Genomic DNA, 69,544 nt, shown 5'->3' on the forward strand with positions numbered 1-69,544 from the left:
ATTTTAAATATATAAAAACCCTCAATGACTGTTCTAATCCTGTAGGATAAAAAGCCTAGATTCCTTATATTGTCCTGGAAGTCATCTCTTGGATTTTCTTAAATTTTGTACCACAACTTCCAAAAACATACTCTGGATCTTGACACAGATCTTCTGTCCTCCATATTTGATTCTGCTTTATTTCAATCTGTGCTGTCCTACTTACCATGCCCTTTTCCCCTTTGTAATTTTAATCTTTCTAAAACAAATTCCACCTGTACTTAATTTTAAGTGCCACTTTCTCCCTGAATCTTTCATCCACAGTGAATAGCCATTCCTTTGAAATCCTTAGAACTTCATAACCACTTAACCTCCTAACCACTTGTTTATATAGTATTTTGTATTTTTAGATCAACAGTTAAAAATTCACTAACTGGTTCATTCTTTTTTTGTCTGGTATGTGCAAGGCACTGTAATCATATGTCTTTGTTAGCCAAAGGAAAAACTACATTTAGAGTGTAAGGACCTTAATGTCTTAAACATCTCAGTTCCTACACAATTCTTGCTGTAAAGTACAGCATACCCAGACAGACACAAGCCATGTTAAAGCAACACTCTGTTAGATGTTCTAACTAGATTTTGCTCACCTTAGATACTAGAACCTTTACAGTTTAAATATAGTAACTGTAGAAATTGTGTATTAGTTACCTATTGCTGTGTAATTACTCAAAAACTTAGTGACTTAAAGCAACATATCTCAGTTTCTGGGATTACAGAATTCAGAAGTGGCTAACAAGGTGGTTCTAGCTTAGGGTCATGAGGTTGGAGAGTAATTAGGCTCCACTTTTTGAAGGGAGTGTCTAAGAATCTGTGGATATATTTTAAACCACCATGGTATGTTTAAGTAGTTTAAGGATGTTCATTTTAGACAAATTGGAAAATATGACCAAACAAACAAAAAAAAGGAAATCACTACCCAGTGGATAACATCACTACTTGAGTGTACATAATTCCAGCCTTTAAAAATACATGAACTTTCTCAATATAAACCTACTATGTATACTACTTTGTAATTGTTCTTTCCCTTGATAACACTATGAAGATACTTTTCATGTCAGATATTCTTTCATAATACTTTATTTTATTTTTTTTTTTTTTTAAATTTTTTTTTTTTTCAACGTCTATTTATTTTTGGGACAGAGAGAGACAGAGCATGAACGGGGGAGGGGCAGAGAGAGAGGGAGACACAGAATCGGAAACAGGCTCCAGGCTCCGAGCCATCAGCCCAGAGCCTGACGCGGGGCTCGAACTCACGGACCGCGAGATCGTGACCTGGCTGAAGTCGGACGCTTAACCGACTGCGCCACCCAGGCGCCCCTCTTTCATAATACTTTAAATAGCTGCATAGCATTTCATGTGTATATATCATAACTTTATTTCTGTATTGTAGGATACTTATTAGTTTTCCCTACTTTATGGAATTTGTTAAACATCTTTATAGCTAATTTCTTTCCACATTCATGAGTGTTTCTTGAATTCCTGGATTTCTGTGGAATTTCTGGAACAGATCTGCATAATTTTAAAACTTCTGGTATCTACAGCCTAATTTGGGTAAAATTTTATTGTAGTCATCAGGAGTCCATTCATCCAAATGTCAGTATCAAATATCTGTAACAATGCCTGCAAGAGTTCTTTGTTCAAATTTTGATCACTGTGAATTTGTTGAGAATGACTGAAATCACTATGGAATGAGAAGTTGTTACATACATTTTACTAAAGAGGGAACTTCAGCATATTTATCCTGGCCAACTACAAATGATATGTAGCAGAATTCTGAAATTTTTTTTAAATTCCTGTTTTTATTTTAATTTTTACATGTTCTTAATCTGTTTTTGAGTAGAGGTAATATATTGTTTCAGAATCCAAAACATAGAAAATGTTTTCAGTAAAAGTCCCACCTTGTGCTACAGCCACCCAGTCCTACTTCCTGAAGGCAACTAACAGTGTTTAGTGTTAGCAGTGTTAACAGCTGCAGATAGTTTGTGCATATTAATAGTCTTTTCTCTCCATGTTACACAGCACAGTACATTCAATTCTGCCTCTTGCTTTTTTTCTCTTGACAGTTTCTCTTGGTATCTTTCGTACTAATAATAACAGAGAGGCTTTTTTATTCCTTTTTATAGCTGCATATTGTGTGATGTGCCTTTTTTAAAAATCAGTATTACACTGACAAGAATTTAGGTTGTTTCCAATCCTTTACTATTACAAAATAACCTTGTACAAATACCTAATATTCTCTCCTCAATGTAAGAATTAACAACTTAGCCAGGTATGATTAAAATTGTCTCTATTCTGGATACCTGTCTTAATTGTCCAAAGTTATGCTCATTCAAGCTCTTCTGCTAGGATGTCCTTTATAGGGCTCCTTTACTCCGTCTCTGCTTATGAATTATCCAAAGGCAAGTACAATGTCATATCATTTGTAAAGCTTTCATTATAGTTCTATGAAAATAAAACTTTTTCATGAAAGGTTACTGCATTATTTACCCTTCGGTTCCACAAACATTCTGCTGTTACTGGAAACAATGTGCTTTTACTGGAAAAACTACTAACCTCTGGTGGAAGGGAAAATTTTCTGTTTGACATCCTGGCAGAAATGGAGGGTCCACCTTTCCTTTTCTCCTCCATAAATCCCATCCCATCCCAAGGACCTTCCCATGAAGCCGTCCTTGAAATACCACTAACCAACTTTTCCACTACTGCAGAGGCCCTAAAACGTTACTGTTACGTCACATCGACAATCACTAAAACATACAACCGTGGGGCCTTCGCAATTGCTTTTCCCTCTACCTGGAATGCCATTACCCTTGATAAACATTTTGTTTGTTTCCCTGCTTCCTCAAGCAGTCTATTCAAATACTAACTCTTCCAAGAGTTCCTGCCCTCCTCCAACCTCTAGTTCCCCATCTCACTCACCATACTTTGGCTTCATATCACCACTACCTGATTTACGTAGACGTTTCTGTCTCTCCTCAAACTTTAAATTCCACGAAGGTAGAGTCTTGTTTTATTTGGTGCTGTATCTTATCTGTAGGACCTAGCTAGCACTTGGAAATCATTCAGAACATTTTTATTAATAGTGAATGAATACTATCCCAATTACGGGCACAAGTTCTATGACGTAATGAAAAGGGTCTGAAACTATATAGTAATACATAAATGTAAGGCATTATTACGATCTGATCTTAACTTGTTGCCTGAGTCCACAAAGAAGAGAAATACAAATAGAATAAACTCAGCTTTGTCGGTGTTGCCTAAAGTTTTCAGTTTCCTTCGTTCAGTTCACATTGTGTGCCCGCACTGTGCCTCAAAAAAATACCCAAATAAATAACCTTAATGCTGAGAAAAGTTAATTTGCCTACGGTCCAGTTGCACAACGCCAGATAATCTGCCTCGCTACCATATATTTGAAAGAAGTGCGACGGTCCAAAGCAAACAGCGGCTCAGACTAGCACCAAGCTGGAAGTACACTTGCAGAGTAACCTCAGGCACTTCCGGTCTCCTAAACGAACCTGGGGCGGAGCTCGTGACGTTAACCGCGTACGACGACGCGCCGTCATGACGTCCTGCTCTTCCAGTGACCTTCAGGGCACGCGGAGACGTCGGCGAGCGAGAGGCCTCTGCCTGGGCACTGATTGGTCGCGCGCGGAGGCCAAGCCCGCCCCCCGTTTTCCGCTCACCAGCTCGCAGAAGCCGCCGGGGTCTCCGCAGAGTCTTGCGTTTCTAGACGCCGAGCCGCCCTGCAGTTGCCATGCCGCGTGGAAGCCGGAGCCGTACCTCCCGCATGGCCCCTCCGGCCAGGTGAGACCACCTGGGGGGTGGTCTGGGGCCTTGCCGGCGCCGTGACGCACACGGAGGCCGCAGTAGGCCTCGCCGCCGCCTGGTGGAGGCTGGCGGAGGCTCGTGGAGGCCGCTGTAAATGTGGCGGCCTTGGTGCGTCTCCACCCGCCGCAAGCTGGTTGTAAATGGGCTTTGGCTAGGTATCCCGTTAGTGGCAAACTTTCTAATTTCGAGCGTCCGTGAGTTATTACTTAAAATACTGTAGAGCTCATTTGAAAAGTATTTTGAGTTTGTTTAAATAATCTCTACACCCAACATGGGACTCGAACTCAGGATCCCGGATATCAAGAATCACCCGCTCTTCCGACTGAGCCAGCCAAGTGCGCCTAAAGCTCATTTTAAGTTAAAATGGGCAAGTCCTCCAAAGAAGTGGATATTTCTAAGTGTAAACCGGCTGAAACTTTAAAAGTAGCAGAAAAAAACAAAAAACAAAAACCAGTGTTGGAGAAAGGTAGTAAAATCAGGAAAATGATCTCATTTCAATAAACTGGATAATCTTTGAGCACCAGCAATGAGCGTTCCAGGGACTCAGCCCAGTCAGGGACGTAGTTCCTAAAGCCTCACTCGTACATGATGTTTTTTAGTTCATAAAATACTTTAAATTTTTTTTTAAGTTTATTTATTTTGAGAGAGAGCAAGCAGGGCAGGCGCAGTGAGAGGGAGAGAGAGAATCCCAAGTAGGCTCCGTGCTGCTAGCGCAGAGCCTGATGGGGCTTAATCCCACCACTGAAATCATGACCTGAGCAGAAGTTAGTGTCGGCCGCTTAATTGACCGAGCCACCAAGGCTCAGTTCATAAAATACTTTTAAGATGTACTGCCAGTTATACTTTAACCTTAACACCAATAACCTTAGGGATAGATGTTATTCCTGTTTTACAGAAATCAGGAAACTGGAGACTCAGAATAAGTGACTTGTCCAAGGTTATGCTACCAGTAAGTAGGAAAGCCAGGTCTGACCAGAGTTTTCCAGTGGCCAGTTTAGGACGTTTAGCCCAGTACCACATTGCTTTCCAGCAGTAAGGTGGATTTGTGTTCACACAGGATGCTAGGAGTGTAGGGAAGCAGTTCACTTAATGGAAAGAAGCTTCTCACCAAAGGACAGAAAACCACATTTTTGTAAAGTGATGCCAGATGCCACCTGATTGGAAGCAAAGTCATTAGCTTTTCTGACCTAGCCTTATTTGGTTGAAGAGCTCCCAAGGAAACTATCTAAAAATGTGCAGAGAGAATACAACATGTGAAGATTTTTAAAGCAGTGCAGGACATGTTAGTGAAAATGCTGAAAGCATCTCAATGTCCTACGGGATGGGATACAATTGAAATTTTGGTGTAACAGTTCAGGCAAGTCACTCCTATTTACTGGTCTTCGATTTCCTAATCTGAAATGAAGGAATTAGATTGTATTATTTCCCCCATATGACTATTTGCATATGTTTACTAAGATGATACCAACTCAGTTACACTTAACCTCACTTGACTGTCCTAAAATTGCCAAGTCCCACATGTTCTCCCTCTCTTAATATTTTTTACCTAATACTACATGACATATTTTCCTTAATTGAGCCCTCAATAGTGTCATGAAGGCAGAGGTTTTTGTCTTTTAACAGGTCGATTCCCGGCACCTACAATGATACTTAACCCTAGTATCTGAGTGGGTGAATTCTCTAAGGACCTTTTAAACTGAATATTTTATGATTTTTATGGGGTATTGGAATAACTGTGTTCTGTAAAGCTACTCTAGGGTATACGAATACATAGAAATGCAAAAAGCAGGCAAAGATAGTTTATACTTGGTGATTATAACCTTAAAAGGTTAAAGAGACAAAATGATGTAAATAGTTCTGGGAATTGTGTTCCGTAAAGTTTTCTGGTTTGCATAGAGTATTTGTATTTAAGAATTAAAAATGAAGATCCTGAAGTTTATTTTCATTTACATTTGACTTTTGAACAATGTATGGTTTAGGGGCACTTACCTCCAGTACAGTTAAATCTGTGAATAAATTTGGACTCCCCAATAACCTAACTTCTGTTAGCCTACTTTTGACTGGAAGCCTCACCAAAAATATAAACAGTTGATTAACATGTATTTTGTGTGCTATATATATTATAATACTGTAATCTTACAATAAAGTAAGCTAGAGAAAAAATGTTACTAAGAAATCATGCAGTACTACACTGTAGTTATCAGAAAAAATCCACATATAAGTGGACCCGCAAGTTCAAACGTGGGTTGTTCAAGGGTCAAGGTACAGTTTCTTTAAGCTGACGATTTGAAACCTGGTAGGAAGTGTGAACTTCATACTTTGTGTTCTTTTCTTTCACAGCCGGGCACCTCAGATGAGAGCTGCACCCAGACCTGCGCCAGCCGCTCAGCCGCCGGCAGCAGCTCCACCATCTGCTGTTGGCTCACCTGCTGCTGCACCCCGGCAGCCAGGTCTGATGGCCCAGATGGCAACCACTGCAGCTGGCGTGGCTGTGGGCTCTGCCGTCGGGCACACGCTAGGTCATGCCATCACTGGGGGCTTCGGTGGAGGAAGTAATGCTGAGCCTTCAAGGCCTGACATCACTTACCAGGTAGGATTTTATGCATTTTGTTTTCCAGTGGTATATTATGAGAAAAACCAGTTATTTCCAGTGGTATATTATGAGAAAAACCAGTGCTGTTAACAGAAAACGGGTTATCAAAAGCCACATTTGGCAGCTGAGTTAGTGCATTAGGCCAGCAGCATCAAGTACTGTACAAATTGTATTTGTTCCCAGGGAGTAGAATAGCAGTTCAACCTGATCCACTGAAAAACAGCCATTTTCCCCTTATTTTAAGGAATTTGTCTTGGTGACTCTTACTTAATTCAGTCTCCATCTTAGTTAAGTATTTAAAAATCTCTTTAATAGCTCTGTGCTGTTTTCTGATCTTTTATCTGTTATTTGCCCACTGCCCCTCTTTTTTGAAGTATGTGAATTTTCTCCTCTGATGGGCTTGAATGTATACTCTGTTGTGTTTCTGGTATATTTGACACTCATCCATCTATTTTTCTGTAATAGTTCCACTTTGTCATTCATGAAACTTTTCACTGAACCACCCCCCCCACACTGGTATTTAGGTAGGCACATAACCATTTCACTTTATTTGCATGTTTGTTCTTGAATCTTTCTGATTATAACTGGAATTTTGTTAAAACCCATTTGCTTTTCGCCTTAAAGTTTTTCACTTTCATTGTTATTAGATGGACACTTGAATTTGCATTCTGGTTCTAGTTATGGTTCCCCAGCTGACCTCAAAGACATTAGATACTGTTCTTTGTTCAGGTCTAGATCTAATTTCCTTTCTCAATGGTCCTGAATGTTATGCCTTTGCAGGAGCCTCAGGGAACCCAGCCAGCATACCAGCAGCAGTTTGGCCCCTGCCACTATGAGATGAAACAGTTCCTGGAGTGTGCCCAGAATCAGGGTGACCTTAAGCTTTGTGAAGGTTTCAGCGAGGTGCTGAAACAGTGCAGATTTGCAAATGGTAGGTGATGCATCAATCTGTGATTAAAACTGCATCTGCTTGGGGAGGGGAGGGTGGGTGATGGTATTGAGGAGGGCACCTTTTGGGATGAGCACTGGGTGTTGTATGGAAACCAATTTGACAATAAATTTCATATATTGAAAAAAAAAAAACTGCATCTGCTCAGTTCACAGCATGGTACTCCTGGACCCTAGAGAACTTTGGGAGTCTGTGTTTAATAAATTAATCTGACAAGTTAGAGGAGATTTGGTTTACATTATTCTAAAAATAATCTAACTCTTCCAACAAAGGACTAGTCCAGAGGTTTCTAGTCATAAGCTTTTACCAGTTATGTTCTGAATCTCATTCTTCCATAAGTGGGTATAGATTAGTGTGTCAGATCTTGTTCTGGTTATAGGATGTGAGTGATCTAGCCATAAAGCCGTGAATAGAAAATTACATTCCATTTTCACCAAAGTCCAAGAATGGACATAAAGACTCATGTGTTGTTGGCATTCCCCACACCTGATTTGAGAGAGAAGCGTTTCTTTAATCCCTCAGTGCAACTCTGATATTTGGGCTGTCTAGAATGTTGACAGTGAAGTTGTTTTTACATAATTTCCTCCTATCAACCTAAGAATTCACCATCTATTAAAATGCTTATTTTCATTTTCAGGCATGAACTGATAACCTTGGGCTTTTGTCCCTCTTTTTATCATTTGGAGGGCTTCTGCTTTGCTAAGAAGGTACAGCTATTGTTCTAACTTACCTTTTCTGTTTGCAGGATTAGCCTAATCAAGAAGTTCAAGTTGAAGATATGGAAAATCATCTCCCATGACCAAGTTAATTTAGCATAAAAATATAACTGATAGTGAAGAAATAAAGTGTAAAACCACCAGTTAAACCTCTCCTCTCATTAAATACAGCTTTCTTCAGAATTGGAATGAAAACAGGTGTTCTTACTGCATAGAAGTTCATTGTGAGATGGTTTTGAGTTTGGAGCTGGGCAGATGTTCGTGTGCCTCCTTAAACCAGCTTTTGTGACATTGTTTGTGAATTAATTAGAATAAAGTGATTTTCTCCCAGAATGTGGCATCTTTTAAGTGACCTTTTAAGATGTGGTTTTGAAGATTATAAATTAGGTACAGTATATACATGTTGAACATACGCATTTTGCAAAAGAACACAATTGTCTCAACATGTCTTTATTTACTTTGTAGTCTCAGTATTAAATAAGCACCCACCTGGGGCTCCTGGGTGGTTCAGTTAGTTAAGCGACCGACTTCAGCTCAGGTCATGATCTTGTGGTCTGTGAGTTCAAGCCCCATGTCGGGATCTGCGCTGACAGTTCAGAGCCTGGAGCCCATTTCGGATTCTGTGTCTCCCTCTCTCTCTGCCCCTCCTCTACTCACACTCTGTCTCTCTTTACTTCAAAAATAAATGAACAACCACCAAAATAAATTAGCATCCACCTGGAGGACCTGACAGAATTCCCTGAGGAGCTTTTGTAGAAAAGTAGTTATGTAAGGAGTAGCTCACTAGTAAACAGTGCTCGTTAAAAGGGTTCTGGGGGCGGGGGGGGGGGGGTGGGGGGGTGGCTGAGTCAGTTTTAAGCATCTAACTCTTGCTTTCAGTGCAGTTTATGATCTCAGTTCGTGGGATTAAGCCCTGCGTCAGGCTCTGTGCTGACAGCATGGGGCCTGTCTGGGAATCTCTCCCTCTCTACCCCTCCCATGCATACTCTCAAAATAAATAAACTAAAAAAAAAAAAAAAAAAAGCTCCAGTTGGAAGGTCAATGTTTCTTAAACTGAGCAGTAACAGGAAACTGTTTAAAATAATACTTCTAATCGACTGAGTGATAAAGGAAACGTAGGAATAAACCCCATTACAAGTGCATTCCTGTGGCCAGGTCAGCACATGTCCTAACCGCTGATCTGTCCAATTAATTGGTCAGAGATGAAAACCATTGTCTTTTGCAGTCCCCCTGCAGATGTTTTTCTTGCGTAAGGTACTGTAGTTACCCTTTCTTGAAAGACTCAAGCTCATTGCAACTGCCCACTCCATGTTGCCTTAAGGAGATAGACTCAATTTGGGGTGCATCGTTTTTAAAAATGAACTGAGCTCCATTTCTCACAACTCAAAAATTCATTCGCTCAGAGTTGACCTCCAGTCTACATTGTGCTCTGCAGTTTTCCAACTTCCAAATACACCTTTTCAAGGCTGATTTTTTTTTCCCCATCTATAAGTTTCAGAGACCTGTGAGTAAAGTGGTATTGAGATTAGTCAATTGCTGCCTGCTGCCCGCTGCCTCCTGTTCTCAGCTGTGTTCTTAGAATGCCCTACTCTTCTTGAGTTCCTGAAAGTGACCAAGACCACCTTGCCTGAATTACCACAGACAGTTCACAACTGGCAAGACCCCAGCATATTTGCTTCTGGATTCATCTGTGGGCTCCTTTGTCCATTTTCCCTGGAAGTATGTGAGTTTATAGTGTTAATGCCCCTTATGTCCAAGGGCCGATGGCATATGGTGACTAGCCAAATAGTTTGTTGTTGAATCAGTGAACCAAAGGAAAATGAACCACTGACATCAATAAAATGCAAGAGTCTGGCTGGCCTGGCCTCTCCCTTGTAGGAGCCAGGGCTACACAGAGATGGGCACAGGGAATAATCCACTAGATGCACTGGCCCTTTGCCCTGAGTTCAGAAGGGATTTTGTTAAGCATTGAAAGTATAAAGCACAAGTCCACTCTACAGCTTTGCATCAGGACCACAAAAAGAGGAGGTGGGAGCTTACAGTAAGTGAAAGGAGATTGAGGTGTTTTCATCATTGGAGCCAGATGTTGCATCTCAGTTAAGCAGAGGCCTTAATGCGTAGTAGACCCAAAGTCCTTCCCAGTGCCCATTTATATAGAAATCAAGCCATTTATATAGAAATCTTTTCACTCCCAGGAGTGAAAGAAATAGATGGTCAGCATGAATAAAGGAAAGAGCTCTTGGGCCCATACCTGGGGTTCATCTAGGCCTTCCTTACCTACTTCATGACCTTGAGCAAGTCACATTCTCTTTAAAATTGCCTTAATACCAGAGTTTTGGGGTCCAAGTGAGAATGTGCAAGTGCTTTGTGAAATGCTAATCAAATGGGTGCTTGTGGGCTCAGCCTCTGTGTGAAGCACTGTATTAGCCCTCCCTTCATTTGGTATATTAGGGGTTTGAAAAAAGGTAGCTTTAGGGGCACCTGGGTGGCTCAGTTGGTTAAGCATCCAACTTCGGCTCAGGTCATGATCTCTTGGTTGGGGGTTCGAGCCCCGCATTGGGCTCTGTGCTGACAGCTCAGAGCCTGGAGCCTGCTTTGGATTCTGTGTCTCCCTCTCTCTGCCCCCTCCCCACTCACATTCTGTCTCTCTCTCAAAAATAAATAAACATTAAAAAAAATTTTTTTAATAAAAAAAAGAAAAAAGGTAGCTTTAGAATGAGAGAGAGCAATATGTCAGTGTCAGCATGTTGCATACATTATTTCCAATTCTGTCAACCTCTTAAGGTAGAATCATACTGATGAGGGCCCTCACTCAAAGAGCCCAAAGGGGCACCCTGTCAGAGCTCATATGCTTTTCCTGGCACACGGACCTCCTCCCAATAGACCACAGGCTGAAAACTAAATGGGTTAAGGATGAAATCATGGAGGCAGATCAGAGATGGATTCCTGAAGGGGATGTTCCTTAACCTTTAAGGTCTGCATTCTGCAGGTCAGCCACAAAAACTGTTCCTGAGTGGGCCCCTGTGGACACTGGGGCTACAGTGTGGGTGCGCCAGTTTCTCCTGGGGTTTCTTCAGGTCCCTGCTCTCAGCATATAGAGACACTGTTCCCAGAGAAGTGAATGTGTTCCCGTCAAGGCTGGCTTTATCTCCCCTGGGCCTGGAGGCCAAAGGAGCTCCAGAGGGAAGATTGGTCACCTCATGCTGTTCCTGCGTGCTCTCAGGCCACCAGAGTTTCCCTCACCGTCCAGCAGAGGTCACCTCCTGGTGAGACTTGGCCCCTGCTGAGTCTTGGCCTGCATCCCAGATTTGCAGTTGTGATTTATTTCTGGCACGTCAGGCTTCCGTCACCAAGTAGCAAAGCCCGGAGGACGAGCAGCAAGATATCCTACTGTGGCCACGAGTGTCTGCTGAGGACCTGCTTCAGCCCTCAGTTGTCCCCTCTCCCCAAGGGGCTCTGAGACCTTTGGGATTCCTGTCACATTCACTCAAGGGCCTGAGAGGACCTAACAGTGAGTAGCTGGGCTGGTGATGGACAAAAGCCAGGCAACAGGCAGAGAGGGAGAGGCTGTGGGCAGAGAAGATAGAAACATCCAGAGCCATTAGACCCACTTTTCCCTTCCGAAGGCAGCTGGATGCAGAGTGGCAGCATTGACTCTTGAAGCCCCCCTCAGGGTATTTGCCTACAGAAAGGGGGTTCTCTGTTATTGTATTTTCAGACTTTGTGTTTTGGGGAGGGACGTTTTGTTCCGAAAAGGACCAGGTTCTCTACTTCCATCTGGGGACCCTTTCCAAAAGAGTCTTGGGAAAGGTGGGGAGTCGGGGGTGGGAGGGCAGGTAGGGAGGTAGTGGACAGAAGCGCAAATGTGGCTCAATCAGGCCTAGAGCAAGGGAGTGGTCCCCCTGCCCCACCCCAGGACAGGTGAATGCAGCCAGAAGTGTGTGAAGCTGGTCAGGCCAGGGAATGGAGCCCCCAGCTGGGATGGCTTCCTGGAACGGGTCCACCACATCCTCTGCCTGTAGAGGGCTGGGGGAAGGGAGAGAACTTGCACTACCCAGCTTTGGGAGGTGGGGGACACAGACACCCATCTTGGGAACTTAAAAGGACCTTGCAAGGAAATGGGCTTGTTTTTACAGGAACAGACATTTCTGTGCTCAGTTGGGGCTGCTGACTGGGAAGCCTGTGAGCAAGCAGCCCAGGCGCCTGCTGTTGGCAGAGATTGTTGTTATTCTAATTATTCCTCTGGTAACCAGGCACCCAGCAGTGGGGACACCAGGCTTCCTGGAACAGCTAGCCCTACTTGGCTGGTCAGCAAATTGGCCCATTTGATAGGCCAGGCCTTCCTGGGCCCAGAAAGGGCAGTGGAAGTGGGGCTAGAGGCAGCTTTGGCCCTGCTGAATGTTAACTTGTGCCCATTTTCTATCTGCCCCTCTTCCTGTTGGTAGATGATTTTCTCTGTTCCTCAAATCCTGTATCTGAGGTAGGAGTTTAGTACTATGGTGGCCTCTATATTCCTCAGGCGCCTGGGTGGCTCAGTCGGTTGAGTGTCCAGCTTCGGCTCATCTCATGGTTCGTGGATTTGAGCCCTGTGTCAAGCTCTCTGCTGTCAGCGCCAAGCCCACTCGGATTCTCTGTCCCCACCCCACCTTACCCCTTGTACTTCCCCCACTCACACTCTCTCTCAAAAATAAATAAACATTTATATTCCTCAGGCAAAGCTGGCCAGCTCAGCTCCTGTGTCCAGGCCTGAGTATCCTGGCTTTGTACTGCCCCACACTGTGGCGGGACCACTCAGGGCTCACCGGCCATCATTTGGTAGGACATGGGGCATTCCAAGGATAGAACCGACCTGCCATCAGAACCCTGAGCCAAAGGGATACCTCCAACTGTTGACTCACATCCAGGGAGCAGCACTGGGCACGGCAGGGAGGAATGGCTGGGACACCCCAGAGATCAGGCTAATGGAGGAGGTGACACCACACACTGACAGGTGATAGCAGAAGCAGGGCCCATTAAGCTCTGCATCCCTCTGAGCACCTGGCAGAGTGCTTCTCAAAAAGCATGAGAGAAAGAAGAGAAAAGAAAGAAAGAGAGAAAGGAAGGAAGGAAGAAAGGAGGAAAGAAAGGTTAGGAAAGTCCTGGTTGAGAGCAGAATGAGTAAGGAAGGAACAGTGGGAAGCACTGGAAGTGTGTTCCGGAAGGAGGGCTGTTTTCACGGAAGGACAGTTACACTGGGGGAGGTGAAAGAGAGGCTCTAGGAGCCCCATATTGAGAAGATGAAATCATGAAGCTTCTCACCTTTCCGCAAGCACAGAGAACAAGCAGAGGAAAAGCAGGACTAGCCTCATCTCCTCAAAGAGAAGAGACAGCCCTTTAATTTGTCCTCTGCAAAGTTTCTCTGGGGTTCTTTCTAAAATCAAGGCTGTGCTGGCCTCCTCAGAGCTAACCCTGGGGCTGATGGCCCAACCTTCTGCCTCTGGCCTGGGCTTAGGCCTGGCCCGCTGTCAGCAGGGGGCGGCAACTTACAGCGAGAACATCCGGGGAGCCACAGGGTTGCCTGGGGTTCACAAAAGTTTGCAGCCAGCAGGAAGACGCAAGCTGGGCTCTTTCCAAAGGGTTTTTCAACTCACATTTATTTTGAACGTCCACTATAGGCCTGTTCTGTGCCAGGAGATACAAAGATGAGTGAGAAAGGGTTCCAGTCCTCAAAGAGCACATCCCTTAGATCAGGACGGCTGCCAGCTTCTTTCCATCTCTCCCCTCAGAGCCCCTCAGAATCACCCCGGAGGAGCTGAGCATGACCCGGGACGAGGCACTGCCAGACTCGTATTCAGCACAGGGCTTCTATGAGAACTATGAGCCCAAGGAGATCCTGGGCAGGTAAGGCCTAGACCTGCCCCAGGAAGTGCTGTCTTGGGCTCCAGCCAGTTCCATGGGCCCATGGGCCCATCCCCAAAGCACTGTCCACTTGGAGAAACCCTCAGTTTGGGGTCCTGCTCTCCTGAACCAGGACAAATGAGAAGGGTATATACCTCTCCCAGCAGAATTCTCCCAGTGCTGTTGACAAGCACTTCCAAACCCACTTTGCACCAGGGTCAGAGATCAGGGGTCAGAGGGAAGGTGATGGCCCTCGATGCTGAGAAAGAGCACTAAACTAGGAATCAAGAGTCCTAAGACCAGGCTCGTTACTCATCAGCTCCAGACAAATCACCCTCCCTCTGCCATCTTCGTCCCCCATCCCCAAAAACTCCTAGGGAGTTGGTGGATAAGGCAAGACATCTCTGTTGTGCCTTGGACCTGGGATTCTCCCTGGGGTGAGGGGCCCCTGGACCACCTGTACTCTGCACCCCCAGAGGAGTTAGCAGTGTCGTCAGGCGCTGCATCCACAAGCCCACGTGCCAGGAGTATGCTGTGAAGATCATTGACATCACCGGCGGGGGCAGCTTCAGCTCTGCGGAGGTGCAGGAGCTGCGGGAGGCGACGCTGAAGGAGGTGGACATCCTGCGCAAGGTCTCGGGGCTCCCCAACATCAGTGAGTAATGGCTCTGGGCCCCAGCAGGGTGCTCCACCATGATTCTGCTCTAATAACCCAAGTCAGGGAGTGCGTGCGGTCCCACCGTGCAGCCAGCCAGGATCCCCAGAGTGTCTCCTGCCCCGGAGACCCTGCCAGCCCAGCACCCTGAGGCTTGAGGTTCCCAGCCGCACCCTCACCACCCTGGAGACTCAGCTCTAAGCCTCCTCTTCCAGCCAGCCAGAGGTTTGCAAGCAGAACTGGCGGTGGTTGCGGGTCAGGGAATGGGGGTGTAAGGTCCCGGGCTGGCCCCTCCCTTAGCGGGACTCCTTTGAACACTGTTCTGATACCCCTTCCGGCTCTTGAAGTCAGTCGGAGCAGCTTTAGTACCCTCACCCCTGTGCCCCCCCGCTGCCTCTGCCCAGGCTCCTCTGCTACCTGAGACGAGTTAGTCATTTCCATTTCAGTACAGCTGAAGGACACATATGAGACCAACACTTTCTTCTTCTTGGTGTTTGATCTGTAAGTACCCAGTCCTGCAGCCAGCCACACCCTGGGGCCTGTCGGAGAACCTCCTAGTGTGGTCCCTACCCAGTGCTTCCTGGAGACCAACAGCCAGCTCCCTACACTGTGGAGGCCAAATAGGATCACCAATGCTTCAGGTCAATCAGCCCCGGGGTCAGGCTGCCAGGTCTCGAATCCTGGGGCCACCACTTATGAGCTAGATGGTTTCTTTAAGTATCCGTTTTCTCATGGGCATTACAGAAGTAATAATAGCACAGCAAATGGCACAATGTAAATGCTATTAATTATCAACTACAATGACGATGACGAAGGTGGTCATTCAATACTCATTCTGGACATTGAGGCTATAGCAATGAACAAGACAAAGTCCCCAACTTCATGTAATGATTATCACAGAGAGTGAACAGAAAGCAATGATACATACACATAGTTATGTACATGTACAGATGCATAAAGCAGAGCAGGAGTTAGAGAGAGGTGGGGCTTCTTTAGATGGGGCTGTCAGGGAATGCTCTCCAGAAGGTGACCTGAGCAGAGGCCCAGATGAAGTGAGGGAGGGATCAGGACCAAGACTTGGAGAAGGACCCTTCCAGCCGAAGGACAGAAGGAAGAGCCAGAGCAAGGGCCCCACCGGATGGGCTTCATATATTCCAGGATTGGCAAGGAAACCAGGGTGGAGTGGGGCAAGCTTGTGAAGTTGGCAGAATGTGAGGCCAGTCTGTACTGAAGACCGGATTTTGCAGGCATGTCAGCCATGGCAAGGACTTTGGAGGGATGAACACATCCCTCTTACTTTTGAAAAGCATACTACTGACTATAAGGAGGCAAGAGTGGAAAGGAGGAGGCCAGCAGTATTGAGGCAAGAGGCCCACCAGGGAGGCAAGCAGTAAAGGATGTATTTGGGGTGTGGCTCAAAGACTGACATCATCGTTGTCGTCATCAATGTCACTATTCCCCTGCTTCTGCACCAACAGGGCTACTGAGACAAGCCCCTTGTCACAGGGTCCACTGCCCACAGGGGGCCTTTCAGCTCTGAGAGCCTCTGTTTTCTCAAGAAAGGAAAAATGATAACAACCACTGTGCCCATCTCACCAGGCTCTAAGTATTGAATTCGACGACACAAAGTGCTCTGTGAACAACGTTTTCAGACTTATCATTTTTATCAGAAAGGCTTCCCAGGGAAGGGAACTGTCCAGCTCCTTGTCGCCCCACTCCATTGAGTCCTCACTAAAGGCTCCATGAACCACCACCATTGTGTGGTGTCTTGATTCCTCCATACATAGTAGCTAATTTTAGGGACTGGATTTACTTGAGAAAATTATTCAAGTAGGTTTTGTCTTGTTAGAATGTTTCATACTGTAGCCATGCTGAACATGTGTAGGGTTATTTTCTTCCAGACACAGTATAACCTGGCCTGTGTGTACAATTAAACTGCCAGGTCCATGAGGCAGCAGCCTGTTGTATCTTGCCCAGTCCCCAGTGTTTACTGGTTAATCTTTCTTATGTTGCTAACAGTGAGTTCTTCTAGTGTCTTTAAAATGGAATTAGAATAATAAAAACTGGATTCACACATGGCCTTTCTGGAACACAGTGCAGATATTGTATAGATAAGGCTCACCTCTGTAAATTCTAAGTTGTCTCCTCAAACAGAACCCCCCTCCCTGCCATACCAGCTAAGCTCAAGGGTTTTCTTGCCTCTATGACAGTGGCCAAATTCCTTTGTGTCCCAGGAATCCTGCTGCTTTCCCTGGAGGGCTGGGTGAGGAGAGCAGGATGTACCTTTCCTCTTTAACCAGGGGAGACTTTCCCAGGGCCGCCCAAGACTTAACCAGCTGCAGCTGTCCCCAGCTCTGCTCGGTGACACTGCCCTGTAGAGCCCTTGTGGGCAGCTCAAATATCCCTAACCTTTGAAGAAGTTGCTTAGGGAAGCTATTTTTAATGCTGCCCTGAGTTGCCCTCCAGGGTGCAACTAGATTGTTTTAGCAGCGACCTCTTTCTACATCATTCCAAGAAGTGGGAAGATTGAACTGTAATTCTTACTCCTAAAATAGGCCAACTTTGCTCTCGCAGCACCTGCACTGTTGCCTCTACTGTCCATTCCTGGGAATAATCAGGACACTCTTGTCATAATCTGGATCTGGGGCCTTGGGCCAGTGGCTCAGGGTCCCTCTTTCACCTCCCAGCCCTGATTTTGGCCCTGATAGATCCCAGTGTGTCACTTCCACAGGTGGGGGGAACTTCAGGCTGGTGCCATCCCACCCCCAGTGGGGGAGACACTCACCCTTGTGCTATCCCACCCTTTCGGTTTCCACTGTGCTTCTAATCTCCCTAGACAACCCCTCTGCTCACTTCCCCAGCTTCTTCCTGCAGCCCTTGGTCCTTCATGGGGAGTGGTCCACTCTGTCTCTGGAGATATGAGGGGAGGAAACAGGTCTCTGGGAGTAGGGTAAGAAGGGGGTGCTCTTGGGACCCATACAGATACAAACCCGCCATCCCCACAGGATGAAGAGAGGGGAGCTCTTTGATTACCTCACTGAGAAGGTCACTCTGAGTGAGAAGGAAACCAGGTGAGGATCCATTTGCCCCTATTGCCACTCCCTGCCCCAGAGTCCTAGTGAAACTGGCACCAAGCTCTTGGAGTGAGAGCAGCATGCATTTGTCTGGGCTGGGGGCATGCACTGCTGGCTTTTGTAGCCTCCCTCCCTCTTTGGCTCAGCCTAGATGGTCTCAGCCTGTCCTCCCACACTGGCAGTCTGGTGGGTATATGGGCTTTGGTCTCCCTGCTTGCTACCGGGCCCTGCGGAATAGGAGATAAGAGTGACATGTGCCTGTCCCACCCCAGAAAGATCATGAGAGCCCTGCTGGAGGTAATCTGCAATTTGCACAAACTCAACATTGTGCATCGGGATCTGAAGCCTGAGAACATCCTCTTGGATGATGACATGAACATCAAGCTCACAGACTTTGGTTTTTCCTGCCAGCTGGAGCCAGGAGAGAAGCTGCGAGGTCTGGTAACATGGCCTTGGCCCATGTCAGGGGCTCAGGTCTCTCTCATCCACGCTCCCAGGAACAGAGATTGCCTGGATTTCTCCCCTGATTTCCGCTCCCAGAATAAAAATCCTACCATTTCAGGGCTAGGTGTCTCTTCAGGTAAGCCTCCTCCCAGGGCTGAGCCAGGTTCCCACTGCCTGAGTTCCAGGCCGGGATGACTAGACGTGACCGAGGAAGCAACAGACCCCGCACCCAGGCCCTGCCCTTGGCTCTGAAGGTGGCCAGTGTTAGAAGAGTCCCAGCCCAAGCACCATTTTGCTTTTGTCTACATTTTTTTTCTTTGGATCTTCCCCCTTCCAAGTGCCCCCTGCTGACCTGTCCTGAATGTAACTATTTCTGCAGAGGTCTGTGGGACCCCCAGTTACCTGGCCCCTGAGATCATTGAATGCTCCATGAATGATGACCACCCAGGTTATGGGAAGGAAGTGGACATGTAAGTATGTTGGGAAGTGACCCAGAAAGACAGGGATGCCCCCGTGGCTAAGAGCACCTGGCTGGGGAGGGGAGGAAATGGCAGGAGCTACAGCCAGTTCTCCTGCCTTCCTCCCTGTTCCACCTGATACCAGGTGGAGCACAGGCGTCATCATGTACACCCTGCTGGCTGGCTCCCCACCCTTCTGGCACCGGAAACAGATGCTGATGCTGAGGATGATCATGAGTGGCAACTACCAGTTTGGCTCACCTGAATGGGATGATTATTCAGACACAGTGAAGGACTTGGTGAGAGACCAATTCTTCTGGCTCCTCTGCTCAAGAGAGGGGGAGTCCACCACGGGGGAGAGAAGCATATCATGCTACAAAATGGAGGACCCTACTGGGAAAGACCTTATGTCTTCTGAAGTGCTGGAGGGGACCCTGCCTTGATGTTTTCAGCTCCCCCTTCCTTATTCTCTCAGGTTTCTCGCTTCTTGGTGGTGAACCCCCGGGGCCGCTGTTCAGCAGAAGAGGCCTTAGCACACCCGTTCTTCCAGCAGTATGTGGTGGAAGAAGTGCGTCACTTCAGCCCCCGGGGCAAGTTCAAGGTACTGAAGCTCCCCTCCCACCCAGGGCAGGACTCAAGTCCAAGCCCCTAAGTCCCTTTCCTTCCCCCAGGGACTCCTTTCACTCACAGGGTTTCCAGAGCACCTGCCCTTCCCCTCCCACCCATCCCTGTGATGGCTCCAGCTCAATTTCTGGCATCAGAGAGGACAGATGTCACCCATCTGGCTCCAAAAGCCCACATCTCTGCAGATGCCGGAGGGGTGGGAATGATAGGGGGAACACTAGGAAAGGCCCAGCGGTAGGCACACAAGGCTTCATAGCAATCACGCTCAGGGACTCCCTGCACTGGAAGGGGAAGGAGACAGGCCAGCAGGGACTGGGTCCAGCTTCTCAGTTCTGGCTTTCCACAGGTGATTGCTGTAACAGTACTGGCTTCAGTGCGGATCTACTACCAGTACCGCCGGGTGAAGCCGGTGACCCGGGAGATCGTCATCCGTGACCCTTATGCCCTCCGTCCTCTGCGCCGACTCATCGATGCCTATGCTTTCCGCATCTATGGCCACTGGGTGAAGAAGGGGCAGCAGCAGAACCGGGCTGCCCTCTTTGAGAACACACCCAAAGCTGTGCTCCTCTCCCTGGCTGAGGAAGACTACTGAGGGGCCAGCAGGTGGGGTAGGTGGGGCGGGGGGCGGGCAAGGAGGGAAAGCCATAGAAACAGAAGTTGAAGGAGTGAGATCATGTCCAAGCCTCTGTCCAGAGCGGGGTACTTGGGCCTGGCCAGAACCCCTGCACCCAAGGCCCCTATCCCCTCTCAGAGGCTCTGCACAAGGGCAGGGCGCTCCCATCACACGTCATCACATGTTGGTGAGTGTGGTCAGGGCCTGTCCCCATAGAGGGGAACTGCTTCTCTACTTCCCAGCTGTAAGCACCATCTCACGTTCTTCTCATGGGAGGCCCAGAGTTCCAGATGCTTGCGCGCCCTTCTCTTAGGGTCCCAGGGTGAGGATAAAAGAGAATAGTCTGAGATATACAATCACAAGAGGTTTTACTGACCTCACAACATCCAGTGGCACAATGGGAGCAGGTTCTTTTCTAGGGACATATGTTTAGAGACATATGGGAGCCCTGATCTGATTAACAATAGAAAGGGAAGGTTCTGGTATTTGTCTGTCTGGAATATCATTTACTTTGTGACTCTCACAATACAGTTTTGTCTGGTAAATAATTCGGCTCCCCTAGACCCTTTTAAGACTGACATTGTGCTTTAAAGAGCCTGGTTACTGCATTCTGTGTACGGTTAGCAGAAATTAGGTTCCTTCAGAGGCATGTGAAACACTACAAATGAGGTGAATGAAAGAAGTATTTTCCTTCTACAGCAATTTGCTTGGAAAACAAAGAGAAATGGTGAAATTCTGCCTTGAGAAAACAATGTTGGATCCCTGAATCAAACATTGATTTAAAATTTTTAACAAAGTGCCTTTCAGAGCACTCTGGCCCAATTGTTTGAGTACTGGGCCCTATACAGTTAATATCTGACCTCTAAGAGAAACACCCAGCTCTTGGCCACAATCAATAAGTTGGGCCCCTTCTCCAGGAGACAGTGGCACCCCTCCTCTGAGGTTAGAGTCCTCTCCTGGCCTGGTGAGAGATGCCTGCCACAGAGGAATGGAAGAGGGGTAGGAGGTCATTCCTGAGGCTAAAGTTTAAGAGTCTGGAGTTTGGCTGTGTCTGGAACGTGGCCAGGGAGTGGCACGGGCACCATGGGGCTCTTCTCTTTGGCTCTGCATAGCTGTTCACAACTCCCCAGGCAGTCGGCCTGCACTGGATGCACAACGGAAGCCAAGGTTGTCTGAGGCTGAATCTGGAGTGTTGCCCATCCTGGCACCAGAGAAGAGGAGAAAGAATGGACATTTGTTGAAAAGGGGTCTGGAGTCTTACTCCACTTTCCTGCTCTACCTCCTAGGGCCTGCTGTGGTCCAGGGTGCGGGAGGACATGGTCTAGAAAGAAGCCTGGGGTGAGGGCGCTCCTGGGGCAATGGGGAGAAGGGCCCTGGGACAGGGTGGAGGAAGTGTGAGTGAACAGCCCTGAGAATCTGCTCTGGAAGGCAGGAAGGGCAATGACTAGTAACTTTAGCTGCTGGTGGTTTAGAATAACTCAGTCGAAACAAACAAACAATCAAAAATTCCTGTCAGTAAGAAGCAAAATGTTGTAGTGCCAGTGAGTACTTCATACTTTTTAATGAACTTTCACATATGCTCCTTCATTTGCCATTTCTCAATAGCTCTGGAAGGGAGGGTCTGTTCACCATTTTAGAGACCCAGCAGATACTAGAAAGATGTAAATATCCTGCCCAGAGCCAACTACTGCTTCATGGGCACAAGAGATTCAGTGGCAAACCCAGCTTCCTGGTTCCCAGGCTAATATCTTCTCCATTACTTTGTCCTAAAAAAAGGAGGTGAGAGAAAGTCTTGGGCCTCAATGTGTCAAAGAAACGTCTGCAAACCTGACTTCCCGAGGCCACAGAAACTGTGGTCTCTTTTTAATCCCTATGGAACCCGTAATGGGAGGAATCACAGGGAGATCAATCAAAATAAATGTACAGATGAGAGTGTAGAGACAGTCCCAGTAGGAGACTCAGGTGCTAGCACTAATCATCTGTGTGAAATGAGCAGGTCCCAGCACCTCTCTGAGCCTAATTTTCCTTGACGGTAAAACAAAATGGTTACAGAAAATGACTTTTCATGTGCTTTCCAGTTTGAAGGGTCAGTATTTCCATGACCCCAGGCCATAACCTATTTATGTGGCCATTCTACCCCCCTGTCTCCGCACACCCAGTTAGGAGGACAAGAACAGAAAGAAAACCTTATGGTGTGGGACACAAAGTCTTTCTGGGTGCTGAGAGCTGGCAAGAAAAGGCACAAGTCGCCCTGGGCTCTTTTGCTTCTCATGGCAAGTGCTGCTTGTTCTCTTTTCTGTGCCCAACTCTGGGTGCAGACGGAGGTGTGGAAGCAGTGCCAACACCAGCTCTGGTGCTGTCTGTGCTCTGGGAGACCAGGACCTGACCCTCAGCCCCCAGATCCCAGGCTTCTTACCTGGTGGTGACCCGGGCCCGGTGGTTGGCGGAGCCATCAGCTGTGTCGATCCAGGATGCCCCCCGGAGGACACGCATGTCCTGGTCAGTGGCCGGGTACGGTGATGCCGTCCACTCCCACACGTTGCCCATGAGGTCATAGAGCCCTACAGCACAGCAGGGTGGGGGGTCAGTCCCAGGCTGGCTAGTACCCACCCCCCCTGCCCCCATTTATGAAGTCTTTAGGGGAGCAAATGCTTCTCTGGTGGTGTTTCTTTCTGCCTCATTGATCAACAGAATGATGCCACCAAACAATTTGTGAGTGTTGACAGCAATGTGAAAGGAAATCTTACCATAGTTATTCTGTGGGGGGAAAGCATTCACTGGGGAGACTCCATGGAAGCCATCCTCAGCTTTGTCACCCTTGGGGAACTTTCCCTGAGAAGGAGAAATTTAAACTAAAACATTTACCATCCTGTTCCAAGGCAGGTGTCCCTGTCTACCCAGAGGAAAACCAAGGTCACTTGCTGTGTCATCTGGGGTGGGGTGAGGGGTATGGGGCAGTGTTCTGAGGTACCCATCCTGAGCTCCCAAACTAGTCACCTCATGTCCTCCACCATCACCTCCTGGCTGGATTAGGATGGGTATGCCTTCCCCTGTGCCCACAGGGGTCTAGAACAAGCCTACCCCACTCCCACTTTCTCCACTCTCAGCAGCTCCCACTCCTCTGCCTTGGACCCCATGCGCTTCGGTGCCTTGGGAAGAAAGGCTCTCCTCCCCTCCTCTGTGGTCAGCACCACCTGCCATCTGCAGAACAACCAATGCCCACCCTGTGCTCTCCTGTAACACCTCTTCCCCTTCTACCACCAACAGGTGTAACTCTCCCTCGTCTGCCCTGACTCTATCCTCATCTGTTCTTACCACCAAAATTCCTGAAAAAAAGGACCCTATATTTGCTGATGCAATGTGTCCAATGTGTTCATTCTTCTCATTAAAACTGGGATTCATCTTCCACTGGTCTATGGAAGCTGCTCTTACTAAAGGGGAGATAGAAGGGGCAATAGCTACTATGTGCTAGGGCTACATTTATCGCTTTTAATTTAATACTTACAAGGTTGTGAGGCAAGTATTTCTCCCTTTAAAAAACTGGCAACTGAGGCTCAAAATGGCTAACTTATCAAAGATTACAGTGAAGAAGTCAGATCTTTTTGCCAAGCTCTGATCCAAAGATCATCTAAGATCAGTTTACCCCTCAGGTCCTTTTTAATGCTACCCCTGAAACGCTGACGCTGTACCACCTCACTCTATAGAGTCTCCCTGGGAGATGACATTCTTGCCCAAGATGTATGATGCTGATGACTCCCAAACCACTTGCTCTGACCCAGACCTCTGTCCTAAGTTCCAGACTCATATTTCTGACTTTCAGCATATAAATGACCCAAAGGCACCTTAAACTAAGCTGATCTTAGTTCAGTGATCAGTGATCTCAGTTCAGTGATCAAGTTCTAGCCTTCTGACCCCAAATGCATATCATCTATTCTGATAATGGTACACCATCATCTTGTTGCCCAAGCTTAGATTCATGCTTGAACCCAACTCTCTTTCACCTCTCCACATCTGATTAATTACCAAACCCTGTCTATCTTCTCAGGCATGCCTCTTCCATTTGGCTTCCTCTCCATCCTGCTACTACTTAATTCACATGTTCAAAATCCCTTGTGCCATTGCCACAGCCTCAAATTCAGAGACCCCCCCCCCCACTGCCACCATTGCAGCTGTACTTCGTTGGGTCCTGTGCAAATTAGCAACTAGCATACTCCCCAAATCAAAGATGCTTTTAGTCCCCTCTGTTGACTCCCCACTGCCTACAGGGTAAGATATAACCGTATCTTGGCACACCTGGTCCTTCATAATCTGCTTACAACCCACTGCCTACATCATCTCCTACACACCCCATTTCACTGTGCTCCAGCCTCTCTGAACTTGTCCCGTCTCTGAACACACAGTACCCTTTCCTAATACAATGCTTACACTCATGTTGTTCCCTCAGCTGATAATGCCCTTTCCTACACTTTTCACTTGGCAAATTCCAATCTCCATCAGGTTCAATGTCATCTTCTCTGTGAAGTCACCCCCAGCTCTCTCAGGCAGTCATTTACTCCTGCAACTCTTCAGTATGTAGCCCTACCACACTGTCTTTTGCTTTACCAGTTTAGTAGTTTATCAGTCCCATTAGAACACAAAGCCCTCTGAGTCCCACAGCCCAATGTGCCGCCTAGCCTACAGCAGGTTTCGATCAAGGCTTTGAGAAGGGAGAGGGGTGAGGAATGTATATCTTACCTGCCACAGGTTGGTGCGGTTTGGCTGGAACTGGTTTCCCCATGGATAAACCTGACCTGCCAAGAGAGCAAGGAGATAGCAGGGGTGGGAGAGGTGAAGGGTTGTGGAACAAGGGAAAGACAGAAATAGTGAGGGAACCAAAAGGAAGTCAGAAGGTGATGAGAAAAGAAGAGAGAGATTACTTTTATTTCCAAGGCCTGTCCCTTCCCCTCACTGTACTGCACTCAGAGCCCCTGGCCTCCTGATCTGCTCCAGGACAGTGCAATCCCAATTGTGGTCCTGACTCATGCCAGTCTGTAAACTAACTGTTACTGGATCATGTCTAGATTAAGTACAGAAATTGGGGGTAAGAATGAAGAAACTTGTCAACTAGACTTAAATTGGATAAACAAGCAACCTTATTATTCACATTAATAATTTTGACTACTGGGATAGCTGGTGTTCATTCAAAGAGTAGCAGAGGTGTTGAACACGGCGAGTTGCTGCTTCCTGCTCCTAACTTTTTGTTTAGTTGGGATTGCAGAACAACAGAGTTATGAGCAAATAGTGATTCTTTAGTCCCTTTACACCTATGGAAAAGGCAGTCTAGGTAGTGCTTTTCTTTCCCCCTATGCTATGGTGTTCTGATCATTTACGGAAATGTAACATGTCTGGATGCAATCTCCAAAAATGACAAATTTTCTGTCTGTTCCTTCATTCCATTTTTCCAGTTAGTAATTTTTATGGCATTGTACATTAGTATGGGTGTGAGATGGATGAGAATTGAAAACAGAACAACCGGCCCTTTGCCACACAGTTTAGAAGACTGCTCTCGGGAGTATGGACCCTTCCCACCCTTCAAAGCCCCCCATGCAGGGTAGTATGGGAGAAGAATAAAGGGGAGTCGCGCTGCCAACTCTATACCCGTCAAGCCCCCTCGGGCAGCAAACTCCCACTCTTCCTCGGTGGGCAGCCGTTTCCCCCGCCAAGCACAGTAGGCACGAGCGTCATTCCAGCTCACGTGTACCACTGGGAGCTCCAGTCTCTCTCGGATGCCAGAGCCAGGACCTGCAGGCTGACAGCCAGGATGAAGTGAGACAGACTTCTGGGAGCTCATGGAAGTCTGAGGAAGGCTAGGCTTAAGGTGGCTGAGTTCAGCTTTTACCACTAGATGGAGCAAGGAAGTTGGAGGAGACAGCCTGGTGAGCGCGGAGAGGCCCAGAGTCAGAAATGGAAAAGTGGGGTGGGCGATGGGAAAAAAGATCAGGGCACAGGAAATAGGGTTGCTTGGCTGTGTCCTCAAAATTTATGGTCATCCTTTTTAATTCCATATTTCTAGATGGGCAACGGGTCTAGGGAAGCCAGGCCTCCAGAATAAGAGTCAACAGGGGCAGAAAACAAGGCAGAGGAACCAACCCTTACCTGTCTCCAGAATGCCCTTTCCACTGGAAGCCACCAGAGAACAGACTGCAAAAAAAGGAAAAGGCATGACTGCAAGATGCTCTGACCCAGCAAGGTCACCTTCCTGACTGACACACAGGAGGCAGAGCAGACACTTTAGGCTGAGCCTCGGGTGGTCCAAGTGGGGCTGTTTCTGGAACCTTTAAAGCAGGACATCTCATGACCGTTATTGGAGGGGATGTTGAGATGTTCTCTTGTCAGTTCATGGAGTAACTTGAACCCTACATGTGACCAGATCACCAGACTTTTTACAAAGTCTCTCTAGGCAGAAACCAGCACAAGGTTAACGTCTCGGGAGTATGTGTTCATCTGACTCCTCCAGGGAGGATCTCTCTTGCTTCCTCCCTGCCTGTGGCTCTCAGGGGTGATTCTCTCTTGTGGCTTCTCTGTCCAGGATTCTCTGTCCAGGGCCCACTCCTTCAGCTGAAAGCCCAGGTTCTCTCACCTCCATCTGATGGGCCACTTTGTTTCTAAGCTCATCCGAGACAAAGTCCTCAAAGACAAAACTCCACCCAAACTTCTCAGCCTCTGTCCGGTACTTTTTTTCCCTGACAAACTCCCTGAAAAGAGAGATAGTTCACTTAGTTAAGCTGCTACAGTTCCAGGTCCCACTGTCACCCCCTCCTGCTCCAGAAAACCTCATAGATCCTTCACCTTTAAGTCACACATCACAGAGTTTCCCTCAACAACAAGGAATTGACATTGAAGTCTGAGTAGGAGATTTTCCTTTAAAATCTGTTGCTGTATGTGTAATTCACGTAGAGTAATTCACTCTTTTAGTGCAGTTTTGTGAGTTTTGACAAAACTTATAGTCATTATCACGATCAAGATATAGAGGAAGTTTATCAACCACCTCCAGAAATTCCCTCATTGCCTCTGCAATCATTGCTGTTTTTTGTCCCTATAGTTTTGCCTTTCCCAGAATATAAATTCACATACATCAAATCATACAGTATGTAGCTTTAGAGTCTGGCTTCTTCCATTTAGCATAATGCCTCTGAGAATCACCCACGTTGTTGCCAGTATTAGTTTGTTCCTCTGTTTACAGAGTACCATTTTATAGTGTGGAGGTTCTGTATTTTGCTTATCCATTCACCACTTGCAGGTCATTTGGGTTATCTCCAGCTTTTGGAGATTATGAATAAAACTGCTGAGAATATTTAAGGGTGGGGAACAGGTCTGTTTTCTGAAAGGTCTTCATCACATCCCCACTCTCACAACAATCATGTGAGGGAGGCAGAACGTGATTATCTCCATCTAACAAATGAAAAAAAGCGGAATCAAATAAAAATGATGTACTGAAATTTTAGAATGGATTTTCACACAGTTTGGTATGGTTTAGCAAATTTTAGCACGTAAAATTTCCAGGGTAAGATGGATTGTTTTCACTGGGCTAATAGTACCCCGTCTGTGCCAGCCCTCTGACATGAAGAGACATTGTTCACCCATGAAAGGGGCATTGAGAATGGAGGAGGTGATCAGATGTGGTAGCAACAGCTATTCACCAACCTCAGAGCATCTGAGTAGTTTGAAAATCTTTCACCAGAGAGGCAGAGACAAATCATGGGGGTTCTAAGCAAAGTTTAGGGGCTTGCCAGAGGTCTATCATAAAACAGGTCATTAAAAATAATAAATAAATAAATAAATAAATAAATAAATAAATAAATGTCATAATTTGAAATATAAAAGAACACACACTGTTCATCTATCTAGCTAGCTATTTCTGGTTGTCATGATGTGGTGCAAACCTGATCAAAAGTGATTTCTCCTTCAATTTTAATAACTTTCCTGTTTAAAAATACTTTTAAAAAGCACATATAAGCGGGGCGCCTGGGTGGCGCAGTTGGTTGAGCGTCCGACTTCAGCCAGGTCACGATCTCGCGGTCCGTGAGTTCGAGCCCCGCGTCGGGCTCTGGGCTGATGGCTCAGAGCCTGGAGCCTGTTTCCGATTCTGTGTCTCCCTCTCTCTCTGCCCCTCCCCCGTTCATGCTCTGTCTCTCTCTGTCCCAAAAATAAATAAAAAACGTTGAAAAAAAAAATTAAAAAAAAAAAAGCACATATAAGCATGGAGTGCTGGTTGGCTCAGTCAGTTAAGCGTCTGACTCTTGGTTTCAGCTCAAGTCATGATCTTACAGTTCGTGAGTTCGAACCCCGCACCAGCTGTATGCAGCCTGCTTGGAACTGTCTCTCTCCCCGCCTTTCTCTTTTTCTCCCTTGCACTCATTCTCTCTCTTACTCTCAATATAAATAAATACTTAACAAAAAAGCACATATGTGTAATGCATATTGTATTATAGAAAAATGAGAAAGCACAAGTATATGAAAAGAAAAAAAACTGAAATCATCCATTATCAGACCAACTAAGATATATATATATATATATATATATATATATATATATATCCCTTACATAGTGTTCATAGTGTTCCCTGTCCTGCCCCCTCCCCCTCCCAGGAAGGATTTTTAAATACCTTTAATAAGGTGCTTCCCTGGAATTATTTTCATTTGGAAGTCACAAAAACATGGGCAAAATCTGTAAACTAACACAATGCTGCATCTCCCAGTTCTTTTTTTTTTTAATTTTTTTAATGTTTATCTATGTTTGAGAGACAGAGAGAAACAGAGTGTGAGCAGGTGAGGGGCAGAGAGAGAGGGAGACACAGAATCCAAAGCAGGCTCCAGGCTCCAAGCTGTCAGCACAGAGCCCAACGCGGGGCTCAAACTCACGAACTGTGAGACCATGACCTGAGTGAAGTCGGACACTTAACTGACTGAGCCACCCAGGTGCCACAAATACACTAATAATTCTTTTTTTTTTTTAATATATATGAAATTGACAAATTGGTTTCCATACAACACCCAGTGCTCATCCCAAAACGTGCCCTCCTCAATACCCATCACCCACCCGCCCCTCCCTCCCACCCCCCATCAACCCTCAGTTTGTTCTTAGTTTTTAACAGTCTCTTATGCTTTGGCTCTCTCCCACTCTAACCTCTTTTTTTTTTTTTTCCTTCCCCTCCCCCATGGGTTCCTGTTAAGTTTCTCAGGATCCACATAAGAGTGAAACCATATGGTATCTGTCTTTCTCTGTATGGCTTATTTCACTTAGCATAACACTCTCCAGTTCCATCCACGTTGCTACAAAAGGCCATATTTCATTTTTTCTCATTGCCACATAGTATTCCATTGTGTATATATACCACAATTTCTTTATCCATTCATCAGTTGATGGACATTTAGGCTCTTTCCATAATTTGGCTATTGTTGAGAGTGCTGCTATGAACAAAACTAAAAGGAAACACTAATAATTCTTATGCTTACTCTGTCTCCTGAGTAAATTTTTCCCCGTAAATTTTTATCTTAAAGAGTTTTAAGGCCACAATGCAACATATAAATCATTTCCCACATTTGCTTTGTCTTCCTGTTCCCTCCTCTTCCTTTTCCCACTCCTCTCTCTCTATATTCCCCCTGTATCATTTGAAGGTAAGTTACAGGTATCACCTGGATCATTCCCCACTTTAGCCTTTGCAAAACATACCACCTTGAGGAAAGTGAGGCGGCTCAACAAGTCTTCCTAGATTGAGTTGGAATCACAATGCTTGTCCTAAAACAATGCCAGTTCCATAAGTAAATATAAAAGATATTTAAAGACTCCCAGCTACTATGACCCTTCTCCCAATCCCTTTTCCCTGTGGAAGAGGTTTTTGTTAAGTGTTTGACTTCTGCCCCTATTTCTCAGTGTTATATCCAGTGTAATGGAAAATCCACTGGCTCAAGGGTCAGAGGGTTTGAGTTCCAGGTCCAGCTCTGCCGTAAACAGAGTCTCCAGACTTCAGATTCTTCACCTGAAAAATGGAGACAGCACTTATCCCATATTACTATTGCAAAGATGATATGTAATAGTGAACAAGCTAGTTTGCTTTTAGCTATCAGGAACGAAAATCAGAAAGAGCCTTTACCGCTCTTAGAATACCTGATGTACCTGAAATCTTTGTTGGTGACAGGAAATATATCAATGGCAAAGGGTTTTACTGTCACCTCCCGGACAGGCCCTTCACCATCTCTGCCATCTGGTGAATTTGTTCCCATCTGGAATCTCCCACCTGGTAGCTGGACCATGCTAGTAGCCTGCCCATTCCCTGCAGAGAAAAAGGAGCATCATCAGTAATACGTGAATATATATAAAACAAGTGACAATATTTGGATCATACGTAATATTCATAATGATGTAATGAAAAAAAAAGGCGGCTTAAAAATTTGGCTTTAAATTCTTGTTCTGCCACTTAATTTGTTGGGTGACCTTAGGCAAATAAGTCAGTCTGAGTTTTGGTTTCTTCACCTACAAGATGGAGATAACATCTAGCTATTTCATAGGTGTGGCTGTATAAATTAAAATTAACATGTGTGAAACGTTGTGAGTGCATTGTAATTATTCAACAAATGTTTATTTTCTTTCTTACTGCTCTATTCCTGTACACAACTCTTTGTCCCAGCTAGGTAAATCTAGACACTATACCCTGAAATACATCTAGCACATCTCTACCCACACTTCTGCTCAAGTTGTTTCTCTGCCTCTTCCTCCCCATTTCTGAATGATTTTCACTATTATATCATATGCTCCAGAAAGAAAAGAACTACATTTATTTTGCCAGTGTATTCCTGGCATCTAGCATAAGAGCACGATAATTAGCAAATAACTGAATGAGGTCCTTCATATCTACTGTTTGAACACCTCAGAAAATCAGAATTAGAAATATCTTTATTATTTATTTTTTTAACTTTTTTTGTTGTTGTTGTTGAGAGACTGAGAGCACGAGTGGGGGAAGGGCAGAGAGAGAGAGGGAGACACAGAATCTAAAGCAGGCTCCAGGCTCTCAGCTGTCAGCACAGAGTCCAATACGGGGCTCGAACCCACGATCCGACTGAGCCACCCAGGCGCCTCAAAAGATCTTTAATTCAACCCCCTTATTTAACAGGAAAAAACCAAGACCCAAAAAAGAGAAACCACTTAAAGAACTAGTTAGCAGGGACAGCACTAGATCCAGGTCTCCTTACTTCCAGGTCAGCACTATTTCCAACCTGCTACACTTGTCTTCACACTTTGGGGTGTTATGTTTCTGCCTAAGGATGTCTAAGTATTATAAGTTCCTCAATGGCCGAGTCTACCATTTTTTCATGTTTCTCTGTCTTTAGCCTTCTTATTCTCATTCTGACACACACTGATGATTTCATCTACTTCAAGGGAGAAAAAATTTTACAGGGAAATCTCAGATTAAAAGGGAATTCAGAAACAACATATAACTGCAATGTATGAACTCTGACATTAACTCAGTAAATAAACTATAACAAACACAGTAGATGAATTTGAACACTAACTGTATGTTTAAGGATATTAATGACAACTGTTAGTTTTTTATTTTTTGTTTTTTTTTTTTTTTCAACGTTTTTTATTTATTTTTGGGACAGAGAGAGACAGAGCATGAACGGGGGAGGGGCAGAGAGAGAGGGAGACACAGAATCGGAAACAGGCTCCAGGCTCTGAGCCATCAGCCCAGAGCCCGACGCGGGGCTCGAACTCACGGACTGCGAGATCATGACCTGGCTGAAGTCGGACGCTTAACCGACTGCGCCACCCAGGCGCCCCACTGTTAGTTTTTTAAAGTAGAGAAAGAGTATGGTGGGTTTTTTTCATGACTTCTTGTCTTTTTGGCTATTCATGCTGTGTATTTACAAATAAAATTGTGTCGTGTCTGGATTCACTTCAAAAAGGCCCCAGGGAAGGAGAAAGTGATATACCAAAATAGCAAGATTAGTTATAAACTGGCGCCTGTTTTTAAGCTGGGTTACCGGTTCATAGGAGGAGGTGTTTTTATATTCTTTTACACTATGTTCGAAAGATTCCAAAATAAATTAAAAGTGAAAAAGCAGTTAGATAGGATATGAGCATTAACCATCTTGCCAAGTTGGCTGCCTCTGGCTGCTCCAAGCCCATCCCGGAAGCGGGCGGAGGGGCCACGGTCTCTTTCCCGACCTGGCAGGGCACCCACCCCTTCCCTGATGTTTCCTGGGGCACACAGGGTCAGGGGACAGGCCAGCACACTGACCTAGCTCGAGCCACGGGCCAGACAGGAGCAGCGGCAGAATCAGCAGCGGTGGCGAGGGGCCCATGCCGGTAACACGAGCAGCACGCCGCACCGTAAAGCCCTTCTGCGCCTGCGCCCTGCGTGCACCGCTTCGGCCACCGTATCGCTCGCAATACGCCTCCTTAGCGTTTCCCTCACAACCCCCTTTGGTCAAAAGGGCTTGGTTAGTCCCAGGCTGCGGCTGGGTATAGAACTTGTGGAGCCAGAGAAGAGATTAGTGTCCAGGGGCCCCGGCGTTCCACAAGCTCCTCCATTACACTGTGAACAGAACATTTCCACGGATTTTCTACCCATTTATATTCAAATTCCTTTTGGGCCCTGGAATACCATTTCAAGATCACAGAAAAGGTTTCAATTTAATATTTATTGCACACCGTAGGCAACTGCCAAGTCCTCAGAAACACAAAGCTTTGCAGCACACAACTTCATTCTCAAGGGCTGTGAATGAGATCTACCAACTATAAAAACAATTTTGTGGTAGCGGGTGGGAGAGAACAGTAACTTGGGTGAAAGACGACACTACAGAGTTTGGAATGGTCGGGCAGGTCCTTCAGCATAAGCACAGGTACAGACAGGGGTGTGAAAATATGGTCCATGTGAAAATCTTTCCCTTAGCCCCCATGCCTTTAAGGGTGTTTTTCCCTCTGTCTCCTCTATTTCTAGTTTTCTCTCTTCATACTTTCAGTTTATTTATATATAATGATCAACTCCCTTGCCTCTACTTCACCCATCTTTCTGCCCAGTACAACTTTCCTGGGGAGCATTTTAGCAAAAGTACTTAAAAGCATTAAAAGTCCAAACAAATGATTCCAACAGTTTTACTCAGGAATTAATACTAAAGAAACAGGGATGCTTTCAAAATCTTAAGTTACTTTAAGTATTATTTATATTTGCATAAAAACCTACAAGCCTGACAGTGGAGAACTAGTAGATATACTAAAATACATCAATTAGAAGAAATTATTAAACCATTAAATTTGCTTTTCAAGGAACATTTAATAACAAGGTAGGTAACATACTTGTCTAACACGGTACTTTTAGATCATGGAAGCTAAAGCAAAACATCCTGTTCATTGGGTGAAAACAGCCTGCTTAATGGTGTACACTGCAGTGAAATTTAAAAAAATACTGTAATTATAATTTCAGAACTTCAAAATTTGAGTGTGAGTGTTCTTTTTTTCGTATGGGAAAGGAAAATGCTTTTGAAAATCATTTGAAGCTTGGACAAAAATTCCATGGCTATATTCTTAGGATCACTCTGTAGTCTTCATGATACAGATGACACAAGGGAAGCTTCAATTCAACCTTTTAGAGAAGACATTCCAGCTCGCATGATCTCATCAACCAGGAGAATGTTGGTGGCAATCACAGTGCTGAAAGGGGACGGAAAGATCAGATGGCTCAGATGTGACATATGAACCCCAAACTGCACAAATTATATCCAATTAAGTTTCTCCTTTCCCCTCAAAAATATAGAAGGCTAGTTTAGTTTTTATACTTTCAGCTGATTACATTTTTATGAAAACAAAACAAAAAACCCCACGTAATTAAACATACCAAGTAAGAGTATGAGGATTCTCTAAAGGTTATTTTAGTTTTGGCTGTCTCAAACTTACCAGGAGTGAAGAAGCTGTTTCTTTACACAATAGTTATCCCATATGCCTACTTCAGCAGCTACCATTGGCTCACCTGTAAAGTAACCCAGTATTCTTAAAATCACACACAGAAAGTTGGAAGATCAGAATGCAAATAAAACAGAGTATTTTGTGATTTGCTCATCACTGATTATTCTCATTATCCAAAGTTCCTCAATTAGTCCAATTTTGCTCCAAACTACGATCTCTACTCAGAAGACATCCAGTAATAGTAATGTGCTATTTGGTTACCAAATGTTTGAACATCTCTATTTTTCCAGATGCATTCTTCTTGTTTGTTCATATTAAAGTAGAGCACTTGAACTGGCCAAAATGGACCTACCATTTCCCTCATTCCAGAAACCCTTTCTACTAATGTGAATGTATGATGCTGTTGACAGTAATAGGTCTTACAAATACTGCAGGATTCTGTTATCTTTCTTCCACTCTACTTTTCTCCAACATTCTATTGTTTCCATTTTTTATCCTCCCTGATTTTACCTCACCTGAATCTAGTTCTCCCCCTACAAATAGCTGTGTTCTCTTACCTGTGTTCAAGTCCACACCTACAAGTTGACCTGATTCTGAATGTTCTGCTTGAACTTTAACTAGTGTTTCTTGAAGGTCAAAACCAGAATTCTGAGCAAGAACCTAAACAAACAAATTTAATCCTTTAAAAGATAGAACCCTAAGAAGTGATAAGAACCATAATTCCAATTAGTAAAACAAAACAAAACAAAAAAAACCCTTAAGATAGACCAGTATTTATGTTCATATCAGAGAATAACTAAATAGAACATTTGTTACTAACCAACTCATTAACCCACCCCAAGCCCAGCAATACACTGGTCATAAACTATATCCCTAAAATAGCATACAAGAGAAAACAAAAGAGCAAGCTTGTACTCTAGTATAACTTCTACACTGCAAACTCTTAAAACAGTTTATCTCCTGCCATCTGAAACTTCAGTTATTCAACTCCCTTCCACAGGAACCAAATACATTTGGATAAGAGATACCTGGCTCTAGTTATGTTAGGGAGAAAATGAATAAAACTTGTTTACTCAAAGTCTACATTATAAAAACGCCATTATCAAAAAGCTTTCATCAGCTAAATCATTTTGATGTAGTTAAGAAAACTGTTAAAGTATTCATACCTTGGGAATAATGAGCAATGCATCAGCAAATGCTTGCACTCCAAGCTGGGCCCTGCCCTTTACACTGGGCTTATATTTAATCAAGGCTTCTGCCATTGCCACTTCCACTGCACCAGCACCTGGAACTACACAGCCTGTTGGGGGCGGGGGGGACGCAGAGAAATGCTAAGTTGCAGAGAAAACAAAACTGTAGAATCATTTTTAAGAAAATTAAAACACACACACAAAAGCCATCCATTTCTTCAGAATTCAGCATAACCACCACAGTGTTAATAGTACACTTGAAAGCAATACAAGCAACACATCAAATAGCAAAATGGCCCAATTTAACTAGTACTTGGAAGCTCTTGCAAGGTCTTAGCATTAGTTCATTTATTTGTATCCACTTTTAATCATGATATGCTATAAAAAAGCCTCGCATACCATCACAGGCATTTTAAAGGGAAGACTTTACTTTTGCATGGTGTCTGGCTGTGTAAATTACTGATAAAAAGAACACAGTATTCAGCCATGCCTTTCACACTAGCAAAAGAATATACAATAAGAATCTTACCATCATCAATAGCATTTTTAACAGCCCTCAAGCCATCTCTTATTGCATCTTTGATTTGAGTGAGTGTGTGCTTATTTGGTCCTTTGACCAATAATGTGACAGAGCGAGGGTTGTTACATTTCTCAATAAAGGTGAATTTCTCTTCTCCCTATGTGAAAAAGATATTTTCAAAAACAGGATATGGTTATACAAAGAATGAAGAGGGGCTTATGGAAGAATAAGTAGTTTATTAATAAGAAAACAACATACCAATCACATTAAAGCAAATAAACTACTTCATATAAAAGAAATGTGACTTTTCCCATCAATGGCTTATCATTACTATACATAAGCATCAAAATGTATGTAAACAAATCAAAAATATGATTCTGGGTTTGAATGAATTCATGAACGAAACATCACTGTATTATCATCTTCAGAAAGAAAATACACTCACCAATGTATATTCATAGACAAGTCCTGCATGTCCCAAACAATCAGGATTTAGGTCATCAAAAGAATTTAGAGCTACTCCACCACAAGCAAGAGTCAGCCTGAAATATTGGAAGTGTTTTAAGGGAGACCTGTAAGTGGCTTTGTTATGTTTGAAGAGATTAATAATTTTTAGGAAGTGATCTTTCAGAATTACATACCGAAATTAGATATTCTGAAATGTATTTTAACTCAAGCCTTTCCATTCACCACCAACCAGCTAAAAACCAGTCTTTTCTCCTAACTCACCATTTAAACCAGGCTTTCAAAGTTAGGAAATACTCCTTTGATAAGAAATCTAAAGGCAAACAAGAGCTCTTTACTGTGGTGAGCTCGGAGGAAAAATTAGTTCTTTGAAACCCCTTGATGCTGTCTCTCGACATGGTTACATACATACACATTTCGTGGTTTAAAATTAAAACAAGCATATACCAAAGTTCACAGCAGCATTATTCACAAGAGCATTATTCACAACAGGACATTTGAGGAAGAAACCCAAATGTCCACTGATAAATGTATAAATAAAATGTGATATATTCATACAATGGAGTATTGTTCATCCTTGAAAGGGAAATGAGATTCTAACATATGCTATACAACATGGATGAACTTTGAAACTATCATGCTAAGTGAAGAAGCCAGACACAAAGGACAAATACTGCATGATTCCCTTACAGGAGGTACTGGATTTAGAGACAAAGTAGAATAGTATTTACCAGGAGTGGGAGAAACAAAGTTATTATTTAATGAGTAGAATTTCAGTTTGGGAAGATGGAAAAGTTCTAGAGATGAATGATGTAATGGTTGCACGATAACGTGAATGCAATTTAATGCCACTGGATTATAATTAGAAAAAATGAGTAAAATGTTAAGTTTTATATTATGTGTATTTTATCACAATAAAAAAAGGAAAAATGTAATTACAGGACAAAAAGCAATCCCAGTTAACTTGCAAAATAAGTAAAATTTACATCACCAAGATAATCTGGTATCTGTACCTTTCCATATTTCTCCTTTTAGCCCTCCGCAGAGCTACTATGCCTTCTTTTGCAAGAGCATCTAAGGAAAAGGGGTCAATTCCCTGTGTCAAAAACAAGTTAGTTTTAATAGAAGTCACCTTAAAAATAACAATGAATGATACAAGCTCATTTATAAAGTAAAACTTCATTCTCACCTTTTGATTAATAACCACGAATCCTTTATCTGAATCACCACAGACTTTCTTTTTCAGTTCTATTATTTTTTTAACTCTATCTTCAATGAATTTTCTTTCAGCTTTTACAAGCTTCTCTCTCTCTTCTGCACTCTTGTAAAAAAAGCCAGAATTCACTTCTCTATTTAAAAAAAAGTTGGGGGGGGGGAGGGAAATGTTTATTTTTTAAGAAGATAAACCAGCCGAAGAAATTGGGTTAGTCTTGAGATTTAACAAATAGTTAGTTAACTCCAGTCCTTATCCCTGGAATGTCTTCAGAAGTTATTTTCTATAATTCACCCAAACCCAACTGAGGCATTACTATCCTTAGAGTAATCTCACAAGTGACTTGCCCAAAATACAAGCTGCTCCACCTCTCCACTCCATTTGTAAGGGGCTATAGACTCACGTTTTTTCATATTCTAATGACACATTGCACGTGAGGATGTATGCATCTTCTACTCTTTTCTTCATATCAGGATGCCGCGCCCCATGGTCTAAAACAAGACCTCTGATTAAGCTGTTAAAATACATAATTTATAGTTATTGATTTCTAAATGATACATAACATGTATTAATGAAATTCAAACACTGAATTGAGACTGTATTGATAATTTTCACACAACTTTATGAGTTTTTGAACAAGACTTTTGGGTGAAACCAGGCAGGTTCAATTATGAAAAAACAATATCCAGAACATAACAGACGCGACCCATTCAAACAAAAGTAACAACCCTTATCTTGTACAGGAAACTGCAGAGAAATAGTTGCAAATGGTTGGCTATCAAATTGTGATTACCTCCTTTAAAACATATTTCTCTTAAAGTTTGTTTATTCATTTTGAGAGAGAGCAGAGCATGTGTGTGTGGGGGGCGGGGGGCAGAGAGAGGAGAGTGATCATAACCTGAACTGAAACTAAGAGTTGAATGCTGAGCCACCCAGGTGCCCCTAAAAATATTTTTTAACTTGGTCATTGAAATATATATTTTAAATTCCCCACCAGTCTATTATGCTTTGTATCCCACAATTCAATAAATCACTGATGTAGCTCACTTTTCAGAATCATTCTGACTATAAACACATCATACCAGTAACTTCAAGAGGAAACACTACTGAGCAAACTAAATATTCACCTAGGAATACACACAGGAATTCAGAGACAAAAAAAAAAAAAAAAAAAGAAGTCAAAACAGATGTACTGTAAAAAATGCCTGTAAATTTGGAAACATACCATAAGGATTTCATAGCATCCTACCACCTACCTTGTATCAGTTTCAGATTTATGTTTCATCTCCATAATCTCAACCATGAAGAGGTCAATAGGTTCATCTTGTTTTTTAATGGCCAAAATGGAATCCACCACAGCCTACAATAGGAGCATAACCATTAGATGAATTTGATTTGCAGAAGTCCAGACACTTATGATGCTTGTTCTTCAGAGAAGTGTAGTTTCTTTAAAATCTCTGAACTGATCTAAGCCCTTCTCTATGAGCTAACAGAATACATTATTTGTAAAGGATTGAAGTCATTTACATTCCTGACATCCCCACTATTTTATTAAAAATATTGACACAAGTTTTTTTCATAATAAAATTTCCATTTTATAAACCTTTAATGGAAACTCTGATTATATCTTTATAACCTGGTCAGGTATACTATTATTTGATTTTCTCATTTTACATTTTAGGAACACACATCAGCTACTCTCACTACCACAAAAAGGAAACTACTTATTTCACATGGTATAACACTGTGAATTTTTTTTTTTTAATGTTAAAAAAAAAAATTTTTTTTTTTTGCCTGGGGGGGGGTGGGTGAGTGAAAGAAGGGTGGTGGGGGTGGGGTGGAGAGAGAGAATCCCAAGCAGACTCCCAATGTCGATGCACGGCTCCATCTTACAACCATGAGATCATAACCCGAGCCAAAATCTAGAGTTGGGACACTCAATGGACTGAGGCACCCAGGAGCCCTGACACAGTGAAGGTTTCAGATAGCATCCTGTAACCGAAACTAGGAAGTATATCAAGGGTCTTCAACACAGGTGTACTGTACCAAATGCCACATTTAACATACCTCTGTTAAGACATCAGCAAGTTCAGCATGCACTTTAGTACGTAGAGATGTTCTGGCCACATCTATAAGTGTTTCTCTGTCCATTTCTTTGCTTACTTTGACTTGTTCCAAAAACTGAAGTGCCTTTTCCTTTGCAGCTTCAAATCCTTCTGTTATTATTCTGGGATGAAGACCCTACAAACATATGATCATATAACCATATAACCATCATCTCTAACACTGGAGTTCTTCAATTAGATGACAAAGTAAATTTTTAAAGGAATATTCTGGATCATTTATATGCTTTAATACAATAAAATGTGCTGACTTTCTGAATACATTTAAAAGGATAGATAGTCCTTTCAATGCAGAGGAAAAGAACAGACATTGCTGTAGCACAGAGTCAAAACCAAGGGAACTATAAAGCACACTTGGGTTTTCATTGTGCAAACCACAAGGAATAATGCCCCAAACTCAAAACTGTGCTCAGGGGAACCATTTATTCACATCTTTTACGAACAAAAACAGGGAGACCAAGGGTCTGATTTTCCTCTCTTCCCAGGAATTTCTTGGCATTAGATCACTACTATGGTTTGCTTTAACTTTCAAACTACTCAGGACTAAAAAAAAGTTGTGAATTCTTATTTAAATTTACATTTTAGTTGGCTTTTTCTTTATAAATATGCCTAGTCCTGAATATCCGGTTTCTAGATCTCAACTACCAATCTATGTTATAGACATATATAAATCATATGCAATGCCACTTGATCAAAAAAAAAAAAAAAAAAAATCCTGCAGGCCAAGGAAGGTTCTTTAATCTGTCCAGGATCACAATAAACTTGTATAAGACCAGGCTCTGGTTCCAAGATTTAAGCCCCCTGCTCTTTACATTCTACTATACTGCCTCAGCTACTATGAACACATAAATTTATATAAATAAAATTCAGATTATTTCATGTTTACATAACTATCACAGAAACACAAGAATCATGTATACTTCAGAAATGTAGAGATCCGCCTGTTTCAGTAGTTCTCCAATGATTAGGACATTGGAAGTGGTACCATCACCAGTTATGTCATCCTGGGCTGTTGCTACTTTGGCTATTAAGGAGGCTGTTGGGTGTTGAATTTGCTGGAAGTAGAAAAAGAAGAAAATTACTTAAATTCAAACAGTCCAAATAAATATACCTTAAAATATCTGAAGGGACTCCTTTAAGAGCATCTATTTGCATAAATTGCCCAAATGTTCAGCTACATGCGGCGCTGATTTAAAACTCACCATTAACTATTTTACACATCAATTTATGGTAATAAAAACATTCACATATAGATTTGAGTGGATTATCTCCACTTTACTGATGAGGAAATCTGAGGCTTAGTTAAGGTTTATTGAAGGTGAGTTACAAGTAAGAAATAATTTCAAATCCATGCATGCTTCTTTATGACAAATCTATGGCTCTTGTGACAATAAACCAGGTTCCTTCTTTTTTCTTTTTTAATACATATTTTTTACGTTTGTTTATTTTTGAGAGAGACAGAATGCCAACAGGGGAGGGGCAGAGAGAGAAGGACACATAATCCACCGCAGGCTCCGCTCTGAGCTGTCAGCACAGAGCCCTATGTGGGGCTCAAATCCATGAACTGTGAGATCATGACCTGAGCCAAAGGTGGACACTTAACCAACTGAGCCATCCAGGCGCCCCTAAACCAGGTTCCTTCTAAAATTAAACCCCAGCAGCCTCCAGTTCAGTTGGAACGGAACAAATAATTAAAAAGAAAAAAAAGTTCCTTTAGCAAAGATGATCGGTGAATGCTACATCACCGAAGAAAGGTTTTGGGAGAACAGGATATTCATTATGTCTCCAACATCACCCACAGATTCTTAATTACAAAGGATCCAAACAATGCTCCTGTACTGCTTTTGATTTTTAAATCTCCTATTCTCCACTAACCTAGTGCAGCCTTTTGTCTCTGGGGACACTGACAGTTTGTCTGCTAGCACAGGTCACCACTTAGCCAACTAAAAACAAACTAAAACTAACCTTCTAGGTTAGCTAATCCTTACTGAAGATTACAAATATCTGCAAACTGAAGGCATGGTACCATAATATCAAAACCCTAAATTTTATTCTGAATTCAAAACACAGGCAAGTCATTTCCTTTCTTGGATTTTAAGTGCCAGGTTTTGGAAACTTAGGGAAGAGTAAAACAATTGCTCCTCTCAACAGTCTTATATTTTTGGGTCAGTGAGACTTAAAAACGGTAAAGCAAAGAGTTTTGTCTCCCCTTCAGCTGGAGGTGGAGATGGACCAGACAGAAACTGCGGTTTTATAAAGAGAAAAAATAGCATATGAATAATAACAACAACAACAACAATAATAATAATAATAATAAAGTATAGCCGTGTTATCACGTTTTGCACCTACCTGGGTCAACCGCTTAGTTTTCCAAATTTTAATAAATTTTAGTAACTACCATCCTTTAACCAAGGACTTATATGGCAAGAGTAGGGATTCAAAAATAAGTTATCAGACTCCCCAGGGTTCCTCCTGGCACTGTACTGTCAGTACTGTTACCGATAATATTCCTTTTCTACTTCCTCCAGACCTGCTGAGGGCTAATAGTGATTTCTCCTATTTTGAAAATGAACATTAAAAATCCTCTTGCAAATTACACGTAATACGGAAAACCAAGACATTTTTGACCTAGTATAGCAGTCTCTCACCATTTCATGAAGCAGCACATTGCCATCTTTAGTAAGCTTGATGTCTCCAGCACCAGAAACAAGCCTGTTCAATGGGCAGAAATGAACCACAGTGTGACTTTTTCAACGGACACCAAATTAAGAGTCCCATTCAAATCCGGCTTTACCCAGAACCTAGGGAGCTGGGGCCACGCGGCTGGTTCTCTCTACCCAGCAATAGGAATGATGCAGTGCCCACCCCCTCCCTTCAGAGAAACAGTCGGCCGAACCCTTAGGGTTGCTGGAGCCCAGGGCGCGGGGGAGCGCCGCGCACGCGGGCAGCTTTGTTCTCCGCAGAGACGGCATCGATTACAAGAGGAAACGGCCGGGGCAGGAAACAGGCGCGACCCGGGAGTATGCGGGTAAGTAGGGCCGTAGCCGCGAGCAGAGGCCCAGGGGCGGCGAGCTTCAGGCCGTGGCCCCCGCCGCCATGCCCGCGACGGCGCGAGGTGCGTGGTGTCCGCCCTACCCTACCCGCCGGCCCCGCCTTACATCTTCATGGTGCCTTTAGGCCCCAAGTTGGTCCTCAGCACGTCCTGCAGTCCCCGGGCCGCGCTGATGTTGACCGCCAGCGCCGCCTGGGCTCTGGCTACCTCGGCCTTGGGGTTCAGGGTCTTCACGGCCGCCATAGCTAACCACCACAGGAAGAGGAGGAGAACCGGCGTGCGGAGTGCCTAAAGCCGGCTCAGTGTGGCCTGGAGGCGCTACCCGGGTCTTCTGGAAAAGTCGGGCGCGCCCGGACCGTCCCCAGCGTGCCCGCGCTGCTGCCATTGGGCCGCTAGTCGGCCAGCGCCGCTCATTGGCTCGCGGCGCCTGCGGTTCCGCCCCTCGCGGCCGGGCCCCGGCGCCATTGCTCACGAGAAGACCCTGTTCCCAGGCAGAAAGGGCTCGCAGCGTTCCGGTTTCGCCGCCGTCTTGGCCCAGCTTGGCCGTCCCGGGACCTGAGGACGGAGGCGGGGCGGGGCGCGCGGCCGCTCTTGCGCCAGGCTGGGCCTGTGGGCGGCGCGCCCCCGGCATGATTGCAGTGTGGGCCGCTCTTTTCTGGAGGTCTCTGGCCGCCGGTGTAGGGTGGGCTTCTCCCTCCCCCACTCGCGCGGTTTGCCCTGCTTCCTCCCCTTGCTTCTCTGCTCCCCGTCACTAGCGTTTTCTTGACTTGATACTGTGTGCCTGTAGGGCTTCTAGGTGCTGTGGCGATACAGAAGCGAATCCGATAAGGGCCCTCGCCCAATGTTTTAAGCCTAGAGAAGATGAGATAGAATGCAAGGTAGAAAATGCTCGATGCCTTTTTACCAAGCTGCAGGATTGGTGCCATGCGAGAAGCATGTCAGTCCACCCTTTGGGCTCCGGACACTGCTGAGGCCTCAGGCTCGCAAGGCAGGTTTTAAGACTTAAACTGGATGGAGTAGTGAGTCGTGTACGTTCTTTGAGAGGACTCCTTTTTAAGACAAAAAAAAAACCCTGAAACATTTCTGCCCATTGTTTTCTAGTATCCAGTACCCCCCCCCCCCATATTAGGTATTCAGTAATGCCTTGTGTTTCATTTTTATAAGTAGTAACGAAACTTGTTAGAACTCAGAGGTGCCAAAGGGTATCTGGTGAAAAGTATGCCCTCCTCCCTCTAGTTCAACTTGCTTTATAGACAAGCACAATTACCATTATATACTCTGAATTTTCGAGAGGTTTTCTGAACTTACAAATTCATATGCATATAAATATAAGCATTTTCCCCACACAAAATGTCAATTTATAATACACACTGTTGGTGTATATTATACTTAAAGTATCTTGGTGATGGTACCATGGCAATACGTATGGGGATTCCTCGTTGTTAGCAGCTGAATCTTATTCTTTGTAAGAGTGACATCAACTAGCCATCTACTGGTTGATATTTAGGTTGTTCCCAGTCTTCTGCTACTGAAGCTGCAGTGAGTATCGTGGTATATAATGCTTTTAAGTGGGTTTGTATACTTGAGAATCGTAAAAGCATATATATAAATTTGAGTAATAGCATTACACAGGAGACTTGTGTTTACTTGCATGCAGATTTATTTAATTAGTGTTGGAGATGTGTGGGGAGACATAAGCAGAGATGAAGATTGTGTAATTTCAGGCACGTGCTTGTAGGTAGGGAAAGGGAGTGGGTCTCCTGAGATAAAATTGAAGGGGGCACCAAACACTCAGTAATTGAGATCAACAGTATTTTAATGCGGTATTTTTTAAGTCACTATGAATGCAAGAAATCCACAATGAAGAAATACTGGAATCTTAATTAGGCATCTCCACTAACATCATACCAGGCCTTAGACAAAGTCTCTGCAAAACAGAAGAATCCACATGATCTCTGTAGAGGGAATCTATTTGTATGTGTCATTCTTCTAGTCTCCGTTATCACACTTTCAGACAAATTAATTATTTTCATTATATGATACAAAAGAGAACTTTAATATTTTTTTATTTTTAATGTTTATTCATTTTTGAGAGAGAGGATCTGAATTGGGCTCTGTGCTGACAGCAGAGGTGCTCCTAGAATAGAACTTTAGAATGTCTTTGGAGAATTTCAAACAAGAGGTCATGTTGTGGGAGCAGATCCATTTCAATACTTCATGGAAGAAATGTCAACAGATGTTTAGCTATTTGATACAGGAGGGATTTCAATAAAGAATAAAATTTTAAGGAAAGAACTCTAGTGAGGCAAGGTGGTATATTAGAATCTTAGAGTCCAACAATTTGAGTTTGAATTCTAGTTTTGCAGTATTTACCAGTAGGTGACCTTGGACAAGTTACTAAGCTTTTTTGACTCTGTTTCCTAATCTATAAAGTAGGGGTAAGTGAGATCTTAGAGAAAATTAAATGCAATTGCACGTATAACATGCTTTGTATTGTGCCAGACATGGAGGGTGTTAAGTAATTGCCACTTCTGCATTAATGTAATGTAATTAAACTATATAGTTTTCATAGCACCTTCACATATAGTGTTTCACTTGATCCTAATATGAATCCTTTGAAGTTTAGTAGATCAGTGTCATAAACCAGTTTCACCGATGATTACACAGAGATTAAATGACCAACAAGGTCACTCTGTGTTATATGCAGAGAAGTCCGGAAATCTAGATTTCACCCTTGACTCCTTCCTTTGCCAGTCTCCCACATCTACTTACTCCCTGAACATTTTCATTTTCTAGATCCCCCTCTCTACACTCTATTCACTCTTCTCTATCCCCATTTACACCACTCAGGTTTAAGCCATGATCATTTCTTGTACAACTACTGTAGTGCCCTAAGTAATCTTTATTCCCCATGTTGCTAATGGAGCAATCTATCAAAAGTAAATCTACAAACCACAGCTCTGTTTATAATCCCTGTTATCCCCAGGACCTTAGACTGAAATCTAAATGCCTTAGTTTGCTTCCAGGATCAACCACGTCTTGTGCCTACCTCTCTCTCTTTCTTTCTGTCTCTCCCTCCCCTCTCCCCTCTGTCTCCTCTGTCTCTTCTGTCCCCTCTCCCCTCTCTCCTCTCTCCTCTCTCTTCTTTCTCACTCACTTCATGCTCTTGTCATTCTGAACTTTTCAGTGCTTAGAACCTTCTACTTGCCTTCAGCCTGAAACACTCTTCAAGGACCACTAGTCTCATTTTCATCCCCATCCCAGTCCCCATCCAGTGGCTATAGAAATAAATAAAATCCCTAATCCTCAAGAAGCACGTGGCCTAGTTAGGGAGATAAACTGGTGAACAGGTAAATGACCATAAAGTGTAGAATGTTATAGTTAAGAGATGAATGAAGTGCTGTGAGCACAAAAGTATTAACTTTGAGCACCAAGGGTGGTTTCTTGGAGGAGGTGTCTTTAATAGAATTTTGAAAGATACATAGATTATTTCTGAAGAAGATTTAGGAGAGTGATTCCAGGCTGAGCAACAGTGGGAGTACCTGGCGCACCCAATGGAAGATGGATATGTAATATGGAGGGAAGAAGGTTGCAAGTGCTAAATCTGGAGAAGTAGCATGTTCTGTTATGTTTTGGTTAAGGCATCTGGGTCAGCAGTGGGAACCCAAAGAACTTGTGGTAAAGATTACTCTGGAGGTGAAATGGAAGATGAACTAAGAGAAGACTAAGGATAGGGTAGTCAGAAAAAGGGTATTGAAAAGCCCATGCAGAAGGTGATGAAGACATTTAATGACATAAAGAGGTATTCTTGATAAGAGGGAAAAACATGTTTTAAACAGCATGTATTATATGTTCTCATTTTTGTAACCACTCCCCACATGCAGCTATACAAAAACAAGGATATGCATCAAAATATTAACATTATATTAAAAAAATTCAGAATATTTTCATTTTTGCAAACCTTCCCAAATTTATGTATCCACAAAAGGAGAACTATATATGTGAAAATATAAAATATATAAAGCATTTTTTAATTAAGTCCCTCAAGTGTGTGTGTGTGTAGAACCAGAAGAATATACATCAACATGCTTAACATTTTGTTTCCATGTTTGCCAATCTTATAGGTGAAAAATGGTATCTTAGATTTGTTTATTGAGAGTTGAGCATATATCTTATATGTAAGAGCCATTTGTAGTTCTTTGTGAACTGTCTATTCATGTGTTTTGACTGTTGTCTTTGGTTACTTGTGGATTTATAGGATCTCTTTATGTTTTCTGTGTTGCAATTTACTTTTCTCACTACTGTTTATTCAGTATTTTGTATTTATGTCTTTTTTCCTATTAAAAATACAAAAAATTCTTTCCATGCAGTCAGATACATCCTTTTTTCCCCCTTTTATGGGCATTTGGATTTTGTGCTATACTGTGTAAAAGAGGCCTTAACACTCTTAAAAAGTATTCTTGGGGTTCCTGGGTGGCTCAGTCAGTTAAGCATCTGGCTCTTGGTTTTGGCTCAGGTCATGATCTTGAGCTTTCGTAGGTTCAAGCCTCAAGTCAGGCTCTGTGCTAGCAGCTCATAGCCTGCTTGGGATTCTCTCTCTCCCTCTTTCTGCCCCTTCCCCACTCATACTATCTCTGCCTCTCAAAATAAATAAATAAACTTTAAAAATAAAAAAAAAACTATTCTTAAATTTCCTCCATGCTTTCTTTTTTATTTTTAAGGTTTTATTTTTCATTTTAATGTGTTTTTTTTTTGTTTTTTTTTGAGAGAGAGACAAGAGAGAGACAGAGTACGAGTGGGGGAGGTGCAGAGAGAGAGGGAGACACAGAATCCGAAGCAAGCTCTAGGCTCTGAGCTCTCAGCACTCAGAGTCTGATGCAGGGCTTGAATTTGTGAACCTCAAGATCATGACCTGAGCTGAAGTTGGACACTTAACCGACTGAGACACCCAGACGCCCCGATATTTTATTTTTCATTTTAATCCTCGCTTCATTTGGAATTTATTTTGATAAGGAATAAGATAATCTGTGGTGTTAAAAACGTACATTTGGGCTTTGTCCCTGGTTCCTGGCACAGAACTCCTAAACCATTTTTGAGTGATACGAGTATCTTTTGTTATCCATAATATTCCTTTTAGAATAAGCCTGAGTCTGTGCGAATGATGTGAGTAAAGATGGGAACCCTAGATAGCCTCAGGATGGGAGCTGGTCACTAGAAAAACCAAACACACTGATTAGAGGGAGGGGACTCTCAGTCCCATGTCCCCATCCTCTGGGGAGTGGAGGTGGCAGCAGATAGGTTATAAAAATGCTTGAATAGCCAGGGTGGGTGAACACATTGATATTGTGGTAGGGTAGTGTACCTAGAGGGTGTGGAAGCTCTGTGCTGCTTCCCCGATACCTTGTCTTGTGCATCTCTTCCATTTCCCTCTTCCTGAGTTATAATAAACCATAAACCTAAAGGAAGTGATTTCCTGACTTCTGAGTCAGTCTCCAAAATGTTCAAACCTGAGGAAGGAATTGTGGAACCCACAAATTTACAGGTAAATCAGATAGAAATGCAGGCAGCTTGGAGACCTAGGACTTGTAACTGGTACCTGAAGTGGAGGCAGTCTTCTGCGACTGAGCCCTTAACTGCAGGGTCTGTGCTAATTCTGGATAGAGTTAGAATTGAATTAAGTTACTGGACACCCAGTTGGTGTTGGAGAACCAAGAAAGTTGGTGTCAGAACTGAATTGGTTATTGGTGTTTGGAAAAAGATTGCACAGAATCCAATTTAATTTTTTTCCAGAATAATTCATTTTCTACTATTAATACGTAGTACAGTTCTCAGACGTATGTGCTACATTCTCAGATGTATCTGGATCTACTTTGGTCTATATTCCATAGCTATGTCTTTGTAAGTAGCAACACCATATTGTTTGATTTGTTGTAGTTTTATGTTTCAAAATTCGGTAGGGCTAGATCCTCTTCATCAATCTTTTTTTCAGAAGTTTTCTGGCTATATTGCATGTTTGTTTTTCTTTCCAAAGGAAGTACAGAATTATCTAGTTTAAAAAAAACTATTGTTTGACCTTTGCTTTAAAAAATCAACATGTTCAGTACTGCAAAAGAAAAAACAGTAAAAAATAAGCATGTGTTACTTTTTAAATAAGACGTATTTTATAAGTGGGATAGTCAAATTAAAGCAGTGGACATACAGATCGCAAAAGGCCAGTGGCTACAGGCATTTTTGACATAAAATTGAAAGAATTTTGAAACATGTGATTTCTAATTTAGGAGTCTGAAGAGGTCAAAGAATTCCCAGAAGTGGGACAGGTTTAGGATGAGTATGTGGAATAATAGTATATTGATTTGGGGTAATATTTTTTCTGTTATTGGCCATTCATTCTTTGAGTGTGTACTTTGTGGCAGAGTACTATGCTTGGGTTAAACATATGCACATGATAAGAGAAGACTCTTTCCTTTAGAGCCTTCCTAGTCTATTAGAGAGACAAACATACAACAGTATACACAATATACATGATATACTGAACAGCTATAATGGTATATTCTCAGTGTCATGCTACTAGGGAAGACTTCCAAAAGCAAATCTTTTAAAAAATATTTAAAAATATATTTACTTTTTCTTATTACAAAGATAATACATAACAATTACAGAAAAAGTAGCAAAAACCGTTTTAAATAAATTCATAAACTTACCGCTCAGAGATAACCATTTGTGATGATAAATTTTATGTGTCACCTTGGCTGGGCCACGTTGGTGCCCAGATACTTGGTCAAATGTTATTCTGAAAATTTCTGTGATAGTGTTTTTTGGGTGAGGTTAACAATTTAAATTGGTGGACTTTGAGTAAAGCAGATGATTTTACATAATAGGGGTGTGCCTCATTCAATCAGTTGAAGGCCTTAATAAACTAAAGACTGACCTCCCTATAGCAGGAAGAAATTCTGCCAGTAGATTGCCTTTGGATGCAAACCGCAACTCTTCCTTGGGTCTCCAGTCTGCCAGTCTTTGCTGCATGTTTTGGACTTATCAAGCCTCCACAATCATGAGAGCTACTTCCTTAAAGTAAATTTCTATCTCTCTCAACAGTACATAGTGCCCTCACTTTAACAGTAGACACCCTGGGAGGCTATATCTATATATACATCGAGATACACACCTTGTTCGTTCTGTTTGGAGAATCCTGATTAATACAGATTTTGATACTGAGAGTGGTTCTAAAGGAGCAGAATCTTAAGGATGAATTCTCTAAATTGGTTCCGGGTTTTCTAGAATTGGCGGCTCTCTGATATGATTAGATTTAAAGACACTAATGATTCTGTTTCCAGTAGTAAAGAGAGTAAAAGTAATGATATAGTCTGTGACATGATACGAAAATAGAAATATGCAAAATTACCACTGGATATTCTTAAACACTTATAAGAGTCAAGGAACTGGATTACCATGTATGTGACACCTTCAAACATTTTTGTCAAACTAATGAGTATAATGAGATTGGTTGTTGCTCCTAATGTCACTGAATAAAGTGGGGGGAAAAAAGAATGAGTTCAGGGATTCAAATTCCCAGCTCAAGCACTGTATAAACGATTGAAATCTTCTGTGTCTGTCCTGAAAAGATACTTAACTCTGGTAGCTGCAGAGCTGAGATTGCTGAAAACCAAACCCAAAATCTCATCATGTGAGTAGCTGAATTACAATGCAAATTGAAAAGAGGGCATTGATGAGGAAGGAATGGGATCCTGATATTTGGAATGGGATGTATGAGAATACTCTGATGAAGATGGGGACATTGAGCCTGTAAATCCTGTTGCACTTTCTTTGCCAGTAGAAGCAGCTTGTCCACCCCTGTCTGAGGAGATACACCCTGCATTGCACTAGGAAACTGTAATAGTTTCCCCCAAGGCAGTTGTCTTGAAAGACACTGCTGATTGTCTTCAGGACCCACTCCTACCACCCCTCTTTGCTTCTAGAACTATAACTAGGTTAATATCCCAGGAGGCCCTGAAAGCACAAATAAGTTACATGAAGAAGCAGCCCAAATATGCATGGTCCCAACTCTTGCTATTCTACCTTCTCTCTCTCAGCCTGCACCTGTGGCCTCAGAGGACGTTCCTTGTGATCATTTGACAGAGGAAGAGAAAACTTGGGCCTGGTTTACAAATGGTTCTGCAGGATATGCAGGCACGACCCAAAAGTGGGCAGCTGTGTATTACAGCCCCTTTCTGGGACATTCCCCAAGGGCAGTGATAAAGGGAGATCCTCTCCATGGGCAGAACTTCACATCTGGTTGTTCATTTTGCTTGGAAGGAGAAATAGGCATGATGAATGATTGTATACCAACTCATGGGCTGTGGCTGATAGTTTGGCTAGACAGTCAGGGACTTGGAAGGAACATGATTAGAAAATTGGTGACAAGGAAGTCTGGGAAAGAGATACATAGCTTGACCTCTCTGGGTGAAAAATGTGAAGATATTTGTGTCCCTTATAAATACTCACCGAAAGGTGACCTCAGCAGAAGAGAATTTTAATAAGTGGTTAGCAAATTGGCCTCTTTCTTTAGCCACCCCTGTTATTGCCCAGTGAGTTTATTTTATTTTTTAATATTATTTATTATTTTTGAGAGAGAAAGCACAAGGAGGGGTGGAGCAGAGAGAGAGGAAGACAGAGGATCTGAAGCAGGCTCTGCAGTGACAGCTGAGAGCCTGATGTGGGGCTTGAACCCATGAACCATGAGATAATGACCTGAGGCAAAGTCAATGCTTAACCAACTGAGTCACCAAAGTGCACCCCAATGAGTTTATTTTCAAAGTGGCCGTGGTATTAGGGATGGAGGTTATGATGGGATCAACAGTGTGGACTTATATTCACCAAGGCAGACCTGGCTACAGCCACTGTCAAGTGCCCAGTCTGCCAGCAGCAGAGACCAACACTGAGTCTCTGATATGACACTATTCCTCAGGGTGATGAGCTAGCTACCTATGGCAAGTTGATTACATAGGACCACTTCTGTCATGGAAGGAGCAACATTTTGTTTTTATTGAATTGACACTTAACTCTGGACATGGAATTGCCTTCCCTGCACACAATGCTTCTGCCAAAACTACCATCCATGGACTTACAGAATGCCTTGTCCACCATCATGGTTTCCCACACAGCATTGCTTCTGGTGAAGGAACTCACTTTACAGCAGATGAAGTGTGGCAGTGGCCCCATGCTCATGAAATTCACTGGTCTTACAATGTTCCCCACCATCCTGAGTAGCTATCTTGGTAGAATGGCAGAATGGCCTTTCAGACTCAGTTACAGTGCCATCTAGCTGTCAGCTCAGAGCCGGACGTGGGGCTCGAACTCACAGGCCGCGATATCATGACCCGAGCCGAAGTCGGCAGCCCAACCGACTGAGCCATCCAGGTGTCCCTCTGCTCATTTTTTAATCAGATTTTTTTGATATAAGGTTTTGTAAGTTCTTTATATATTTTGGATATTAACCTCTTATGGGATGTATGATTTACAGTATCTTCTCCCATTCAGTGGGTTCCCTTTTCATTTAAATGAAATTTATTTTTAAATCTAATAGCTTTTATTTATATATCTTTAAATATTTATTTTGTTATAATGTTTTGGTTATCTTTGGGAAGTTCAGCTGTCCATGTGTTGGGTCTCCTTTGCCTATCTTCTATAGCAATCATTTTCTCTTTAACTCTCATTATTTTATTATTTTTTCATTTACTTTTTTTTAGAGAGAGCGTGAGCAGGGGAGAGGGGCAGAGGGAGAGAGAGAGAGAGAGAGAGAGAGAGAGAGAGAGAGAGAGAGAGAGAAAGAGAAAGAAACGGGGCTCACCCAAAGCAGGGCTTGAGCTGACCAGATGTGGGACTCGAACTCAACAACCATGAGATCGTGACCTGAGCTGAAGTCAGATGCTTAACCGACTGAGCCACCAAGGCACCCCTCGTTGTGTTTTTAATATCAAGACAGAATGTATAGTCATTCTTGATTTTCATCTTTTCTGTGACTAACAGTTTTCTGGTGTGTGTATTTATGGGTAAGATTTGCTGCCTTTTTCTACCATTTTAACAGTAATTTCATATGGAAGGTTGTAATAGTTTGTACAGCAGAATACCACAGACTGGATGGCTTAATAGAAATTTATTTTCTCACTGTTCTGCAAGCTGGGAGTCCAAGACAAAGGTTTCAGCAGGTTTGGTTTCTTCTGAGGCCTCTTTTTGGCTTGCAGATGGCTGCTTTCTTGCAGTGTCCTCACATAGTCTTTGTTCTGTGTGCACTCTCATTTCTGGTGTCTCTCCATGCATCCGATTTTCCTTTTTGTATCAGGAGCCCAGTTGGATTGGATTAGAGTGCCATCTGAAGACCTCATTTTAACTTAACCACCTCTTGGAAAGCCTTAACTCTGTTGTCACATTCTGAGGTACTAGAGGTTAGAACTTAAACATATGAATTTGGGGGGTACACAATTTCAACTCATAACAAAGATATTTGTCACTTTGTTCTTCTTTCTTTTACTTTTGAATCCATTTTTAAATGAGTTGTATTTTCTAGGACCCACCATTTTCAAGGATCTCCTGTGAAGGAAGGGCAAGAGGGGCCACGGTAGTTTTCCAGGCTGCACAATGCCAAAGTTTTCAGCTGCCACAGTTAGACTGCCTCATTCAATATGGCACTTCTTTGTGCTTTTTGAGTAGCCCCTCTTCCTTTGCTTCTCTCTTTTAAACTGACCCTGTAGGCCTTCTGCTGTCAGACTTGTGTTCCCTGGCATCATCACTAGTCATCGCACACAAGGAACATAGTGCCTGCATTTCCGGTGAGCTCTTTATCTACTTTCTGAGATTAACACATCCGAGTTTCCAAGCCATTCTTTTTTTTTTTTTTTAATTTTTATTCATTTTTGAGGGAAGGAGCAGAGAGAGAGGGGGACGGGATCTGAAGCGGGCTCTGCGCTGAAAGCAAGTGAGCCGGATGCAGGGCTTGAACTCACAAACCACAAGATCATGACCTGAACGAACCAAAGCTGAAGTCAGATGCTCAACTGACTGAGCCACCCAGGTGCCCCCCACGAAGACATTGTTTTGAACACTGTACCTTCTCTGTCTACTGTGTTCCTTATAGCTTTAATGCAACCTCACTTCTCTCTATGTATGCTCTGCTTGTTTTGAACAATAAGTTTTTTGATTTTCACAAAAACTTCTCATCCTTAGGGAGTGAGTCTACTTTCTGGTGTTTTGTGGGACCTGCTGCTGCTGGTTACCTTACACACTCCCAAGTGCCACTTCCCACTCAGTGCAGCCACTGCTGAATCTCAGGGGCTGTTGGTAACCCTTACTCAGGCTTTCGAGTCTCTAGTTGCTTTTCGTCTCCTCATATTGCAGAATACTGGATTTTCAGGTCCTCCTCACCCCCATTATCTTTTTGTTGCTTTGTTTAATTTCTAGGAGGAGGAGGGGGAAGATTCAGTGTTAAATTGCTGCACTTATTATATCGTAATCATATTGCTTTATAATGTAAATTTTCCCATTTTTCTCCATTTATATTTTCCCTAATGACAAACATAATACATAATGTATTACCATGTAGGAAATTCAAGTGATACAAAAGAGCACAAGGAAGACTGAAAATCATTGAGAGGCAGACATTCAGCATTTTGGTAAACATTTCAAAATGTCACATACAGATTTATATGAATAAGTTTATACCGTATATATTGTTTTGTATTCTGCATTTTTATTCAATAATATATCCACAAGTTGTTTGTCGATAAATTTAGGTACAGACCATCCTTTTTAATGGTTCTGCTGTATTCTATTGTACAACATATGTATATACAATAATTTAACTTATCTAATGAACATCCTAGAAGAGAAATATTTATGCATTGATTGAGTTTTTTGGGATAGGTAACTAGAAGTTGAAAAATTGCATGGATTTATATTCATACTACCAATAAGTGCCCATTTTCCCACATCCTTATCAACGTTTATCATCTTTGCACATCTGTGAAAAAACTTTGTAACTCGTTACTTTTCTTTGAATTTCTTTACTAGTTTAATTCAAATCTCTTTATTGGCCTTTAGTGAGTCACATACTCATGTCCTTTGCCCATTTTTCTACTGGAATTAGTTTTTTTCTTACTTGTAGGCCTTCTTTGTAGTAATCTCTGCTGATCCTTGTCCTGTCTTTGTCACATCTATTCCTTGCTATTCTTCTGCTCTGCACTAACTCTTAAGAAAAATACATTTTCCTCCAGGTTCCTGTGTCAGCTGGCTTTTGGCTAGATTTGGTCAAGAGAAAGCCCTGAAGAGAGGAAATGAGAAACCTGGATATTTCTTCCCCATACCTCAGGTGCAATGTGTGTATTTCCTCTGTGGCTCCTGCTCCAATTGGAAAGGCCACTGTGGTTCCAGCTCCTACCAGATGATCCTGTGCCTGGTAATACCACCTCCCCAGAGTTGGCAGTGGCTTCTTGGAATTGTTACTCTCTGAGCCTGTTAGACACCTCAGTTTTTCCATTAAATGTCTGTTTCGCGCTATTAACTTCCCTTTATTGTATATACTCAGAATGGTTTTAACTTTACCATAGCTTACTTTTTTATCGCACAGGGTCCCCCTTAGGATCTCTTGTAGGGCTGGTTTAGTGGTGACAAATTCCTTCAGTTTTTGTTTGTTTGGGAAGACCTTTATCTCTCCTTCTATTCTAAATGACAGACTTGCTGGATAAAGGATTCTCGGCTGCATATTTTTTCTGTCTAGCACACTGAAAATCTCGTGCCAATTCTTTCTGGCCTGCCAAGTTTCAAAAGAGAGATCAGTCCCAAGGGATACAGGAGTACTGATGCATAGGGGCACTTGTACCCCAATGTTCATAGCAGCACTCTCAACAATAGCCAAATTATGGAAAGAGCCTAAATGTCCATCAACTGATGAATGGATAAAGAAATTGTGTTTTATATACACAATGGAGTACTGCGTGGCAATGAGAAAGAACGAAATATGGCCCTTTGTAGCAACGTGGATGGAACTGGAGAGTGTGATGCTAAGTGAAATAAGCCATACAGAGAAAGACAGATACCATATGGTTTCACTCTTATGTGGATCCTGAGAAACTTAACAGGAACCCATGGGGGAGGGGAAGGAAAAAAAAAAAAAAGGACATTAGAGTGGGAGAGAGCCAAAGCATAAGAGACTGTTAAAAACTGAGAACAAACTGAGGGTTGATGGGGGGTGGGAGGGAGGGGCGGGTGGGTGATGGGTATTGAGGAGGGCACCTTTTGGGATGAGCACTGGGTGTTGTATGGAAACCAATTTGTCAATAAATTTCATAAAAAATAAATAAATAAATAAAAAATAATAAAAAAATAAAATAAAATAAAAAATAAAATGCAAAAAAAAAAAAAAAACGAGAGATCAGTCACGAGTCTTATAGGTCTCCCTTTATATGTGAGGGCACGTTTACCCCTTGCTGCTTTCAGAATTTTCTCTTTATCCTTGTATTTTGCCAGTTTCACTATGATATGTCGTGCAGAAGATCGATTCAAGTTACGTCTGAAGGGAGTTCTCTGTGCCTCTTGGATTTCAATGCCTTTTTCCTTCCCCAGTTCAGGGAAGTTCTCAGCTATTATTTCTTCAAGTACCCCTTCAGCACCTTTCCCTCTCTCTTCCTCCTCTGGGATACCAATTATGCGTATATTATTTCTTTTTAGTGTATCACTTAGTTCTCTAATTTTCCCCTCATACTCCTGGATTTTTTTATCTCTCTTTTTCTCAGCTTCCTCTTTTTCCATAACTTTATCTTCTAGTTCACCTATTCTCTCCTCTGCCTCTTCCATCCGAGCCGTGGTGGTTTGCATTTTGTTTTGCATTTCATTTAAAGCGTTTTTCAGCTCCTCGTGACTGTTCCTTAGTCCCTTGATCTCTGTAGCAAGAGATTCTCTGCTGTCCTGTATACTGTTTTCAAGCCCAGCGATTAATTTTATGACTATTATTCTAAATTCACTTTCTGTTATATTATTTAAATCCTTTTTGATCAGCTCATTAGCTGTTGTTATTTCCTGGAGATTCTTCTGAGGGGAATTCTTCCGCTTGGTTATTTTGGATAGTCCCTGGTGTGGTGAGGACCTGCAGGGCACTTCCCCTGTGCTGTGGTGTATAACAGGAGTTGGTGGGCGGGGCCGCAGTCAGACCTGATGTCTGCCCCCAGCCCACCTCTGGGGCCACAGTCAGACTGGTGTGTGCCTTCTCTTCCCCTCTCCTAGGGGCGGGATTCACTGTGGGGTGGCGTGGCCCATCTGGGCTACTTGCACACTGCCAGGCTTGTGATGCTGGGGATCTGGCGTATTAGCTGGGGTGGGAAGGCAAGGTGCACGGCGGCAGGGGGGGCAGGCTTAGCTCGCTTCTCCTTAGGTGATCCACTTCAGGAGGGGCCCTGTGGCAGCCGGAGGGAGTCAGATCCGCTGCCGGAGGTTTGGCTCCGCAGAAGCACAGAGTTGGGTGTTTGCGCGGAGCGAGCAATTTCCCTGGCCGGAACCGGTTCCCTTTGGGATTTTGGCTGGGGGATGGGCGGGGGAGATGGCGCTGGCGAGCGCCTTTGTTCCCCACCAAACTGAGCTCTGTCGTCCGGGGGCTCCGCGGCTCACCCTCCTTTTGTCCTCCAGCCTTCCCGCTTTCCGAGCAGAGCTGTTAACTTATGACCTCCCAGACGCTAAGTCGCGCTTGCTGTCGGAACACAGCCCGTCAGGCCCCTCCGCTTTTGCAAGCCGGACTCGGGGGCTCTGCTTGGCCGGCGAGCCGCCCCTCCGCCCCGGCTCCCTCCCGCCAGTCCGTGGAGCGCGCACCGCCTCGCCGCCCTTCCTACCCTCTTCCGTGGGCCTCTCGTCTGCACTTGGGTCCGGTGACTCCGTTCTGCTAATCCTCTGGCGGTTTTCTGGGTTATTTAGGCAGGTGTAGGTGGAATCTAAGTGATCAGCAGGACGCGCAGTGAGCCCAGCGTCCTCCTACGCCGCCATCTTCCCCTCTCTATCCATAGCTTACTTTTTTAATAAAGACTTTATATTTTTAGCAGTTTTAGGTTCACAGCAAAATTGAGAGGAAGGTGTAGTTTCCATATACCCTTTGCCCCCATACATGCATAGCCTCCCCCATTATCCGTGTTGCTCACCAGAATGGTACGTTGTTGCAATTGATGAGCCTACACATCCTAAACACTCAAGTCCATAGTTTGCATTAGAGTTCACTCTTGGTGTTGTACGTTCTTTGGGTTTGCACAAACATGTAATGACGTATTGATTTTTCTAGTATCATACAGAGTATTTTCACATCCCTAAAAATCCTCTGTGCTCTGCCTATTCAGTTTATCCTCCTGCCCCATACCACCCCCTGCAAACCTTGGCAACCACTGATCTTTTCACTGTCTCCATTGTTTTGCCTTTTCCAGAAGGTCACGTGGTTGGAATCATATAATACATAACCATTCAATATTGGCTTCTTTCACTTATTAGTATGCACTTAAGCTTCCCCCATGTCTTTTTAGCCTTGATAGCTATTTCTTTTATTTTTTTTTATGTGTATTTATTTTTGAGAGAGAGAGACAGAGTGTGAGCAGGTAAGAGGCAGAGAGAGAGGGAGACACAGAATCGAAGAAGGCTCCAGGCCCTGAGCTGTCAGCACAGACCCTGATGCAGGGCTCCAACCCATGAACCGTGAGATCATGACCTGAGCCGAAGTCGGACACTTAACCAACTGAGCCACCCAGGCGCCCCGATGGCTATTTCTTTTTAGCATTGAGTAATTAATATTCCATTGTCTGCATGTGCCACACACCATTTATTTATCCATTTACCTATTTATATTTCTTTTATTTCGTATTTTTAGTGTTTATTTTTGAGAGAGAGAGGTTGGGTGAGAGAGAGAGAGTGAGGGAGAGAGAGAGAATGGGAGAGAGAGAATCCCAAGCAGGCTCCACACTGTCAGTGCAGAGCCCAATGTAGGGCTCGAACTCGTGAACTATGAGATTATGACCTGAGCCAAAATCAAGATTCGGACACTCAACCAACTGAGCCACCCAGGTGCCCCCATATATATATATATATATATATATATATATATATATATTTTTTTTTTTTTTTTTTTTTTAAAGTAGGCTCTAAACACAGTGTGGGGCTTGAACTCACACGACCCTGAGATCAGGAGTGGCATGCTCTACTGACTAAGCCAGCCAGGTACAACCCTATCCATTCACCTATTGAAGGACATCTTGATTGCTTCCAAGTTTTGGCAATTATGAATAAAGCTGCTATAAACATCCATGTGCAAATTTTTGTGTGAACATACGTTTTTAACTCATTTGGAAGTGCAATTGCTGGATTGTATGATAAGAGCATGTTTAGTTTTGTGAGAAACTGCCAAACTGCTTTCCAAAATAGCTATACCATTTTGCATTTCTCCTAGCAATGAATGAAACTTCCTGTTATTCCATGCCCTTGCCACATTCAGTGTTGTGTTACAGATTTTCTGATAGGTCTTTAGTGGTATTTTGTAACAACAAATACATTTGCATTTTCCTGATGATACATGATGTAGAGCATCTTTTCATATGCTTTTTTGCCATCTGTATATCTTTGGTGAGGTATCTGTTAAGATCTTTGGCCCATTTTTTTAAATTGGATTCTTATTGTTGACTCTTAAGAATTCTTTGTATATTTTGGGTAACAGCCCTTTATCTGATACATCTTTTGCAAATATCTTCTCCTACTCTGTGGCTTGTCTTCTCATTCTCTTCACATTGTCTTTCACAGAGTAGAAGTTTTTAATTTTAATGAAGTCCAGCTCATCAAGAATTTCTTTTATGGATCATGTCTTTGGTGTTGTATTTAAGAAGTCATTGCTGTACTTAAGGTCACCTAGGTTTTCTCTTACATTATCTTCTAGGAGTGTTATAGTTTTGCATTTTACATTTAGGTCTATAATCCATTTTGAGCTAATTTTTGTGAAGGGTGTAAGGCCTGTATCTAGATTCATTTTTTTTGCACGTGGATGTCCAGTTATTCCAGCATCATTTGTCAAAAAGACTGTTGAACAGACTGTTCCATTGTATTCCTTCAGCTCCTTTGGTGAGGATCAGTTGAGTATATTAATGTGGGTCTGTTTCTGGGCTCTCTGTTCTTCCCTGATCTATTTGCTTTTTCTTTCCCCAATGCCACACTGTCTTGGTTATTGCAGCTTTCTAGTAAGTCTTTAAAAAATTTTTTTTAAATATTTTTTCATTTTTTGAGAGACAGAGAGACAGAGCATGAGTGAGGGAGGGGCAGAGAGAGAGGGAGACACAGAGTCCGAAGCAGGCTCCAGGCTCTGAACTGACAGCACAGAGCCCAACGTGGGGCTCAAACCCACAGACCGCGATATCATAACCTGAGCTGAAGTCGGATGCTCAACCAATTGAGCCACCCAGGTGCCCTTCAGCTTTATAGTAAGTCTTAAAGTAGTCTTACTACTTTGTTCTTTTCCTTCAATATTGTGTTGGCTATTCTGGTCTTTTGCTTCTTCGTATAAACTTTAGAATCATTTGGTCTGTACCCACAAAATAACATGGTGGGATTTTGACTGAATCTATAGATAAATTGGGAAGGGCTGACATGTTGACAATAGTGAGACTTCATATATGTGAACATGGAATATTTATCTATTTATTTAGTACTTCTTTATCAGAGTTTTGTAGTTCTTCTCATATAGGCCTTGTACATATTTTGTTAGATTAATACCTAAACATTTCATTTTGGGGGAGTGCTAATGTAAATGGTATTTTTTAAAATTTCAAATTCTAGGGGACTCTGGGTGGCTCCGTAGGTTTAGTGTCCAACTCTTGATTTCAGCTCAGGTCATGATCTCAGGGTCATGCAATCAATGACCACATTGGGCTCCACAGCATGGAGACTGCTTAGGATTCTATCTGTTCGTCTCTCTCTCAAAAAATAAAAATAAAAATAAAAATAAATATTCGCATTAAAAATAATAAAAATAATAAAATTTCAAGTTCTATTTGTTCATGCCTAGTATATAGGCAAGAAGTGACTTTTATATATTAACCTTGTATCCAGCAACCTTGCTATAACTACTTATTAGTTTGAGTTTTTTGGTTGTCAATTTTTGTCAGATTTTCTATTAGATGAACATGTCTAAACAAAGACAATTTTATTTCTTCCTTTCTAATCAGTATACCTTTTATATCCTTTTCTTATTTTATTGCATTAGTTAGGACTTCTAGTACAATGTTGAAAAGGAGTGGTGAGTAGTAACATCCTTGCCTTGTTCTTGATCTTAATGGGAAAGCTAGTTTCTCACACTGTGAAGTATGGTGTTAGCTATAGTTTGTTTGTTTGTTTGTTTGTAGATATTCTTTATCAAACTTTGGAAGTTCTCTCCTATTCCTAGTTTACAAGAATTTTTATCATGAATGAGTATTGTTGCATTTTGTCAAATGCTTTTTCTGCATTTATTGATATCATCATGTGATTTTTATTTTTTAACCAGTTGATGTAATGATTACACTAATTGATTTTCAAATGTTGAACTAGTCTTGTATATCTTGGATAAATCCCATTTGGTTGTGGGATGTAATTCTTTTTATACATTGTTGCATTCGGTTTGCTAATATTTTGTTGAGGACTTTTGCATCTATGTTCATGAGAGATATTGTTCTATAATTGTCTTTTCTTCAAATGTCTTTGTTTTTGATATTAGGGTAATACCTCATAGAATGAGTATGAAGTAAATATTACTACTTCTTCTATCCTCTAAAAGAGATTGCAGAGAGTTGGTACAATTTCTTCTCTAAATGTTTGGTGGAATTCACCAGTTATCCCATTTGGGCCTGGTCTTTGGTTTTAGATGGTTATCAGTTATTGATTCAATTTCCTTAATGGATATAGGCTGATTGAAGTGATCTTTTTGAAGAATTTTTTTTCATGTTTATTTATTTTGAGGGGCGGGGAGAAGGGCAGAGAGCTAGGGAGAGAGAGAATCCCAAGCAGGCTATACACTGTCAGCACAGAGCCTGACATGGGGTTCAATACCACAAACCTTGAGATCATGACCTGAGTCAAAATCAAAGAGTCAGATGCTTAACCAGATGAGCCACCCAGGCACCCCTTCAAATCATCTTTTTGTATGAGTTTTGCTAGATGTGTTTTTCTAAGAATTGGTCAGTTTCATCTAGTTATCAAATTTGTATGTGTAGAGTTATTTATAATATTTCTATATTATCCTTTTAGTGTCCATGGGATTTCCCTCTTTCATTTCTGATATTTGCAATTTTTGTCCTCTCTCTCTTTTTAGTTAACTTGAGTAGAGTCTTAATAATTTTATTGATCTTTTCAAAGAATCAGCTTTTGATTTTGTTGCTTTTCTCTATTAATTTCCTGTTTTCAATTTCATTGATTTCTGCTCTGATTTTTGTTTCTTCTCCTTACTGTGGGTCTAATTTGTTCTTCTTTTTCTAGTTTCTTAAAATAGAAACTTAGATTATTGATTTAAAAAAATTTTTTAATGTTAATTTATTTTTGAGACAGAGAGAGACAGAGCATGAACGGGGGAGGGTCAGAGAGAGGGAGACACAGAATCTGAAACAGGTTCCAGGCTCTGAGCTGTCAGCACAGAGCCCGATGCGGGGCTCAAACTCACGGACTGCGAAATCATGACCTGAGCTGAAGTCGGCCGCTTAACCGACTGAGCCACCCACGCGCCCCAGATTATTGATTTTTTAATCTTATTTTTCTATTCTAAAATATTCATTCAATACTATAAATTTCCCTGTAAGCACTGCTTTTACTGCATCCCATAAATTTTGATAAATTGTGTTTTCATTTTCATTTAGTACAAAATATTAAAAAATTTCTCTTGAGAATTCTTCTTTGACCCATATGTTGTTTAGAAGTGTGTTGTTAATTGCCAGATTTTTTGGGATTATCTTTGTTATCTTTGTTATTGATTTCTAGTTTAATTTCATTGTGGTCTGACATCATATGATTTCTATTGTTTCCAGTGCAGAATGTGGTCTGTCTTGGTGAATTTACACGTGAACTTAAGAAGAATGTTCTGCTGTTGTTGGGTAAAATAGCCTATAGGTATCAGTGATAGCTAATGGGTTGATGGTGTTACTGAGTTTAACTATGTCCTTATGTAACTTACTTCTTCATTTAGTAAATATCATGAACATCTTTATCAGTAGGTGCATTTTTATACCAGCATGATTGATGAGAGCATATTTCACTGACCATAAAATATATGATTTTTTTAAATCATTCTAACTCTTTGGAACTTTAAATATAATTCTGTAATGCTAAGTATATTCATATTGTTGTGGGTAATAGGTATCCAGAATTTTTCATCTTGTAAATCTGAAATTCTCTACCCAATAAATAACTGCAGAGCATAAGCTTTTAATATGAATGAAGTCTGTTGTTATTTTTTCTTTTCTAGATTGTGCTGTTAATGTCATGTCTAAGAACTATTTGCCTAACCTTGGGTCATAAGATTTTCTCCTACATTTTTTTCTAAAAGTTTTGTAGTTTAGTGCTTTTATTTTATTTTATTTTATTTTATTTTATTTTATTTTATTTTTCTCTCAAGTTAGTTAACATACAGTATAGTCTTGCCTTCAGGAGTAGAACCCAGTGATTCATCACTTACATATAACATCCAGTGCTCATCCCAAGTGCCCTCTTTAATGCCCATCACCCATTTAACCTACCCCCCACATGTTCCTACCCCCACAAACTCTCAGTTTGTTATCTGTATTTAAGAGTCTCTTATGGTATGCCTCCATGTCTGTTTTTCCTTATTTTTCCTTCTCTTCGCCATGTTCGTCTGTTAAGTTTCTCAAATTCCATATATGAGTGAAATCATTTGATATCTATCTTTCTCTGACTGGCTTGTTTCTCATAGCGTAATACCCTCTAGTCCCATCCATGTTGTTGCAAATGGCAAGATTTCATTCTTTTTCACTGCTGAGTAGTATTCCATTGTGTATATATACCATATCTTCCTTATCCATTCATCAGTTGATGGACATTTGGGCTCTTTCCATAATTTGGCGATTGTTGATAGTGCTGCTATAAACATTGGGGTGCATGTGCCCCTTTGAATCAGCATTTTTGTATCCTTTGGATAAATTCCTAGTAGTGCAATTGCTGGGTCATAGGGTAGTTCTTTTTTTTAAGAAACCTCCACACTGTTTTCCAGAGTTTGCAGTTTGCATTCCTATCAGCAGTGCAGTAGGGTTCCCCATTCTCCACATCCTTGCCCACCTTGGGCATCACCTTGCCCTTGTGAGGTGGTATCTCATTGTGGTTTTGATTTGTATTTCCCTGATGATGAGTGATGTTGAGCATTTTTTCATGTGTCTGTTAGACATCTAGATGTCTTCTTTGGAGAAATGTCTATTCATGTCTTCTGCCCTTTTCTTCACTGGATTATTTGTTTTTCTTGGGGGGGGTTGTTGAGTTTGTTAAGTTCTTTACAGATTTTGGATACTAACTCTTTATCTCATATATCATTTGAAAATATCTTCTCCCATTCCATCAGTTGCCTTTTAGTTTTGTTGATTGTTTCCTTTGCTGTGCAGAAGCTTTTTATTTTGATGAAGTCCCAATATTTCATTTTTGCTTTTATTTCCCTTGCCTCTGGAGATATGTCAAGTAAGAAGTTGCTGTGGTTGAGGTCAAGGTGTTTGCTGCCCGTTTTCCTCTGTAGGATTTTGATGGTTTCCTGTTTCACATTTAGGTCTTTCAAACATTTTGAATTTATTTGTGTGTACAGTGTAAGAAAGTGGTTCAGTTTCATTCTTCTGCATGTTACTGTCCAGTTCTCCCAGCACCATTTGCTGAAGACTGTCTTTTTTCCATTGGATACTCTTTCCTGCTTTGTTGAAGATTAGTTGGCCATATATTTGTGGGTCCACTTCTGGGTTCTCTATTCTATTCCATTGATCTGTGTGTCTGCTTTTGTGCCAATACCATACTCTCTTGATTACAGCTTTGTAATACAGGTTAAAGTCTGGTAGTGTGATGCCTCCAACTTTGGTTTTCTTTTCAACATTACTTTGGCTATTTGGGTCTTTTTGTGGTTCTATACAACTTTTAGCTTCGAGAAGAATGCTGGTGCTATTTTGATAGGGATAGCATTGAATGTGTAGATTTCTTTGGGTAATACCGACATTTTAACAGTATTTGTTCTTCCAACCAATGAGCATGGAATGTTTTTCCATTTCTTTGTGTCTTCTTCAATTTATTTAATAAGATTTCTGTAGTTTTCAGCATATAGATCTTTTACCTCTTCGGTTAGGCTTATTCCTAGGTCTTTTATGGGTTTTGGTACAATTGTAAGTGGGATTGATTCCTTGATATCTCTTTCTGTTGCTTCATTATTGGTGTATAGAAATGCAACTGATTTCTGTACATTGATTTTATATCCTGAAGCTTTGATGAATTCATGTGTCAGCTCTAGCAGTTTTTTGGTAAAGTCTTTTGGATTTTCCATGTAGAGTATCATGTCATCTGTGAAGAATGAAAGGTTGACTTTTCCTTTGCCAATTTGGATACCTTTTATTATTATTATTTTTTTGTCTGATTGCTGATGCTAGGACTTCCAACACTATGTTAAACAACACTGGTGAGAGTGGACATCCCCGTTGTATTCCTGACCTTAGGGGGAAAGCTCTCAGTTTCTCCCCATTAAGGATGAAATTAGCTGTGGGCCTTTCATATATGGCTTTTATGATGTTAAAGTATGTTTCTTCTATCCCAACTTTCTTGAAGATTTTTATGAAGAAACGATGCTGTGTTTTGTCAAATGCTTTTTCTGCATCTGTTGACAGGATCATATGGCTCTTATTCTTCCTTCTGTTAATGTGACATATCTCATTGATTGGCTTGTGAATATTGAACTAGCCCTCCAGTCCAGGAATGAATCTCACTTGATCATGGTGAATAGTTCTTTTAATGTACTGTTGAATTCAATTTGCTAGTATCTTGTTGAGAGTTTTTGCATCTAAGTTCATCAGGAATATTGATCTGTAATTCTTTTTAGTGGGGTCTTTGTCTGGTTTTTGAATCAAGGTAATGCTGGCTTCATAGAATGAGTCTGGAAGCTTTCCTTCTGTTTCTATTTTTGGAGTAGCTTGAAAAGAATAAGTATTAACTCTGCTTTAAATGTCTGGTAGAATTCCTCTGGAATGCCCTCTGTCCCAGAACTCTTATTTATTGGGAAATTTTTGATAACCGATTCAATTTCTTCACTGGTTATGGGTATGTTCAAATATGCTACTTCTTCCCATTTGAATTTTGGTAATGTGTGGGTGTCGAGGAATTTGTCCATTTCTTCCAGATTTTCCAGTTTGTTGGCATATAATTTTTCATAGTATTCTCTAATAATTGTTTGTATTTCTGTGGTGTTGGTTGTGATCTGTCCTCTTTCATTCGTGATTTTATCTACTTGGATCCTTTCTCTTTTCTTTTTGAGAAGTCTGACTAGGGGTTTATCAATTTTGTTTATTTTTTTAAAAAAACTGGCTCTCAGATTCATTGATCTGTTCTACTCTTTTTTTTTTTTTGGATTCTATATTGTTTTTTTCTGCTCTAATCTTTATTATTTCCCTTCTTTCTGGATTTGGGTTTTATTTGTTGCTGCTTTTCTAGTTCCTTTAGGTGTGAGGTTACATTCTGTATTTGGAATTTTTCTTGCTTATTGAGATAGGCCTGGATTGTGATGTATTTTCCTTTTAGGACTGCCTTTGCTGCATCTCAATGGGTTTGGACTGTTGTGTTTTCATTTTCATTTGCTTCCATATATTTTTTAATTTCTTTTTTAATTTCCTGGTTGACCCATTATTCTTTAGTAGGATGTTTTTTAACTTCCATGTATTTGGGGGCTTTCCAAATTTTTTCTTGTAGTTGATTTCAAGTTTCATAGCGTTGTGATCTGAAAACATGCATGGTATGATCTCTATCTTTTTGTACTCATTGAGGGCCTTTTTGTGACCCAGTATATTATCTATTTTGGAGAATGTTCCATGTGCATTAGAGAAGAATGTGTATTCTGCTGCTTTAGAATGAAAAGTTCTGAATATATCTGTTAAGTCCATTTGGTCCAATGTGTCATCCAGAGCCACTGTTTCCTTATTGATTTTCTGCCTAGATGATCTGTCCATTGCCATAAGTGTGGAGTATTAAAGTCACCTACAATTACAGTATTATTATCAATAAGTTTGTTTATGTTTGTGATTGATTTATATATTAGGAGGCATAAACATTTACAATTGTTAGCTCTTCTTGATGGACAGGTCCCTTAATTATGATATAATGCCCTTCTTCATCTTTTGTTAAAGTCTTTGTTTTAAAATTGTGGTGGTGTGGGGGGGAGCGGGTTCCTGGGTGGCTCAGTTGTTTAAGCGCCTGACTTCAGTTCAGGTCATGATCTCATGGTTTATGAGTTTGAGCCCCATGTCGGGCTCTGTGCTGACACCTCGGAGCCTGGAGCCTGCTTTGGATTATGTGTCTCCCTCTCCCTCTGCCCCTCCCCCGCTCGTGCTCTGTCTCTCAAAAAAAATTTTTTTTACATTTATTATTTTTTTGTGAGAGACAGAGAGAGACAGGGCACGAGTGGGGGAGGGGCAGAGAGAGAAGGAGACACAGAATCCAAAGCAGGCTCCAGTCTCTGAGCAAGCTGTCAGCATAGAGCCTGACACAGGGCTCAAACCCATGAACTGTGAGATCATGACCTGAGCCAAAGTTGGACATTCAACCAACTGAGCCACCCAGGTGCCCCTAAAGTCTTTGTTTTAAAATCTAGTTTGTCTGATATAAGTATGGCTACTCTGGCTTTCTTTTGATGTCCAGTAGCATGATAGATGGTTCTCCATTCCCTGACTTCCAATCTGCAGGTCTCCTCAGTTCTAAAATGAGTCTCTTATAGGCAGCATATAGATGGATCTCAGTTTTTTATCCATTCTGACATTCTGTGTCTTTTGATTGGGGCACTTAGTCCATTTACATTCAGAGTGATTATTGAAAGATACGCATTTAGTGCCATTGTGTTATCTGTAGATTTCAGGTTTGTGGTGATGTCACTGGTCCTTTTTAGTTTTTGCTGCTTTCCACTCACAGAGTCCCCCTTAGGATTTCTTGTGGGGCTGGTGTAGTGGTCATGAACTTCTTTTGTAAGGGTTAAATTGTGGTGTAGGGCTAACACGTAGTTTGAAAAATAACAGCCTTGTTCTGACACTGAAGGTCAAGAGATAACAGCCTTACTTTACTCTTGTAAATTATGCTTCATACTCTTGTAAATCAGGCTTCACCAATGAAGCAAACGAAAGCTCAAAGAAAAGAGCATCAGAGGCAAGGTCAAGGAGATCCACTGGTTGCAACTTAGCGGCAGCAAGTCTAAAATAATCACCTCATCTGTTTCTAACTGTTTCTAACTGTTTCTAACTCATCTGGGAACTGTTTCTAACTCATCTGGGAACTGTTTCTCTGTTCTGTTCCCAGGTGATGATAAAACGATGTAATCGGCCATAAAAACTTGTACCCTGGCTGTTCGGGGCCGCATTCTTATCAAGAGTGTTGGTCCCGATCGGTCGGCCTTGCCTCTCATTGCAATAAACTTTGTTGTGACTGTCACTGGTGCCCGTAGCATTCTGTTTCAGGAGTCGTGTGGATGCAACACTTTAGTTTCTGTTTGTCTGGGAAAGCTTTTATTTCACCTTCTATTCTGAATGACAGCCTTAATGGATAAAGGATTCTTGGCTGCATATTTTTCCTATCCAGCACATTGACTGTTTCCTGCCACTTCCTTCTGGCCTGCATAATTTCAGTGGACAGGTCTGCTACTACCCTTAACCTATCCTTGTAGGTTAAGGACCATTTGTCCCTAGCTGCTTTCAGAATTCTCTTTCTCTTTATATTTTGCCAGTTTCACTGTGATATGGCATGGTGTTGACCTGTTTTTGTTGATTTTGAAGGGGGTTCTCTGTGCCTCTTGGACTTTGATGTCTGTTTCTTTCCCCAGATTAGGGAAGTTCTCAGCTGTAATTTGTTCATAAACCCTCTGTCCCTTTGTCTCACTCTTCTGGAATTCCTATGATATGGATATTGTTTCATTACATGGAATCACTTCACTTTCTAATTCTCCCCTCATGATCTAGTAATTTCCTTTCCCTCTTTTTTTAGCTTCATCATTTTCCATAATTTTATCTTCTGTTTCACCTAGTCTCTCCTGTGCTTCTTCCATCCTTGCTGTCCCTGTATCTAGTTTATTTTGCATTTCGTTATAGCATTTCTTAATTCATTGTGACTAGTTCTTAGGTCTTTGGCCTCTGCAGCAAGAGATTCTCTGCTGCTTCCATGCTTTTTTTAAGCCCAGCTATTAGTCTTGTGACTGTTACTCTAAATTCTTGTTCCGATATATTGTTTATATCTGTTTTGAGCAATTCTCTGGATGTGATTTCTTCCTGAAATTTCTTTTGAGGAGAATTCTTCTGTTTTGTCATTTTGGCTAAGTTTCTGTCTTTTGTGTGTTTTTAAAAAAAAATTTTTTTTTAACGTTTATTTTTGAGACAGAGAGAGACAGAGAATGAATGGGGGAGGGGCAGAGAGAGAGGGAGACACAGAATCGGAAGCAGGCTCCAGGCTCTGAGCCATCAGCCCAGAACCTGACGCGGGGCTCCAACTCACGGACCGCGAGATCGTGACCTGAGCTGAAGTCGGACGCTTAACCGACTGAGCCACCCAGGCACCCCTCTTTTGTGTGTTTTAATAGCTTGTTTTGTGTCCTGCACCTGTGAGTACTACTATATTAAAAAAGGGTCATACACTGTCCAGGGCCTGGCACTTCAGGAAGTGTTTTTGGTGTATGTTGCATGCACTCAGTTGTTGCATTTGGGCTGCTGTATCCCACTGGTCAGTCCTCTGCAAAGCTCCTCCTTGATTGTAGTGGTGGAGTGTTTGGATCTTCAACCATGTGTGCTTTGATTTGTTTGTTGAAGTGACCCTGGAAAATAAGAAAAGGGGGGAGGGGAAACCTGATCCCTTGAAAAGAGAAAAGTGAAAGGGGAGAAAAGAAGACCGAAGAGAGAGTCAGAAAAACTCTATAAGGCTAAATCCAGAGAAA

General features: G+C 42.4%; 4 protein-coding genes and 2 non-coding genes across 9 annotated transcripts; 2 read left to right on the forward strand and 4 right to left on the reverse strand.

The window, feature by feature from the left end:
• The first annotated feature begins 3,680 nt into the window (after positions 1-3,680).
• Positions 3,681-8,455, forward strand: CHCHD2 (coiled-coil-helix-coiled-coil-helix domain containing 2). Its single transcript, XM_047089368.1, has 4 exons — positions 3,681-3,840; positions 6,205-6,454; positions 7,238-7,388; positions 8,152-8,455. Exons 1-4 carry the CDS (start codon positions 3,791-3,793, stop codon positions 8,160-8,162), a joined length of 462 nt encoding a protein of 153 aa, XP_046945324.1. The 5' UTR covers positions 3,681-3,790; the 3' UTR covers positions 8,163-8,455.
• Positions 8,456-13,919: 5,464 nt separating this feature from the next.
• Positions 13,920-19,846, forward strand: PHKG1 (phosphorylase kinase catalytic subunit gamma 1). 3 transcript variants are annotated; one of them, XM_047089491.1, is made up of 9 exons: positions 13,920-14,002; positions 14,476-14,654; positions 15,101-15,158; positions 17,654-17,725; positions 18,001-18,164; positions 18,552-18,642; positions 18,776-18,929; positions 19,106-19,231; positions 19,601-19,846. In XM_047089491.1, the coding sequence occupies exons 1-9, from the start codon at positions 13,920-13,922 to the stop codon at positions 19,844-19,846; spliced, it is 1,173 nt and encodes a 390-aa protein (XP_046945447.1). The 3 variants fall into 3 exon arrangements, with proteins under 3 accessions (XP_046945447.1, XP_046945448.1, XP_046945449.1); XM_047089492.1 differs by having other exon boundaries at positions 15,101-15,155; positions 17,660-17,725; XM_047089493.1 differs by having other exon boundaries at positions 14,476-14,632; positions 15,106-15,155; positions 17,660-17,725.
• Positions 19,847-20,885: 1,039 nt separating this feature from the next.
• SUMF2 (sulfatase modifying factor 2) lies at positions 20,886-32,227 on the reverse strand. 2 transcript variants are annotated; one of them, XM_047089481.1, is made up of 9 exons: positions 32,146-32,227; positions 30,024-30,180; positions 26,487-26,601; positions 26,003-26,047; positions 25,505-25,655; positions 24,602-24,657; positions 22,615-22,699; positions 22,284-22,428; positions 20,886-21,068 (listed from the first exon to the last, which is right to left on the reverse strand). In XM_047089481.1, exons 1-9 carry the CDS (start codon positions 32,207-32,209, stop codon positions 20,984-20,986), a joined length of 903 nt encoding a protein of 300 aa, XP_046945437.1. In that variant the 5' UTR covers positions 32,210-32,227; the 3' UTR covers positions 20,886-20,983. The 2 variants fall into 2 exon arrangements, with proteins under 2 accessions (XP_046945437.1, XP_046945436.1); XM_047089480.1 differs by having other exon boundaries at positions 30,015-30,180.
• Positions 32,228-32,533: 306 nt separating this feature from the next.
• Positions 32,534-42,708, reverse strand: CCT6A (chaperonin containing TCP1 subunit 6A). The gene is made up of 14 exons (XM_047089360.1): positions 42,479-42,708; positions 41,969-42,032; positions 40,241-40,375; positions 39,265-39,438; positions 38,454-38,557; positions 37,601-37,711; positions 37,174-37,333; positions 36,998-37,080; positions 35,965-36,061; positions 35,529-35,676; positions 34,976-35,109; positions 34,367-34,469; positions 33,801-33,873; positions 32,534-33,557 (listed from the first exon to the last, which is right to left on the reverse strand). Exons 1-14 carry the CDS (start codon positions 42,613-42,615, stop codon positions 33,485-33,487), a joined length of 1,596 nt encoding a protein of 531 aa, XP_046945316.1. The 5' UTR covers positions 42,616-42,708; the 3' UTR covers positions 32,534-33,484.
• LOC124519425 (small nucleolar RNA SNORA15) lies at positions 35,350-35,489 on the reverse strand. The gene has a single exon (XR_006964106.1). It is a non-coding gene; the product is annotated as a small nucleolar RNA SNORA15 (small nucleolar RNA).
• Positions 39,560-39,693, reverse strand: LOC124519426 (small nucleolar RNA SNORA22). The gene has a single exon (XR_006964107.1). It is a non-coding gene; the product is annotated as a small nucleolar RNA SNORA22 (small nucleolar RNA).
• Positions 42,709-69,544: the final 26,836 nt, after the last annotated feature.

This window comes from Lynx rufus, unplaced genomic scaffold, assembly GCF_022079265.1.
Source record: "Lynx rufus isolate CCGP_SWC_20201006 ecotype Redwood Valley unplaced genomic scaffold, mLynRuf1.p SCAF_27, whole genome shotgun sequence".
NCBI classification, from domain to species: Eukaryota; Metazoa; Chordata; class Mammalia; order Carnivora; family Felidae; genus Lynx; species Lynx rufus.

Bases quoted from the DNA above. Each gene is read 5' to 3' on its own strand.
- CHCHD2 (XM_047089368.1), top strand. From the start codon at position 3,791: ATGCCGCGTGGAAGCCGGAGCCGTACCTCCCGCATGGCCCCTCCGGCC. The intron at 3,841-6,204 runs GTGAGACCACCT...TTTCTTTCACAG, and splicing joins CGCATGGCCCCTCCGGCCAG to CCGGGCACCTCAGATGAGAG. The intron at 6,455-7,237 runs GTAGGATTTTAT...ATGCCTTTGCAG, and splicing joins GGCCTGACATCACTTACCAG to GAGCCTCAGGGAACCCAGCC.
- SUMF2 (XM_047089480.1), bottom strand. From the start codon at position 32,209: ATGGGCCCCTCGCCACCGCTGCTGATTCTGCCGCTGCTCCTGTCTGGC. The intron at 30,181-32,145 runs GTCAGTGTGCTG...TTTTCTCTGCAG, and splicing joins TGGCCCGTGGCTCGAGCTAG to GGAATGGGCAGGCTACTAGC. The intron at 22,429-22,614 runs GTAAGATTTCCT...GCTGTGCTGTAG, and splicing joins CCCCCCACAGAATAACTATG to GGCTCTATGACCTCATGGGC.
- PHKG1 (XM_047089491.1), top strand. From the start codon at position 13,920: ATGACCCGGGACGAGGCACTGCCAGACTCGTATTCAGCACAGGGCTTC. The intron at 15,159-17,653 runs AGTACCCAGTCC...AACCCGCCATCC, and splicing joins TTCTTGGTGTTTGATCTGTA to CCACAGGATGAAGAGAGGGG. The intron at 18,165-18,551 runs GTCTGGTAACAT...CTATTTCTGCAG, and splicing joins GCCAGGAGAGAAGCTGCGAG to AGGTCTGTGGGACCCCCAGT.
- CCT6A (XM_047089360.1), bottom strand. From the start codon at position 42,615: ATGGCGGCCGTGAAGACCCTGAACCCCAAGGCCGAGGTAGCCAGAGCC. The intron at 37,081-37,173 runs GTGAGAATGAAG...TTTTTGACACAG, and splicing joins TCGTGGTTATTAATCAAAAG to GGAATTGACCCCTTTTCCTT. The intron at 33,558-33,800 runs GTAAGTTTGAGA...GTCCCCTTTCAG, and splicing joins AAACAGCTTCTTCACTCCTG to CACTGTGATTGCCACCAACA.